The following is a 72,089-nucleotide window of genomic DNA, read 5'->3' on the forward strand; positions in this document are numbered from 1 at the left end:
ACAGTCCATAGAGCATTACTTGTTAGGGAGAAGGTGTTCTTATCAGAGCTCTGATAGCACTAACACTTAATCTCTACTTAAAAAGGGAAAATAAACTAACATCTTACGCGATTGTTTTGACAATTAATTAGTATATTAAAGGCCAAAGGGAGGAATTGGAGATCAATATAATCTTTTTCCTATCTTTGGAATATTACACAGCAATAGCTATGATTTTAGGAGTCTCCTCCCATGTACTGACAGCTGAATTACTAATATACTTAACAACATGAAACATATGATAGAGAAATAGATCAGCCAGCAAGCACAAAGAACTGGTGATAAGATTAAACTTTTGAGCCGGGTTGCCACATCTTTTAGGAATGTAATTCCTTCATATGAACTTCAAATTTTGTGGCTTTCCCTGTGTGATTAAATGGTAAGAATGTATTGTAGAAACAAGAATTCCTGTTCAGCCAAGTAGAAATTGCTCATGATCCCATCCTCACATTGCAAATTTCCATTCCATGTACTTCAGCACCTCATCCTTCCCTGTGGGAGACAGGAAAAAAGATAATTTTGTTTGATTATTAGAGTATGCAAATTAGTGTGTACAGGCATGATTTGTATAATTACAGAAGTTTGTAATAAATGTAAGTAGGGATTATGTCACAAATAAAATTATAATTAAAATCAAATAACAAGACTAGAAGTCACAGCATTTTGTGCAAGAAAACATACATTAGGTTAGTTGCAGAATTTATTTTTGGAGATAACTTTATATTAAAGTAAAATGAACTTTATCTAAGGATTGAAACATCTTATTGAAAAATATATTTCTTAGACATATTTTGCTGCATAATTTTAGGGATACAGGTAGCCCCATTGCAACAATGAGATGTACAAGACATTATGTGGAAAAGTGAACTTTACAACTTTGGCTGGGGGGGTAGAGATAGGAAGGGATGGGAAGGTGAAACAAAGGAAGAGGCAAAAATGCTTGATAAAAAAAATGTACTCATTACCTTGCCCATGTAATTGTAAACCTTCTGTACGGTTTTCCATAATTAAAATAATAATTTAGGTTCAAATTGCAGTTAAATTTTAGACCTACACGCTGCGCAAGAGATAGGATAAATGTGAAATAGAGGCTTGCTATTAACATTATAATTCAGTTATATGTAGGCTTAGGATTAGGCAAGGTGTTGCAGTTAGAGTTGGGGTTAAAATGAGAAAAATATATTGTGTAAAACTGCAGCATATTTTAAGAAGAATGACTAACATCAAAGTTACAATGGATGAAAACCAGTGTCAGTGTTACTTTAAACATTCAGCTATAATTTGGCTTAAAGTGAGTTACTGTTTTAGTTCTGGTTAGTGTTAGGGAAGGACAAGCTTTAGGCTAAAATTTAGTTTTCGACTAAGAAGTAGAAGCAAAAAAATGTGTGATTGATTAAATAGAGACAATTTTCCTTACATTAATCATTTGTTTTAATTCAGATTGTGATTAGCATTAGGTTTCTGGTTAAAGGGGGTTGAGGATAGAGTAAAGAAATGGATTAAACTGGTGGCTCATGCCTGCTATCCTACCTACTCAGGAGGCTGATTTCTGAAGATCAGAGCTGAAAGCCAGCTCGGCAGGAAAGTCTGTGAGAATTTTATCTTCAATTAAGCATGAGAGAACCAGAAAGTGGTGATGTGGCTCAAGTGGCAAAGTGCACACTTTGAGCTGAAGAACTCAGGGATCATGCCCATGCCTAGAACTCAGGGATAGGATCTAGGCCCAAAGATCAGGCCCCACGACCAACAAAACAAAAATAAAGAAATGGGGAAAATGTTAGGTAAATTTGAACTTATTTTAGTTTCTAGGAATTCAGGAAATGCTGGGATAATGGAAGTACAATGTATTTCATTATATTAGGATTTGAGATCAATGGGTACAATGATTCCTTTTATGGAATAAGATAGGTTCAGAGATAAGAGTGAGAAAATCTGTAGGGTTTTGGAAAACCTGCAATTCATTTCAAGAATTACAAGTGGAATTTTAGTTAGGAGAACACAAAGTGAGCATTTTTCATAAATTTTAGAATTGGGATAGCATTATTGTCAAGGTTATGGTTAGGATTCCAGCCATGGTTAGGGTTAGAGTGAAGGCAAAAAATGGGGCTCAATTTGAAGGTAAATTTTAGAATAAGCCTGGTAAGAATTAGAGTGAATATCAACTAGCGTATTGCTACTAATCTTAGAATTTACTTGCAATTAGGCTTATGTTTATTCTCAGTGTTGCAGTTAAGATTAAGTTAGGGTTAGAAAATGACTAAGATATTGGAAAAAATTGAGACCTATGTTTGGAAGGCTTATTTGAATCAACTTAGGATAAGTGAAAACTAGTGTGCTTGTGTGAGTGTTAGTATTGACATATAATTGGGATTAAGATCAGGGCCAGCATTTTGTTCTGATTAAGATTAGTGTTATGAATAGGAATTTTTTTGTATAAAATTGAGTTTTCACTAAAAAATAGAAGCAAAAAAATGTCAGGCCGAATAGTAACTAGAGCATTATCATTATATTTATTTCTCAGTGATCATTCTTGTAATGATTAATGAGAGTTTTCCAGCCAGGTTTAAGTTGAGAGTTAGCTTTAAGTAATGGACTAGATGGTAAGTAAATCTGAAACTGTTTTAGGATACAGTAGTTTAGGAAAGGTAGATCAATGGATAATACAGTATTTTTAATGATTAGAGAATTTGAGGACAAATAACATAATGGTTCAGGTTAGGGAACAAGATAACTTTAGAGGTAGAGTCAGGAAATTTTTGGGAATTAGGGCAAATTGAAATTCATTTCCACAGTGCAAATTGGAGTTTTCGATAGAATGAATAAAAACTAGAGAATTTTTCTTAAACATTAATATTGGACTCTCATTAGGTGGAAAGTTAGGTTTCAGTTCCAGCTAGGCTTAGTTTTAGCATTAAGCAAATGGAAAATTTGGGGTCAAACTGGAAGTAACTCTTCAAATAACAAGTCAAGTTAAAATTAGGATGAATATGAAATAGGAAACTGATGATAATATTAGGATTAGGGTATGATTAATGTGAGGGTTAGCCTAAATGTTCCAGTTAGGATTCAGGTTAGAAAAATGGCAAGATATTGAGTAAAACTACAAACTATTTTAAGAAAGATGAGTTGAAACAAAGATGGGAGGAATAAAATCTAATGTATTTGTGTGGGTTTTTGAATCCAAAGGCAATTGGCTCTAGGGTTAGGGTTATTTTTCTAATTGATGAACTAATGAATTAAAGGCACAATTATTTCATTCTTACAAATCAAGACACTCATGATTTTGAGAACAAACTGAATTTTCTGCATGAAAATATGTCTTGTAACAAGGATTAAATAATAATGAACAGGGTGTCATTTATTAAAATTAGGTAAGTTGATGATACATCCAAACACATAGGATAGTAACTCAGTCATGTTACTGGGAAAACATATATTCTACTTGCTCTAACTGGGAAATATGTGTGTGTATGTGTGTGGGAGGATGGGGGTGTGTGTACCCCCACAGGTTTTCAACTCAGGCATGAGTCCTTTTGTCAGCTTAGTCTGTGCAAAGATGGCACTAAACCACATAGCCACAGGTCTTCTTTTGTCTTTTTAGTAGTTAATTTGAGATACAGATTTCACAGATTTTCCTGTCTGGACTTACTCTTCTTTTCCCCAGAAATCCTTGATTAGTGTTACTGTGGCTGCTACCACAAAGTGACAATTCGTTAAACTGGGAGCAATATGGAAGTGCTTGTACAATATATAAAGTAACCAGTTCATTAATTTTGGAGAATCACATTAGATTGCCTTCAAACAAATTGTTTCTGATGAGTTTATCTGAAGCCCAAAGCATAATCAAAACCTACTAGCTACAATGTATGAAGTAGCATATATTTATTGTGTAGAATATGTACAATGAATTACATCCTGAATCAAAAGTCTTTCTTGGTTTGCTACTTAAAAACAAATCAGAAATAGAGTGTCATTTAAATGAAGTCCAGACTGGAGGCCTGTAGCGAGCAGGAGAGCATCTGCTCAGTGAGCATAAGGCATGGAGCCCAACCCCCAGGACCATAAAGGAAGAAATAGAAGAAAGTGAAAGTGTAGGAGAAAGAGGAAAGGAAAGGAAGAGGAAGGGGCAAGAGAAGAGGAAGGGCATAGCAGGAGGAAAAAGAAAAGGTACAGGGAGAAAGTAGCAGGGAGGAGAGAAGGAAGAGGGAAACAGGACCCTGGGGAAAAGAGCAGGAGAGGGGACAGGAAGAGGAAGATAAATGCAATATAACAACAATAATTCTTGGAAAACATTTTGCATAAGTGATCTGCAGGATTATTTTCTAATCAGAGAGAGAGATACCACAATGACAATATGGGTGATACCTGTTGCCCGGTCATTTTATTCTTTTTCTCCAGTGAGGAGATCAAAAGAAATCCTGAGTTTGGTATTTTACAGATACACTTCAGGATTTCTTTTTCATGAATCAAACATGGGAAAGAACCAGATGCAATCACCCTTAATTTAAAAAGGAATAGAAGCTATATTTATTTATATTACTGTGTATGAAGAAATTCTGGAGATTTCTGGCTAATTCAGAGGGCCTCATGCCAAAATATAGGGCAAGAGGAAAGCAAAACTGTTTTTAAAGTGTAATAGGTTATAATTGATGCAAAGTTTTACTGGATGTCTTTCCTTTTTATTTCTTTTTGCCAGTTGTTCAGTGCTGCTGCAAGGCTGCCTTTTCAAGTCACCACATGAGGATGTGAGGGCGATCTGGCCGCGACATCTGTCACCCCATTGATCGCCAGGTTTGATTGGGCTGATCTGGCTGGGTAGGCAGGTATCCCCTTCCTCCCTCACAACGCCCTGTGCGTCCCTCCCGAAGCTGCGAGCTTGGTTGAAGAGGACGACCATCCCCGATAGAGGAGGACCTTTTCAGACCACAACAGAATAAACTTTGAATTAAACAGCTAAAGCAACAAAAGGTCAAACCCATGATGAGTGAACAACACACTGCTTTATGACAAGTGGGGCACTGAAGAGATTAGAATGGAAATCTGAAAGTTTCTGGAATTTAACAAAAATGAACACACAAAATATCAGCTCCTCTGGGACATATTAAATGCAGTTCTTAGTGGAAAATTTATAGCTTTGAATGCCTACATCAAGCAATTGGGGAAATCTCAAATCAGTATTTTAATTATGTACCTCAAGCTCCTTGAAAAAAGGAACAAGGCCAAAGCCAAGTAGACAGAAACAAATAAAAAAATTAAATCAAAAGACAAAGATCAACAAAACAGAGCTGGTTCTTTCAATAAATTAACAGACTTGACAGACCCTTACCAAAGCTGACTAAAAAGAGACCTTATGTAGATAGAAAGATAAGTAGAAAACACACAGATTGGGAGATCTTCAGTTTATCTGCAACACACAATGGCCTCATATCCCAAATATTCTTAGAAGCACAAAAGTTAACCCTCCCCAAAAAACAAATCCTTAAAGAAACTACAACCCTCATAATATAAGGGGGCTTAAGATTTAAAGAGAGACCTCTCTGAAGAAGAAATATGAATGACCAATGGACACATGAAGAAATATGGAACATTTCTGGCCATAAAAGAAGTGCAAATCAAAGCAACATTGAGATTCCACGTCACCCCAGTTAGAAAGACCATTATGAAGAAAATTAATAATAACAGATGCTGGGCTGGTGGGGAATGGGGCCAAAAAGGAACATTACTGGCCTGGTGGGGAATGTGGCCAAAAAGGAACATTACTGCACTATTGGTGAAAATGTAAACTTCTTCAAATACTCTGTAAAGAAGTACAGAAGTTCCTCAATAGAGTTCTCCTATCACCCAGCAATGATGGATCAAGAAAATGTCGTATATATTCACAACAAAACTCTGTGCTTCCATCAGATGAATGACACTGCCCCATTTGTAAGGAAATGGAATAATTTGGAAACATAACAAGTCAAACAAGCCAGACACAAAAAACTCATAGGCTACATATTTTCACTCATTTGGAAAAACTAGAATATATCTAGGATATTCACAATAGCTCAATAGCAATATGCATATCACCATATAAAATGATGCTTATACAAATGAACTCCAAGAAATGGATATAAGATGATGGTACAGTGAACTGTTTTTAGTTGTTTCTATTTAGATTCACCCTTTGGTTTATTCCCTGTAGTCACTGTTTTTGATTTATGTACCTTTTGTCTTATATATGTTAATCTGATTTGGGGAAGGGAAGGGAAATCACAGAAATGGTGGGACAAAGATTAACCAAAGCAACAATGATATACACTAGACCTTATATTACAAATGAACTTTACAACTTGTGGGAGTGGGATGTCAGGTTTGGGGGAAGCAGGCAAAAATGAGCAAGGGGTAACACTGTTAAAAATGTACTCATTACTTATGTACTTGTAACCCACCACTCTGTATATCACCTTCATAATAAGAAATACCCAAAGCAATAAGAGAACTCCTCCAAATAGAGAAAATTAAAGACAAAAATGAGACCAAACAACAGATATAAGCAAAATTGAGAATGATATAAGAGAGAACTTTGAAAACCTTATGCGAATCTCCTGGAGAATCCTGGAGAAATTGATGCTTTCCTATACTCGATCTGAACCAAGGAGTAACACATAAGAAGAAATGAAAATGAAATGTCAATAAACCACATCCCATTCAAGAAAAATCTAGGACTCAATGAATGTACCATGAAATTAAGGCCTGGAAAGAACTTACAATACACAGATCTAAGCCTTTAATGGAATAGAAAGGGAAATGGAATTATCAAACACATTCTATGAATCTAGATTTATACTCTTCGCCAAATCACATAGGGACTCACCAAAAAAAGAAAACGATGAACCCAACTCTTTGACAAGCAATGATGCAGAACTTCTTAATAAAATTCTCACCAACCAATTTCAGCACTAACAGAAAAGTTATATTGTATAATCAAATAGGATTCATCCTAAGATACAATTGGATTCAATATACTTGTCAATAAACATCATACAAACCATCAGCAGAAGAAGGGACAAGAAACACATGATTGTCTGTAGGGATGTAGAAATAGCTTTTAACAAGCTCCAATACAACTTTATGATTGAAAGGTCTGAGAAGCTAGAAATACATGGAACATTACTCAATATAATACATAGTATGTATATGGCAGAGATAATTAGCATTTACCTAATGGTGGAAGCATGAAGACATTAAAATCAGGAATGAGAAAAGGATGGGCACTTTCTCTACTACTCTTCAATATGGTAGTGGACTTTATAGCAAGAGCAATAGGCAAGAGAAAAACATAAGTATTCTAATGATTTTTTTCCTTTCTTGTAATTGTTTCTAACATATTTACAAGACAATTTATTTGTTGCTTTGTATGTCCCTCCCCCATGGTATAACCCATGCTTTAACAGTATTTGATGTTGGTATAATTTGTGGAGGGGAAGGGAAAAAAGAAATCGTTTAACTAGGGATACAGGTGGACCCATTTCAAAATGAGATGTACAAGTCGTTATGTCAAAAAACGAAATTTACAACTTTAGTGGGGGGGTGGGGTGAGGTTTGGGTGGGGTGGGGGGAGTATGGGAAGGTATGGGAAGGGGAAACAAAGAGGAGGCAACAATGCTTGATAAGAAATGTCCATGTTATCTTGCCCATGAAATTGTAACTCTTCTGTACGGTACTCTCACAATAAAAATATAAATAAGTAAATAAAAAAAAAAACATAAAGGGGATCCAAATAGGGAAGAAGTAAACCTATCCCTTTTTACAGATGAAATGATACTGCATTTAAAGGACCCAATAACTTATTTCAACAATCTCCGATGAGTTAATTGCTTTCAGAAATATTCGTTTGTGCCAAGAAATACAGATATACTTTGATTTTAATTACAGTCGGATATTAGGACTCCCACAGAAACCTAAATCAGAGGATGCTAATTAATCTGATAAAATGCATAATAAAATTTTATAATTAATATAACATGAAGAATTTAATATTAATAACATTAAAAATAATTGTATTCACATTATATAATGTATTGAAATCCTTTAGTTTCATCAATTTTTAGAATATAACTAAATGTAAATTGTTTGCAAAAGTTATTTGATGATGTATAAAAAATGAGAAAAAGATTTGCATACATATTACTACAGATGCAAACAGATTCACCTGGTTATTTATGATCCTTCATTTGTTGGTTTCATTCATGCATGGAGAACATGCAAAGAAGTGAAAATTGCAAACTTGACTTTACTAAAGGATTAATTACATGGAGGTTATGTTGGGCTAAATAGATTTTATGAATTAAATTGTTTTGACCCATCCTTTCTCCCTCCCTTCCTTCCTTCCTTTCTTCTTTGCTTCCTCCTTCCTTCCCTCCATCCCTACCTCTCTCTCTCTTTCTCTCCTTTCTTTCTTTCTTCTTTCGTCCTATATTCCTCTCTTCCTTTTACTCAGAATATCTCTTATGGCTATAGAAAAATCCCAACTGTTGTACTCTAAGGTGTTACGAGTAATTATAAAAAATAACTAGATTAATATTAATTTTAATAACCTATGTTATATCTTAACACAAATTATACTAAAAACAACTTCTCAAATGTTCCAAGATATGTAAAAAATATTACTTTTCATGATATTGTTTATTTCTTCAAACTAAAATAAGCATTTAGACATAATATTGTGTGTGTGTGTGTGTGTGTATGTGTGTGTGTGTGTGTGTGTGTGTTCTTGTGATTTTAACTCAAGAACTATCTCTTAGTTGTTGTTTTTTTTTTCCTCAAGGATATTGCTCTATCATTTGAGTCACCATTCTATTTCTGGCTTTGTGTGTGTGTATGTTTGTGTGTGTGTGTGTTGTGATGTGTGTGTTTGATTAATTGAGATGTGTCTCATAAAATTTCTTGGCAAGGCTGACTTTGAACCCCATCTTCCTGAGTAGCGAGAATTACAAGCTTGAGACATCCATATTTAGCACAGATTTAATATATCTAAGAATAAAATAAATTGTATTATTTGAATTCTAGAGGTTCAATTTAACAAATTAACATTTAGATATTTATTGTTATTAAACCTGAACTTGCATTGTAAAAAATATTTTTCATTTTTATGAAAAAATATGCACTCAAAGGATTAAATGACAGAATCTTTAAGCAAATTGAAATATTCTAATATTCAAAAGCAAAAAAGGAATTGTTAATCAAATTTCTCATGTAAGCTAAAAACAAAAGGCTCTGTAAGGCTGAATGAAGCAATTTTTCATTAAATTAAATATTATATACTGCGGTCACATGAATTTATCTTCTTTTAAACCTAATCTTTTTTAGGTTTTGTAGATTCATACATTTTGTGAGTATATAAATATCTTTCTTACTAGTCATGTATTTCTGAGGTTTGATTACCAAGTCATTTCAGAGAAACACTAAATTTCATGTATTTTATGTCAACAGTGATTTTTAGAAATGGAATCAACCTCAGTATAAGATAACTAAATCAAGATATTTAATCACTTATCCAATTATTCCTACAGACTTGAAGATAACTAATTTTTGAATGGTAGGAAATTCATATTATACCTATTCTTTAAAGAATAATTCTGATAAATGATCGTGATAGTATTTATTTTTCCTTCAACTTGAAGTAAAGAACTTCACTATTGATGACAAATACTTGAATGGAAATGCCATAAAATTATGAAAAATTCAAGTCATTATGAGTTAGATGAAATAGTCATTTTTGAAGGTCACAAAATGAAATCTCTAGGAGCTTCCTTATCTATTAAATAAAATGTATTTGAGCTCAAAATATTTCCTTCATCTCTCCAGCAATGGTATAAGCAAACCACCTCTATGCCAAATAGCATCTCTCATATTTAGGAACAGAAGTTATCACAATTGTATAGAAAGATCTACCCAGAAATTAAATCTGAAATAATAAAGGATTGGGATTAATAATTAGGTTTCACTATATTGCCATAAAGAGGTGAATCCTTTCAAGTGGGCATAGTTACAGAGATTAGGTCACTGAGAACTTGTGATCAAAGAAGGTTTAAGATCAAAGCCCTTTCTTCCTCTTCCTTTGTTTACTTCTCTGTCTCCTTCTACTTTTCCTTCTTTCTCTCCTTCTTCCCCTCCTCCCCTTTCTCCCTATCCTACTCCTATTCTTCCTTTTCTTTACTTCCTCGCTTCCATGAATACACGTACTCCATCACATGTTCCTGATATGGGGTACTGTACCACCACCAACCAAAAGCAATGAGGATAAGAAATGTAAATTGAAATGTATAAAATCAGAAACCAAGATTAATTTTTCCTCCTTTGAAGTTAATTTTATAAAGTATTTTGTAATATTAATAGGAGACTGACACAGCATGTTCACATTTACTATAATGGATAAGATTTACTGGAAATAAATCTGGCCAACATTGTCCTAATGAAATAATTGATTAAATTAATATTATATTTGGAGAAAGCTACTTTAAAATATCAGATATACTTCACTAAGAGGCAAAAAATGTGTTCAGAAGGAGAGAGTAGAGGCGAAGCTAGAGGCTAAACAAGCTCTCGCATAGAAAGCAGTTTTACTGTTCCAGTGAACAGTCCTAGGCTACAGAATCACACCAAGTGTCCCATCACAGTACAGAGAGTTTGGCAAGAGAAGGAAAATCCAGGCAAGGAGACAGATCAGAGCACTTGCTGGTAGCCACGGTTGTGGCGGCTGTGGCAGCAGTGGCAGTTGCCATAGCCGCCATACCTATAACACAGAGTCCATGACAAAGATGCCAGACACAGCGGGACAGCAGATTCTACTCAACACCAGTAAGAACTGACAAGGAGCAGATATCTTCATACTGCAGATCGCAAACCAGAGATGGCCCAGGAACCAAGACTCTGACATGACTAGAACGCTGACATCCTTACTCCTTCTCAGGAAGCTGAGGAGGTAACACCACCACCAGAGATCTCCAACTTTGATACTGACAAAGACCCATTTGAACAGCTATCTCCAACTCAGGCCTTAGAAGAAAACAAGACCCATTTCGGAGGTAACAGGAACCTGACCTGACTTGCCAGGATCAGTTCCACCCAAGAGAAGTCACCCAGCCCAGGCAAAGAAGCCCCGCCCTTGGAGGAGTGACTTTCTTCACTGGGTAAACAGAGCCAGAGGCTGCCCCTCCCTACAGCAGCTGAGACAATCAATTGAAATTCAGTAAACATAAACCTTGAGAATGGCTCCAGGCTGGGCTGTGTGTCTCAGGAGCTAGCACCTCAGGGAAAAGCTACTGATTGCTGAAACGCCTCAACCCTACCCAGAACCTAGCCTCATTACAGCATCTCAAAATTAGAAGAAACAGCCATCTCCCTCTTTCGTGATACTCAAAGCAGATCTCCCTCCCAGTGAACTAGCCTGGGAGGAGGATCACAAAATTCTGGGTAATGGCGAGCAATTTTCTGCCTGCTCAAACAAACTGATTTAAGCAACTAATCAAGCCACAGGAAAAACAAACACCACAAGCAGACCAGAGACTCCACTAAGAGACTGGTTATGGACATAGGGGAAATAGAGTATCTTCACATTCTACCCCCCCCCAAAAAAAAAATCAAAGAACTCTTTTTTGTACCTTTCTTTAATTTTAATTTTTTAAATAATATTTTCTATTAATTTTTTTTCTTCTCATCATTATTATTTTAGGTGTAAGTGTGTGTGTGCTTTTTTAAAAGATCTCTTCTGAACTTTTGGTCCTTATTTTTTAATTTTTTTCATTTTTTCTCTTTTTTTGTGAGACTTAATTGCTATTCTGATCATCCCCAGATATTAACCCATCGTCGAATATTAGACCTTATGCCCCGTTGTGTACATACTAAATCCAGAAATTTATTACTCAGTTCACAACCTCTTAGGCTAAAATTCTTTAAGACCAGTATTATGTCTCTTTATACCTATATAATTTTCAAGTAACTTCTTTTAAGAATTTTTATTTTTTAGTTTTTTATGTCTCCTTTCTATCCCTCCTTTCCTCTCATCCTATCCTTTCCTTCTCTAAATATCGTCTTTAAACACATAATTTTTAAGTGTTTCACTTTATAAATTTAAATTTTTGTATTTCCATTTTTTCTTTTTTTTCTTAATCACGCTTTTATCATTCTGTCTCATCCATTTCCCTCTCTAAGATTAGGACTTGGTTAAATTCACTATCCTTTTACCTCTCCAAATCCCTCTAATCCTATTTTTGCCCACATTTCTCACTAAAATAAATAATTTGTGGTTTGCCAAATTCTTCTTTGCTGTTCTTAGCTCATTAAGCCATAGTTTTTTGATGTTGAATAGATTTTATCTGTTGAACTACATTGTATCTGCTGACTTTTGTCTGTGCAACTATAGAACTTTGATGATGCTTGCCTTAAAATTTTGTTCTAGCAAAAAATTGGTGTTACTTTCATACCAAATAGGCAGAACAAGCAGGAAAAACACAAGAAAAATGGCAAGTCCAGGTATCTGAATTCCCACTCATGAAAATCAGTTGACAGCATAGTTAATGAATAATCCAGAAGAGAGTTCCCAAAAATCTCCACAAACACTACTGGAAAACATGATGAATGAAAAGATTGAAAACCTGCAAAGGATTCAATGTGAGCGTGATAGGGAGAGAGAGGGAAACCAAAGATTAATACTGGAATCTCATGAGAATGAGGAAGCTACTCAAAGATTGATACAGGAATTGCATGAGCAGGTTGAGAACAGTCAAAAAGAAATACAGGAATTGTGTGAGCAGACTGAGAACAGTCAAAGAGAACTACAGGAATTGCATGAACATGAGGAAGCTAATCAAAGAGTAATACAGGACTTGGGAGAGCGGGATGACAATAGAAAAAGATCAACAGAGGCATTCATGGAATCCATAAACAGAATACTGAAAGAATTCAGCGAGACCACAAAGGGAATGCTGAATGGAGCCCAACAGAAAGAATGTGTGTCCAGGGAAACCATAACCAGTCAACTAAATGATTTGAGAATAAACACTGAACCCCAAATTAAGGAGGTAAAGAAGTTCATACAAGATCTAAAACAAAGCTCCAACAAAGAATTTGAAGCCATCAAAGCTGACCAATTAGAAAGAAAAGAAACAAAAAACAAAGTAGAAAGTCTCAACAGTAGGTTAGACCATGCAGAGGAGCAAATCTGAGGGATTGAGGACAGCCAGCTTATTACAGAGAAAGAATATAAACTATCCAAAGGAAAGCCAAGAAATATGATAGATATATTCAACATTTGGAAGACACTCTCAGAAGGCCTAATCTGAGGATAATGTGTGTAGAGGAGACCCTAGAGACAGATTTTTTTTTTTTTTGGTCCAGTCGTGAGGCCTGAACTGTGGGCCTGGGGGATGTCCCTCAGCTCTTCAGCTCAAGGCTAGTGCTCTACCACTTGAGCCACAGTACCACTTCCGGCTTTTTTTTATTTTTTCTTATATGGTGCTGAGGAATCAAACACAGAGCCTCATGCATGCAAGGCCGGAGCTCTACCACTGAGCTACCTTCCCAGCCCCCAGAGACAGAATTTAATGGTCTAGGAAATTTGGTTAACATGATCATAGCAAAGAACTTCCCAAACATGCAAAAAGATAGGCCCATTCAGATACAAGAAAGTTTTAGAACCCCAAATAAACCCAACTAGGACAGGATATCTCACTAGTACATTATAATCCACACAGGATCAATTCCAAGGAAAAAATCCTTAAAGCTGTCAAGTAGAATATATCAACTACTTACAAAGGGAACCAATTAGCATCACCTCATATTTCTCAGCGGAGACAATTCAAGTAAGAAGAGCCTGGAATGACATAGGCCATGTCCTAAAGACGAACAACTATCAATCAAGCATACTGTACCCAGCTAAGCTCTCCTTCATAACCGAAGGTCAAATAAAAACCTTCCATAGCAAAGAAAAACTGAAACAATATATCTCCAACAAACCAGCCCAATGAAAGATACTAAACGATGTCCTACACATAGAAAACCAACAAGACCACAATAAAGACCAAGAACCTGCACCCAAACTGACAATCCAAGAACTATAGGAAGAATCTAGTTGCCCCAGCACCCAAGGTGGATAACATTGCAGGAGCTCCCAAACACCTCTCAGTCCTAACAGTCAACATTAACGGACTTAACTCTCCAATTAAGTGATAGACTGTCTAGTTGGATTAAAAAGCAAGATCCTTCTATCTGCTGCCTTCTGGAGTCACAACTTGCTTATACAAACAAACACATTTTGAAAGTGAAAGGCTGGAATAAATTCTACCAAGAAAATCGCCCCATAAAGAGGCTTGAGTGGCAATCCTAATATCAGATAAACTAGACTTCAAATTACAATTAGTGAGAAGACATAAAGAAGGTTGCTACATACTAATTAAGGGATCTCTCCTTCAGGAGGATATTACAATTCTAAATCTCTATTTGGCAAACAACGGATCACCCAGATTTATCCAAGAAACACTATTTTCCCTCAAAGCTCACATATATCCAAAGACATAAATTGTTGAAGAATTTAAGTCACCAATATACCCACAAGACAGATGAAGTCGGCAAAACTTAACAGAGAAACTGCAGATCTAAACAACTGCATGGATCATTGACAGAAATCTACCGAATATTTCCCCCAGCACCATCAGAATACACATTTTTCTCAGCTTCACATGGATCAGTTTCCAAAATAGACCCCATTTTAGGTCATGAAGCAAACTTGTCCAAATTCAGAAACATTGAAGTTTTAGCATGCATTCACTCAGACCACAAGGGAATAAAATTAGAGCTCAACACCAAAGGCCACCAAAAATGTCCTGTAACATATGGAGGCTGAACAACATACTGTTGAATTACCAGTGTGTCATGGAAGAGATTAGAAAGTGAATTCAAATATTCATGATAATCAACAAAAATGAAAACACAAATTACCAGCACGTCTGGGACAGAGCAAAGACAGTACTCAGAGGCAAGTTTATAGCTCTGAGTTCCTACATAAAAAAATTGAAGAGATCTGAAACCAACAATTTTATGAGATATTTGAATCTTCTTGAAAAAGAGCAACAAGGTAAACCCCAATCAAGTAGATGGAAACAAATACTTAAAGTTAAATAGGAATTAAACGAATTAGCAGTTTTAAAATGTCCGTAGAAAGAATCCACAAAACAAAGAGTTGGTTCTTCGAAAAAATTAAGTAAACTGAAAGACCGTTAGGAAATCTTATCAGAACAGGAAGAGAACACACCCCAAAAAATAAATTCAGAGATGAGAATGGAAACATCACTACAGAAAGAAGAAGATTCAGAAAATTATAAGGGAATGCTTCTCAAACCTTTATATTAATAAGTTTGAGAACTTGGCATAAATGGACCTTTTCCTAGCAAATATGGACATGCCAAAAATAAACTAAAATGAGATAAACCATCTTAACAGGCCCATATCAAGGACTGAAATAGAAACATCAATAAGAGACCTCCCATCGAAGAAAAGCCCAGGACTAGATGGATTTACAGCGGAATTCTACAAGTCCTTCAAAGTAGAGCGCAAACCAATAATCCTCCAACTCTTCAATGAAATTGAAAGGGAAAATTCACTACAGAACTCATTCTATGAAGCCATAATAACCCGTATTCCAAAAACAGGTAGGGACTCATTAAATAAAGAGAACTATAGACCCATTTCTCTGATGAATATTGACGCAAAACTTTTCCAAAAAATTTTGGTCAATGAACTTCAAAATTTCATCCAAAAAATCGTACATCACAATCTAACAGGTTTCATTTCAGGGATGCAAAGCTGGTTCAATATACACAATCAATTAATATAACTCATCACATCAACAAAGAGCAAGGATAAGAACCACATGATTATCTGAACAGATGCAGAAAAAGCATTTAACATGATCCATCAAACCCTTTATGATGATGAGTCTGAAAAAATTAGGAATCCAGGAAACATTACTCAATACAATAAAAGCTGTATATGACAAACCTACAGCCAGCATATACTTATACTTAATGTTGGAAAAATAAAGCCATTTCCTCTTAACTCAGGAATGAGACAAGGATGTCCATTCTCTCCACTTCTCTTCAACTTAGTATAAGAATGCCTAGCTACCGCAATAAGACAAGATGGAAACAAAAAGGGGTTCCAAATGGGGAAAGATGAAGTAAAACTCTTTGCAGATGACATGATTTTCTATTTAAAGAATCCCACGGCCTCCACTTCCAAATTACTGACGCTGATTCAAAACTTTGGCAAAGAAGCAGGGTATAAAATTAACCCTCAATAATCAATGGCTTATCTGTATGACAACACTGAGTAAAGCGTGGGTGAAATCAGGAAGGCAACTCCATTCAAAATAGCCACACAAAATATAAAATAAGTAGAAATTCATTTAATCAAAGAAGTGAAGAATGTTTATGACAAAAACATTAAAAATCTGAAAAAGGAAATCAAAACAGAACTTAGGAAGTGGAAAAACCTCCCATGCTACTGGATTGGAAGGATCAACATCTTGAAAATGGCAATACCTCCCAAGGCTATATACAAATTGAATGCGATACCTATCAAAATTTCAACCTTATTCTTCCACGAAATAGAAAAGGAAATCCAAAAATTCATATGGAACAATTAAAGACCCCGAATAACTATAACGATCCTCAACAGAAAGATCACTGCAGGAGGAATAACAATACCAAATTTCAAACACTACTACAAAGCCATAGTAATCAAAACAGCTTGGTACTGACACAAGAACAGACTTCAGTACCAATGGAATAGATTTGAAAACTCAGAAATGAGCTCACAGACCTATAGCCACTTAATCCTCGGTAAGGGACCTAAAAAACTAGAATGGAAGAAAGAGCATCTTCAGTAAATGGTGCTGGCAAAATTGGTTAACTACTTGTAAAAAGCTAAAGCTAGATCCTTATATATCACCCTGCAGCAGAATCAACTACAAATGGTTCAAAGACCTCGGGGTCAAAGCAGAAACTCTGAAAACATTACAGGACAGAATAGGAGCTACCCTAGGACTCCTTGGCACAGGCCGAAATTTTATTATTAGATACCCAGAAACACAACAATTCAAATAAATGTTGGACAAATGGGATTGCATGAAATTGCAGAGCTTCTGCATGGCAAAGAACCTAGCTAGCAAGATCAAGAGAAAGACCACGGATTGGGAGAAGATCTTCACTAGCCATACAATGGACAAGGGTCTCATATCTAAAATATACTTGGAACTCAAAAATTGAATTCCCCAACAACAAATCTTCAAAGAAACAACTGCCCAATAAATGAGGTAAAGTCTTTTTTTTCTTTTTTTAAAATTTGTTTTTATTATGAAAATACTCTTAAGAGGGGTTACAGTTATATGAACGAGGTAATGAGTACATTTCTTTTTTTTTTTTTTTTGGTGATTATTTTCTTTCTTTCTTTCTTTTTTTTTGTTGTTGTGAGAATACCGTACAGAGGATTTGCAATTACATGGGCAAGATAAGGGAACCTTTGTTATCAACCATTGTTGCCTCCTGTTTGTTTCCCCTTGCCATCCATTCCCATAGTCCCCCTACCTCCCCCAACCCGATTTTTACCCCGCCCCAACTCCCCCCCCGCCAAAGTTGTAAAGTTCGGTTTTTGACATAACCACTAATGTCTCTCCCCCAAGGTATAACCCCTGTTTTCACTGTATTTGATGTTGGTATAATTTGTGGAGGGGAAGGACAAAAACTATCGAGCTAAAGTCTTAAAGAGAAACTTCTCTGAAGAGGAAAGAAGGATGGCCAATAGACATATGAAGAAATACTCAACCTCCCTAGCCATAAAAGAAATGCAAACAAAAACAACATTGAAATACCACCTCACCCAGTTAGAATGGCTATATCAAGAACTCTAATAAGAAAAGTTGCTGCAGGGGATGTGGAGAGAAGGGAACCTTGCTGCATTCTTGGTGGGAGTGTAAACTTGTTCAACCACTTTGGAAATTAGTATGGAGGTTCCTCAAAAGACTCCACATAGAGCTCACCTATGACCCAGCAATCCCACTTTTGGGCATTTACCCAAATGTTCACAAACAAAGCTATAAGCACAACCATGTTTATCGCAGATTTATTTACCAAAGGTAATATATGGAACCAACCCAGATGCCCCTCAGTAGATGAATGGATCAAGAAAACGTGGTATATATAAAAAATGGAATTCTATGCCCCCATCAGAAAGAATGACATTGCCCCATTTGTTAGGAAGAGGAAAGACTTGGAAAAAATTAAATTAAGTGAAGTAAGCTGGGCCTAAAGAAATGTAAGTCCCATGGTTTCCCTTATTTGCAGTAACTAATTTATGTCTGAGACCAGCAGAAATGGTCAGTGAAGCTGATGTTAGGCTAAATGAACCCCAAGATAAGGATTCATTTTTTTTCTCTTTCTTGTGATTGTTCCTAACATACCTATAAGATGATTTCTTTGTTGCTTTGTATATCCATCCCCCTCAGTATATCCCCTGCTTTCACTGTATTTGATGTTGGTATAATTTGTGGAGGTGAGGGAAAACAGAGATTGTTTAAATAGGGATACAGATGGACCCATTGGAACAATGAGATGTACAAGATTTTATTTCAAAAACTGAAATGTACAACTTTGCTTGGGGGGATGAGGAGGAGATGGGAAGGGTTGGGAAGGGGAAACAAAGGAGGAGGCAACAATGCTTGATAAGAAATGTACTCATTACCTTGCCCATGTAATTGTAATCCCTATGTAAGGTACTTTCACAATTATAAAAAAAGAGACAAAAAATCACCTGTATGGTTTCCTATGAAAAGAAAGCAGAATACAATCTGTACCTCAAGGAAACTGACCCATAACTGGCAGTAATATCACTTTCATAAATGATGTAAGAAGACTAAAGAACAAATTTCAACTCAAACTGCCTGATATAAAATTTACTTTGTCCCTTGTAAACAACATTTCAATTCTATGTCTTGTTCCCAAAATGATTCGTATTTTATTCTCATCATATTTTTTAATTAACTTTAAGTAGTTGAATGGGAATTGCTGTTTGACAAAGCAGTTTATGAATAGTGTAAAGTGAGTATTTTTTTCTTTTTTCACTCCTAAGGTTTGAACTTTGAGTCTGGGTGTTGTCCCTGAGCTCCTTTGGATGAACACTAGGACTCTATCACTTGAGGCACAGCAGCAATTTCAGATTTTTCTGATATTTAATTGGAGATAAGAATCTCACAGACTTTCCTGCCAGGGTTGGCTTCAAACCTCCATCCTGAGCCTCCTGAGTATCTAGGAAAACAAGCATGAGCCTCTAGTGCCCGGCTTAATACAATGCATCTTTTTTATTTTTGGCTAATCCTGGGGCTTGAACTCAGGGCCTTGGCAATGTCCTTGCAATTCTTTTCCTCATGCTAGCAATATACGACTTGTGTCATAGTGCCAATTCCACCTTTTTTTGTTTATGTAGTACTCAGGAATCAGACCCAGGGCTTCATACATGCAAAGCAAACAGTCTACCACTAAGACATATTTCATGGATAATACAATGCACCTTGATGTTCATTATCCCTCATTCCTCTCAATCCTATTTCATCCCTCAATTTACATAATTTTGTAGAATATTCACTCGCTAGCAATGTCACACATAGTCACTCAGAGGATATGTTGCAGATAATATTTTATTGATAGTCTTATTCATCAACATACTAAACTCATTTATTACAGAATTCTCTGATTTTAAATTCTAAATTATCACTCAGGTTCACCCACTACTATTCTAAAATTTTTCCTAAGGTTAATGTAAATGCAATCTGCAATTCTTTGATAAAGTACAATGATTCATAGAATGTCTAAAGTTGGACTATGAACATCATCTTCAGTTCTAGAACATTTTATCATCACTGCCTTCTCAAAATACTCCAATATTTAGTAGTAGTCACTTCCTGTCATCATTTGAAAATACCCTCCTCTTGACCAACCATTACTTCATAATCTACCACTAGAGATGTGCAAATTTAAAAAGCTCATCATATAATTAGAAAACATAGTCTAGGGCTGGGAAGAATGCTCAGTGGTAGAGCACTTGCCTTGCATGCATGAGGCCCTGGGTTCGATTCCTCAGCTCCACTAATGCTTTCCATGTCAAATTTTTAGAAACCTGTACTGATGCAATGTCATGAATTTTTACATTTATGTTTTGTAGGTTTTCACATCTCACATTTAGTTTGATAATCATTTTTTATGTTAAATTTTAGTATAAGGATGGAGGTAAGACAGGTGCCTGAGGCTCATAACTGTAATCCTAGATACTGAGGAGTGTGAGATCTGAGGATCACAGTTTAAAGCCATTCCGGGCAGAAACGTCCATGAGTATCTTATATCCAATAAACCACTAGAAAACCAGATCTGGTGCTGTGGCTCAAGCGGTAGGGCACTCGCGTTGAGCTGAAGAGCACACGAACAGTGCCTAAGCCCAGAGTTCAAGCCCCATGAATGACAAAAAAACAAAACAAAACAAAAAAGGATTGAGGTAGTAGTCTGAGATCATTCTTTAAATCTTGAGAGACAATAGTGCAAATACACGCATTTTAGATTCTATTTTTATTTCATAAAGTCATAGGATAGATTTCAAAATCTATTGACCATAAAACTAAGATTTTTTTTGACAAATCTTTTACATTCTTCTATGTTTCTGCTCTTATAGTAGAACTATTTTGTCTTCACTACTAAACATGGTAATAAGATTCAAAGCTAGTATGAAGGTTCAAGCTACACCATTTTACAAGATTGTTCTTAATGACCTGTATTCCTTGAATTTACATACGAGTTTATTGAGCAGGTGGACCAATATTCTACAGAGATATCTAGATGTTTGATAGTCACTCATATTTTGTACCTTGTACAAAACAAGACCCCAGATATTATATATAGAAAAATGTCTTTAGAGAATACTTGAAACAACTAAAATTAATTTAGGAATGAGTTAAGATTTAGATAATGCTGTAGCATAGTAAATCTGAATAACAACTTGAGCTTTACAACAGAAGAGAGTGAGAGGGGAAGGAATGATGGACCATGTAGGAGCTATATGTCATTGCTATTGTGTTTCAAAAAACAGAAAGACTTCAGAGAAGAGAAGGAGAAAAATAAAGTGTCCTGAGTCAAGTTTCTTTTTAATCCATCTAATAGTTTGGACCAAAAGTCAGTGAAAATGGGAAAAAATAAAATAGAATATGAAGCATTGTATATACCTGTTACAATTTTAAGAATTTGTAATAGGAATATGATAATTAATTCCCAAAAAATAAGAGAAAGAAGAGTTAAACTCTAAAGGGTAAAGGAATGAAGAGAGAAAAAATGCAAAGTAAAACCTTTATCAATAACAAACACAAGAGTTTAGAAGTGGAAAGGCAGTGGGAATATTCTAAGTAACAATAAAAATAGCTAGCGTGGATAGAATATGGATCACATTTTATCATTTATAATTTTGAAAAAACATACTAGGAATGAAAGTTTCAAAGTAATGATGTAAAACACTATTTGGATTATAATTAGGAAGCATAGCTCAGTGGTAAAACATTGGCCTAGCATGTGTGAAGCAATGGTGTGATCTCCCAAACATTACAAAGTAAACACAAAGCACACACATACAAATACCCCATAAACACACACATATACACCACATACACACATTTGGAATATTGATACAATTATAATAAACGCAGGAAATTATCACAAATAGTAAAAGTGTGTTAATATATGAAATCATGATATTGCACGTACTATTTACAAGTTTAGTAGAAATAAAATAGTCACAATATACTTGGATTTTAATAGATTAAGTAAACTGAAAATTAATAAATGACATGAGAACCTTTGCAAATAAGTTATAAATAATAAATATTTTGAAACATGTATCCTTTAATTTTGACAAAAATTTGATGTTACTGGTATTTTAACTCAAGATTTAGAATACAATAGCTAGGTGCTCTATATAACACTAGCGATGGCTATATCTCTAATCATTTCACTCTGAATACTTTTATAATAAGGTCACAGCGTTTCATTGTCTCCCGAATTACAAATCCTATTTACACTTCCCACCATAGCTAGAAAATGGATGCCACAAATCACCATGCCGAGCTCAAACTTTTTTTAATTCAAGTAAAATTATTTCCAAAAAGTAAACAAGTAATGAAGCCTTTCTTAATAAAGTATGTGCTTCTTGAAAATACAGTAAGTATTTGTTACCTGGACAAATATGTTTGTAAGTGTAAGAAAATAAATTTATTTAAAATCTTTAATCATATAAAAATTAAGAAAATTTTTAATTGTCACATATTAAATATTATAAAAGCGAAATATATGTGTCTGAATAATTTACATATGTAAATATCATGCAAAAATAAATTAACTAATCCTCTGAAAAAAAGAATTATCCTAAAGAAACAAAAGAAACATTTAAGCCCAAAATTTGAAATTTAGAAAATAAAATGATGTGTACACTTAATGAAGTGTAAACCCTCTGTATATCAATTTTATAATAAAAATGCATTACTAAAGAAAGCAAAAATACCCATGGATCAATAGCAACAGCAAAAGCATCAGTAGTTCTTGTTTTGAGTGTACAAAAAAAATCGATGGAAGAGATAACAATGTTCCTTCCCTAAGAAATGTACTCATTACCTGACCTTATTTATGTAACTGTAACCCCTGTGTACATTACCATTAAAATAAAATTAAATTGAAATTAAAAATAAACCAAATAATATACCAGTTAAGAATTCTTAGAAGCCATTGGTTAAAAACTTTGTAAAAAACTGCCCTAAGTACCCAAGGAATATATTTTGATGAAACTATTTATATACTTCAACCTCAGCAGAGAAGCAAAAATTTCAAAAACTGTTACAAAGTAGAGTAATAAATCAGAATATATTACTATTAATAATACTCATAAGATTAATTTATATTGGTAGTCAAATATGTAAGAAATGAGGCAATATGCCATACATTTGAACGTAATAAGTGAGAAAGAATTTTCTAGGTCTTTTTAAATTAGCATAAGTTTAATTGAAATACTATTCTGTCGCATCATATGATAATCAGATGAAGCTGATATTAGAGCAAAGAACAGATTGTACTAAGTTCTTGAATGTTCATGTATATACTTATTTTGGTTGTGGGAAATTGTGGGTATTTCAACTTGGGGTATATTTTTCTAGCTAGGCTGGTGTCATATCAGTGGTTAATTTTAGGATAGGTGTTACCTTTCCACAAGAACATGCACCTGATCTGTCCTTTTAGCCTTCCCATCATCAATGGCATCAGAGATGAACACCAACTTGTCTAGCCTGCTACCTTGACTGGCCTGGGTACTCAGTCCTTCCAATCTTAGTAACTAGATAGTGAAGGATGGTGGAAATGATCCAATGCACTCAGCTACAGAGTGAGAAGGAATTCCACTAACCTTTTGGCCTGGGTTCTGTTCTCAAGCCTCCTAAGTAGTTAAGAGTATCAATGGGAGCCTCTGGTGACAAGCAGTAACAGTATTTTTAAAGCAATTAGTCATATATATGACTTAGGCTTGTGATTACTTCAGGAAAAGAATAAAAGAGCAGTGAAGAATAGAGGACATTCAGAATTTTAACTAGGTAATCAGAGGCTGAATAAGCTTAGCTAGCTACTCAGGAGTATGAGATCTGATGACCACTGTACAAAGCCAGTCCAATTATGAAAGTACAAGCACTTATCTAAAAAAAACAGAAGTGGCTGGAGTGGAAGACCACTATCCTTGGGTATAGAAGCTTAGTAATAGTTCTTAGCCACTATCAAGCTTCAAGAATGATGAATGCATGCATGAGCACATGCACATGTGCATACTTGCATAGGCATGAACACACACACACACACACACACACATACACACACACACACACACAAATGAGTATTTCAATGTGAAGTTCTTTATTCTTTTACCTTGCTGTATTTTATTTTCCTGTATTAGTTTACAAATTAACAAAATCAGCTAAGGACCTATTTACATAAAAATCATCATGTTTCTCTAAAATCTACTCTCTTTTTGGAAGTCTGCTTTGATTTGACCCAAAAGTAAATTATTCAGGAATTCAATTCATCACTCTGAATCTATAGTATTAGATGATTGTTTAGGTTCCTCCTAGTAATATGATTTTGTGAAATCCTGCATCAAGCAATATATTTCTTTCACTAAAAGGGAAGCCTCTGTCAAACAATTAATAATAGGTTTTTCTCCTCCTGGCATGCATCTGCAGTTATATTATCTTCATATATTTCATGATCTGTCTGTGATGCCTAAGACTGCCGTAAATGTAAAAACATCCTTCTCAGTGCTTAGCACTTGTATACCATTCATAGATATGATGGTGTTTAAATGTTACTGAAATTGCTTTGGAATAAATAATGTTCACACTGACTATCTTGAGAAAGAAGAATTGTTTTCTCAGCACTTTAGGTAAGAACTTGAAGGAAAGAAACAAAGGGAAAAGTGAGGAACAACTCAACACATAGATTCAAATGAAACAAAACAACCCAAGAAAACACAAATTAATTCAGTACTCAAGAACCTGCAGGAAATGAAAGATTTAAAAAAAATCAGCTATGGCAAGCTTATGAAAATCCTGACTACATGCAAGTGCACTGTTGTGAGAACAGTGGCTAAAGCCCATACTAGACAGAAAGATCAGTACATAATACCATGAACTTGTTATTCTAAATTCCAGGAAGATTAACATAAAGTGGAATCAGGCCAAGATCATATACAAGTAGGAAGCCAGTTTCTATCTGAAAAAATAATCTGGATAATTTAGGGCTGGGCACAGGACAAAGTGGTAAGAACACCCAGTTAGTAGGCACAAGACACTGAATTCAAACTGTAATATTAGGTGTATTGAAGATAAAAGCTATGATTATAAATAATTGGAATAATTGTAACACTTGAGTATTTGAGTGGAGAAAAATCCATGAGAGAGATAGAATTAACCCACGTTCCAATGCTTTCTACTTTAGTGATAATGTTTATTGGTACATCAGACAAAACAGAGTTACCTTGCAAATGAGCATGGATGTGCATTTGGGTCATGGAAATATGCTCCTTTCACAGGTGTAAATTAAATTGATTGTTTTGGGTAGATTGTAGTTCTTGAACTAAGAGCCTTGGTGATGTCCGTGAGCTTTTTTCTCAAGGCTACCACTCTATTACTTTGAGCCACAGTTCCAATTCTGATTTTCTGTTGGTTGTTTGGAGATAAGAGGCTCATGGACTTTCCTGCCCAGGATGGCTTTAAACCATGTTCATCAGATCTCAGCCTCCTGAGTAACCAGGATTCCAGGCATGAGCTGTCAATGTATTTAATAATTTAGTAAATTGTATAGTTACAGAAGTTATAAATTATCATTGTAACCTGTGTTTTATATGTGTATGTATATATCAATACATACAGATAGAAATATATTAACATATTATTGTATCTACAGTAGATATATGAAATCATCCTTCATTATAAAATAAAATGGCAACAAAAGTTAATAGGAGGAAAACAAAGGGAATTGTTGCATGTTTCTTTTTGTTGAATGAAATATGGATCAGTTTGCGCAAACCATCTCTACTTTAACAAAAAGGATAACTGCTATTAATTCCAATCCACCTATTTGCCCGTATTGTGGATCCTCACACATGAGTATCAAAATCAAACCACACTTTTTGCCTTTGTATTTAACTCACCTGTTATAATTTAGGTGATAGATGAAGTAATCAAGTAAAGATTAAAATAATAATAAGCAAGTTTGTGAGTTAGAGTTGAAAAAGATTTTAAATACGATAATAGCTAATTAAAATGCATATTTCTTATTTTACTCTGTTGTTATGTCTCTCATTCCCACATTAGGAAAATACATAGAAGGTTCTCACTAAATTATATGTACAATTATTAAAAATGTATTGAAAGAATATGGGCACAGTGTGGTTTTAGCTTATTGAGACCTGTATGGGGTAGTGTGTTTTTGAGGACTTGCAATACATTGTAATGAATATGAAGGGAGGGATGTGCTTATTCTTTAAAACTGGCTAGAGGATTGCTCCCAGAAAGATAGTGATGAATTCTTCTAAAAGGTTACAGCAAAATCACTTTCACAACCATGTTCATTACTGCACTATTCACCATAACCAAGTTATGGAAACAGTCAAGATGTCCTTTGGCAGAGGGATGGTTGGAGAAAGTGTGTCATATATACAGAATTGGATTGCCCCTATCCATTATGAGGACTAATACATTATTTGCAAAGAAATGGATAGATCTAAAAATATGTTAAGTAAAAAAAGTCAGAGCCAGACACAAAAAGGACCCATGTTCTATCTCATATTTGGAAGCTAGAACTTTATACAAGTTTACACAACAATAGTAACCAAATAATGCTATTTGCACAGGCGCATTTAAATGGTGTATTTTCTTATAAAATTGAACTTTTAATCCAACAAAATGAATACCAGGAAACTATCACTTGGAAGATGTGAGGGGAAGTCAAAGGGAAGGAATAAAGAGAGTTATGGAGTAAGAGTGATGACATTATATTTAAGGCAAATAATATGAAACTAGAAAAAATTAAAGTGTGGTGAGGTTTGGAAGGGCAGGGAAAAGTTATATAAAGATCCGTTATACTTAAAAAAGTCATTTATTGAATGGAAATTCCCATTTACAACTAATTAAGATAAGAAAAATATGATTAAAAACAATGGAGACATTTGATCTTAAACTGTGTTCTCTTAAACCATGAGTCAATAACATAGTTACCTCCTCAGAAATTTTCTTTGCACTTATTTTCCTCATAGTGGCAGAAAAGTGATCAATGCAATGAATATTAATACATCACATTGCACATATAAAATCAACGTAAAAATGTTAGAATTCATCACATCGTAAAATAAGAGGTAGAATGTACCAAATGCTAATTGATTGATTTTCCAAGTACATTACCTATTGTATCTAATTTAATCCTCACAATAATTGCATAAAGTGGAACTACTTACATTTTTAATTCTCAGATGATGATATTGAAGTCTTCAGAGTTGTAATTACTACTACAACGTTGCACACATTGTAAATGTTAGACTGAGGTTCATCTCCCACTGTATCAATAAACCACATTCTATTTTATGACTAAAATACCAGCACTTAGTCTACAAATAATAGGAAAATTTCCCAGAATTATTGTGTACACTCATTATATTTCTCTTTAACATTGTTAGAAAATAGGGAATTGTAATATGAAAACTCAAAGTTGATAATCAATGCATACCTCCCTGGTGAAAAGAACTGCTAAAGTATAAGATTCTTGATTTCTAGCTCAAAATAATAGAAATCATATTTTATCCCTTCACTCAACACTGCCTGGATCCTATCTTTGTTTAACACAGTCTTACTGAAAGAATGACCTCCCCATTTCCTGATGGAAACAGACTGCATGTCTTATGGACCAATCATTTCCACATTGTAACTCAACTAAATTGTTTATCATTCGAAGTATTTTGATTGCTTTTTATACCCAATATTTTGACAGAAAGGTACTATTTAAAATGCTGTTAAAGCAAGACTGATATAAAAATCAACTTTGACCCTAGATAAATATTTCACCTTTCCTATATCCAACAATGCACTCTGACCTCTCATTAATGTTAGGAATGAGAGGTTAAAAATCATAGACACCAAGACCAAAGCATGAATTAAAGACTTTCCAATTTCTGAATACAATTGGTTTAAAAAGACGTGAAGGGCTGGGAAGGTGGCTTAGTGGTAAGGCGCTTACCTTGCATGCATGAGGCCCTGGGTTCGTTTCCTCAGCACCACACAAGCAAAAAGAAACAATCCGGAGGTGACGCTGTGGCTCAAGTGGTCGAGCGCTAGCCTTGAGCTGAAGAGCTGAGGGACAGCGCCCAGAGTTCAGGCCCCACTATCAGACTCCCTTCCCCCAAACAAAAGACATCAATACTACCACATTTTTTTCAAAATTTCTTATGATACTGAAGATTCAATTATAAACTATTAATACTTGAAAATAACTCATTTTCTTGGGAGTAGAACACAAAACACAAGATTAATCCTAATCGTTATAAAAGACCTTTATTTATAATAAAAATTCACTCTTATAACTACAAAGATTCTAAAAATAACTGAAGCAAAGTGACACAAAAAATAATTTAACTGCCTCATATACATTCAAAGGACTGTGCTAATAGAAAACAAAATTATACTTATAAGTATGTTACCCAATTCACTTACATTCTTTTCTTCTATTTATTTTAGTTTCGAAAAAACTGACTTTTCATAAAATGATGCAAAAAAAAGCCCATAGGCCCACTTACATTTTCAGATCTTAACAATATTTGTTTCAGAAATGTCTTTAGCTGTATAGTCAATGAACTAAAATAATACTAATATTTACGGGGTTTTCAGAAATTGCAAAACTTGCTCTGGGATGTTAAATTGGAAAAGATATTCAAAAAGCCTTATTTGTTAAAGTTGTGATAGTTACTCCCACAAAAAATCTACTAATGAAGAAAATTTGTATGTACAAAACAACTACAAATGCATCCGCAATCTGGAGGTGACACTTGCTTTTTGTTTGTTTGTTTGTTTTTTGAAATATATATCTAACAAGCATAGCCACAATATTGATTTTCAGTCAATCTGATGGGATATTCAAACCTAAAAAATATGGAGTTTATTATCTTAGTGTGAATAGATACGATCTTACAAAGAAAGTTATTTTCAACAGAAATCCGGAAAGAGTGTATCCACCTTAAGTTTCACAGAAATAACCAGTGAGTAATAACTATTTGGTCAAGTCGGTCAAAATCACTCCATGAGTATATCTTAAAAGTTTAACCAATTTAAGAGGTCAAACACATATTTTGTACTGATCATATTATAGCAATAACTTACTACCTAATTATATGTGTATCTTCTTACCTAACATATACTAAGAGCTGAAAGTGATCTCTTTTATCGAACTTAATGGTGTAAATGCTTTGATAATGATATTGTTATCATTTGACAAATAAAATGTACAGAAGGGTGGTTCCACTGAAATGACAGAATGGAACACTGATAAATATAAACATAACAACACAGCTCTTTTCAGCCTCACCCTGTCCACATTGGCAAGCAACATTGCAGCAGCACAAAGCACAAAAGCTCTGCCATTTCCCAAGCCAGAACCACATAGACAGAACCACCCAGAAGTGGTGCTGTGCGTCAAGTGGTAGAGCACTTGCCTTGATTTGAAGAGCTCATGGATGGTGCCCGAGCCCAGAGTTCAGGCCCCACAACTAATTAAAAAAAAAAAAAAAAGAATCTAAATCCTTGATAAATCTAGGAACAGATCTGACTGAAATCAGTTGAATCACACGTTTCCTGCACAATGAAGGAATAGGTCCAGGCTAAGGAAAGCAGCTAGAGAATGCAGGCTGATTGTATCTGTGACAAAACTTTGTGGAAAATAGTAACAAGGATTACTTACTCGTGATCCACTTGCACTGGAAGCATGATGCTGAACTGTTGATTGGTGATTCTGAACTATTGCTATGATCATTACATTCTCCAAGAGGAAAAAATGAAACAATTGATATCAAAGGACTACTAACACATTTTGACTTGTCATTAAGCATCTTCAATCATCAAAATCAACAGAAGACAATAGACAGGCTTATTTTTTAATGAAAAACAAGTGTCTTAAAAAAAAAACAAGAAATTGCAAGATGGCGGAGGAGAAGATAGAGGCTGAACAAGCTCTCGAATAGGAAGCAGTTTTAGAGTTCCAGTGAACAGTCCTAAGCCAGAGAATCACACCAAGAATGCCTTCATAGGACAGAGAGTTAGGCCAGAGAGGGAAAATCCAGGCAAGGAGAAAGCTCTGAGCACTTGCCAGCAGCCGCTGCCGCGGAAGCAGCAGTGGCGGCGGCCGCATCAGTCACCATACCTGAATCACAGAGAGTCCAGGACGAAGGAGCCAGACGGGGTGGGATAGCAGATTCTACTCAACACCAGCAAGAGCCGACAAGGAGCAGACATCTTCATCCTGCAGTTTGCAGACCAGAGACCACCCAGGAACCAAGACTAGGCATGAGTAGAAGCCTGACATCCTCACTCTCCAACTCAGGCCTTGGAAGAAATCTAGAGTCATTTAGCAGGTCACAAGAGCCTAACTGATCTACCAGACTCAGCTCCACCCAGGGAAAAGCACCCAGCTCGGGCACCAGCCCCAGGAGTGGCTTTCTTCACTGGGTAATCAGAGCCAGAGGCTGACCCTCCCTTTAGCAGCCTTGAAAATCAATTGAAAATCAGTAAACAGAAACTCTGAGAAAGGCTCCAGGCTGAGCTCTGTAAGTTTCTCACAAACCAGCCCCCGGGAAAAACTACTGTTTGCTGAAAAGCCTCAACTCTACCCAGAACCTAGCCTAATCACAGCATCTCCAAAATTGAGGGAAAAGCCATATCCCTCTTTTGTGATACTCAAAGAAGATCTGCCTCCCATTGAACTAACCTGGGAAGAGGATCGCAAAAACCTGGGTAAAGCAGAGCATTTTTCTCCCTGTTCAAACAAACTGACTTAAGAAACCAACCAAGCCACAGGAACACAAGCAAGCAGACCAGAGACTCCAACAAGAGGCTCGTTCAGGTCATAAGGGAGATATAGGATTTTTCCCACCCATCCCAAAAAAATAAAAAAAGTTTTTTTTTTTTTTTGTATCTTTTATAAAAATTTTTTTTTCTAAAATTTTTTTTAATCTTTAATTGTTAACTTTTTTGAAAAAACAGTAGTTTTCTAGTAACTTTTTTCCTCTTAGAATTTTATTTTAGGAGAAAATGTGTGTGTGCGTTTTTCTTTCTTTTTTTTTCCGTTTTTTGTTTACCTCTACTGAACTTCTGATGTTTTTTTTTCTTTCTTTCTTATACTTTTCACCTTTTCTTCTCTTTCGTTCTTCTTTATGTGACTTAGTTTTTGTTCTGTTCATCCTCAGATAAACGTAATCGATTATTAGACCTTATCCCCTATGGTGTACACACTTAATCCACAAACTTTTTACTCAATTCAAAACCTCTTAGACTTACATTCCTTAATAGCAGTACTACCACTTTATACCTATACAATATTTTAAGTATTTTTATTTTTAAATTTTTCACATCTCCTTTATATCTCTCCCCTTCTCTCACTATATTCACATTCTTCTCTGAATAATTTGTCTTCGAAACTGCATAATATTTTTAATTTTTACTATTCTATTTTTTCTGGTCTCTTTTTGTTCCCTTTCTCTGTTTTCTTTTTTCTCTCTCTCTGTTTTCATCCTATCCAAACTATTTCCTGCTTTGAGATTAGGACTTAGTTAACTCTACCTGTGCCTTCCCACATCACTCTATTCCTATTTTTTACCCACATCTCTTCCAAAACTTGATAATTTTTGCTTCACCAAATTCTTTGTGGTTCTTAGCGCATTAATATATAGTTGTTTGATGTTGAATAGATGTATCTGTTGAACTAGATTGTATCTGCAGATTATTGACTGTGCAAATACAGACGTTGGTTGATGCTTGCCTTAAGACAGTGTTCTAGCAGGAAATTGGTGTTATTTTCATCCCAAATAGGCATAGTAAGTCGGAAAAACACAAGAAAAATGGCAAGTTCGGGTATCTCAACTCCCACTCATGATAATCAGGGGACAGAACAGGTAATGAATAATCCAGAGGAGAGTTCTCAAATAGCTCTACAAACATTGCTGGCAAACATGATAAATGAAAAGATTGAAAACATACAAAGGACTCTGTATGAGTGTGATAGGGAGAGATAGGAGGCAATCCAAAGGTTTATACAGGAATATCATGAGCATGAGGAAGCTACTCATAAACCTGATATAGGATTTGCATGAGCAGCTTGAGAATACTCAAAGAGAAAGGCAGGAATGGCGTGAACAGGCTGAGAACACTCAAAGAAAACTACAGGAATGGCATGAATGGGAGGAAGCTAAGCAAAGAGTAATACAGGAATTGATAGAGCAGCATGAGAATACACAAAGATCACTAAAGGAATTCATGGGATCCATTAACAAAGAGCTGAAGAAAGTCAGATAGACCACAAAAGGAATGCTGACTGGAACCCAACAGAGGAATGGGAGTCCAAGGAAACCATAAACAATCAATTAAGGGATTTGAGAATAAACACTGAAAACCATATTAAGGAAGTAAAGAAGTACATACAAGATATAAAACAAAGCTTCAACAAAGCATTTGAAGCCAAAAAGCTGACCAATTAGAAGGAAAAGAAATAAAAAAACACAGTAGAAACTCTTGACAGCAGGTTAAACCTTGCAGAAGGTTGAATCTCGGGGATTGAAGACAGCCTAGATATTATAGAAAAAGAATATACAACCATCCAAGACAAGTCCAAGAAATATGATAGATCTATCCAACAGTTGGAAGACACCATCAGAAGGCCTAATCAAAGGATAATGGGTGTAGAGGAGCACTAGAAACAGAAGTTAATGGTCTAGGAAATTTGTGTAACAGGATCCTAGCAGAGAACTTCCCAAACATGCAAAAAGATAGGCCTATTCAGATACAAGAAGCATTCAGAACTCCAAATAGACCAGATCAGAATAGGACATCCCACCGTCTCATTATAATCCACACAGTATCAATTCAGACCAAGGAAAAGCTCCTTAAAGCTTTCAAGGAGAAAAGATTAATCACCTATAAAGGGAAACCAAGTAGAATCAACTCAAATTTCTCAGCAGAGACAATCAAAGCAAGAAGAGCCTGGAATGATATATGCAATGCCCTAAAAACAAACAACTATCAACCAAGAATACTGTACCCAGCTAAGGCCAAATAAAAAACTCCCATAGCAAAGAAAAATTGAAACAATACATCTTCACCAAGCCAGCCCTACTAAAGGTTCTTAAAGATGTCCTACACATAGAAAACCAACAAGACCACAATAAAGGCCAATAAACAGAACCCAAACTGAGAATCCAAGAACCATAGGAAGCACCCAGTTTTCTCATCCTGCAAGAAGGTGGGTAACATGGCAGGAACTCCCAAATACCTCTCAGTCCTATATCTCAACATTAACGGACTTAACTCTCCAATTAAGCGACATTTAATGTCACCTTGGATTAAAAAAAAAGATCCTTCTATCTCCTGCCTTCAGGAGTCACCTCCTGCCCGTAAAAACAAACACATTTTCAATATTAAAGGCTGGAACAAAATCTACCAAGCAAACGGGCCCCATAAACAGGCAGGAGTTGAAATCCTAATATCAGATAAAATAGACTTCAAATTAAAATTTGTGAGAAGAGATAAAGAAGGTCGCTACATGCTAATTAAAGGATTTCTCCTTCAGGAGGATATTACAATTCTAAATATCTATTCGCCAAACAATGAAGTACCCAAATTTATCCAAGAAACACTACTTTCCCTCAAATCCCACATTCATCCAAAGACATTAATTGTTGGGGATTTTAACACACAACTCTCCCCAATAGATAGATCAACTCGGCAAAAACTCAACAAAGAAACCGCAGATCTAAATAACTGCATAGATCAACTAGATTTAACAGATCTCTACCGAATATTTCACTCAGCATCATAAAAATACACATTTTTCTCAGCAGCACATGGAACATTTTCTAAAATAGACCACATATTAGGTCCCAAAGCAAACTTGTCCAAATTCAGAAACATTGAAGTGATACCTTGCATTCTCTCTGACCACAAGGGAATAAAATTAGAACTCAACACCAAAAGCCACCAAAGAAAATCCGGTAACAAATGAAGGCTGAACAACACATTGCTGAATCACGACTGGGTCAAGGAAGAGATTAGAAAAGAAATTCAAATGTTCATGCTATTCAACAAAAATGAGCACACATATTACCAGGTCCTCTGGGACACAGCTAAGGCAGTACTCAGAGGCAAGTTTATAGCTCTGAGTTCCTACATCAACAATTTGGAGAGATCTGAAACCAACAATTTATTGAGACATCTGAACCTCCTTGAAAAAGAGCATCAAGATAAACCCCAATCCAGTAGACAGAAAGAAATAATTAAAATTAATTAGAATTAAATGAATTAGAATTCAAAAATACTTTAGAAAGAATCAATAAATCTAAGAGTTGTTTCTTCGAACAAATTAACAAAATTGACAGACTTTTAGCAAATCTTATCAGAAAAAGAAGAGAACCCACCCAAATAAATTAACTCAGATATGAGAATGGAAACATCCCCACAAAAACAACCAAGATTCAGAAAATTATAAGGGAATACTTCTCAAATCTGTATGATAATAAGTTTGGGAACTTGGCAGAAATGGACCTTTTCCTAGCAAATATTGACATGCGAAAACTAAACCAAGATGAATTATACCATGTTAACAGGCTCATATCAAGCATTGAAATAGAAACAGCAATAAGAAACCTCCCAGCTAAGAAAAGTGCAGGGCCAGATGGTTTTACAGCAGAATTCTACAAGGCCTTCAAAGCAGAGCTCACACCAATACTCCTCCAACACTTCAATGAAATTGAAAGAGAAAGTTCACTACTGAACACATTCTATGAAGCCATCATAACCCTTATCCCCAAACCAGGCAGGCTCTCAGCAAAGAAAGAGAAATATAGACCCATTTCTTTGATGAACATTGATGCAAAATTTCTCAACAAAATTTTGGCCAATCGACTTCAACAATTCATCCAAAAAATCATACACCATGTTCAAACAGGATTCAATTCAGGGATGCAAAGCTTGTTCAATATACGCAAATCAATTAATATTATTCACCACATCAACAGGAGCAAGAATATGAACCACATGGTTATCTCAATAGATGCAGAAAAAGCATTTGACAAGATCCAACACCCCTTTAAGATGAAGGTTTAGGAAAAATTAGGAATCCATGGAACATTCCTCAATACAATAAAGGCTGTATATGACAAACCTACAGCCAGAGTTATACTTAATGGTGAAAAACTGAAGCCATTTCCTCTTAACTCAGGAACAAGACAAGGATGTCCACTCTCTCCACTTCTCTTCAACCTAGTATTAGAATATCTAGCTACAGAAATAAGAAAAGTTGCAGACATAAAGGGGATCCAAATTGGGAAAGAAGAAATAAACCTCTCCCTCTTTGCAGATGATATGATCTTGTATTTAAAAAATCCCACAGACTCCATTCCCAAATTACTCAAGCTGATTCAAAACTTTGGCAAAGTAGCAGGGTATAAAATTAACCCCTGAAAATCAATGGCTTTTCTGTATGCCAACAATGAGAAAAGTGGGGCTGAAATTAGGAAAGCAACTCCATTTGTCATAGCCCCAGAAAAAATAAAACACCTAGGAATTAACTTAACCAAAGAAGTGAAGTACCTCTATGAAGAAAACTTTAAAAACTTGAAAAAGGAAATCAAAACAGAAAATAGAAGATGGCAAAACCTCCCATGCTCCTGGATTGGAAAGATTAACATCGTGAAAATGGCAATAATTCCCAAGGTTATCTACAAATTCAACGCGATACCTATCAAAATTCCAACCTCATTCTTCAATGAAATAGAAGAGGCAATCCAAAAATTCATATGGAACAATAAAAGACCCCGAATAGCAAAAACAATCCGCAACAGAAGGAACAGTGCTGGAGGAATATCAATACCAAATTTCAAACTCTACTCTAAAGCCATAGTAATCAAAACAGCTTGGTACTGGCACAAGAACAGACCTCAGGGCCAATGGAATAGAATTGAGAACTCAGAAATGAACGTACAGACCTATAGCCATCTAATCTTTCAAAAGGGAGGTAAAAAATTAGAATGGAAGAAAGACAGCCTCTTCAGTAAATGGTGCTGGCAAAACTGGTTAACTACTTGTAGAAAACTAAATTTAGATCCTAATCTATCACCCTGCACCAGAATGAACAGCACATACACTCAATAATGTGCAGCACATACACTCAAAAAAAAATGATCTGAGAAACTTCTTCCCATTTAAAATTCGCCTTAATTTATAGAGAATTTCAAAAGTTTGAACTCAATATACTCATGGATAATGTATTTATAAGCAATATAATTTCATATTTTCTCTTAACTAAGTTGTCTCTGAAACACCTGTTACCTCAGGTCAGGGTGTCCTTGTGTTATTTTGGTGAAGCAAGAAAACATTCATTATACCTCAGGTAGCACCATAGATTGTTCCTGAAAGTAACTGTTACTGGATGTGGAAACTGATCCCAGTAGAGGAATGGAACATAGAGGACTGACAAAGTTCAAGTTAACTTGTGCTTTCCTTTTGACTGTACAAGAAAAAAACCCAAGGCTTGAAGGGAACTCTGTCCCTGACTTTTTCGTGTGTTTTTTTACTCATATATAACTTTTCTGTAAACTTCTAGTTGAGAGTATTACAAAGAGAAATAATGTGTCATTTGAAGGCTAGCATAGAACAAAAGGAAATAACGTTGATTTAAATATGTTCTACTGCAGGGACTGGGAAGGTGGCTCAGTGGTAGAGCGCTTGCCTTGCATGCATGAGGCCCAGGTTCGATTCCTCAGCAACACATAAGCAAAAAGTAAGCCAGAAGTGGTGCTGTAGCTCAAGTTGTAGAGTTGAAGAGCTGAGGGACAGCGCCCAGGCCTAGAGTTCAGGACCACAATTGTTCCCCCCCCCAATAAAAAAACATCCTACTGCAAAAAAATAAAGACATGGAGGTTTTAAAGTGTCTTATGGATGGATATTTCACCCCTGAGATGATTCTCTTGTTGCAGGAGTCAGTTATCAATTCTTTTTGTTTGGTCCTAAATTCTCCAGAGCAATAAGGATTCCAAAAAAGCATCCAGTGAGTATCATCAGCAAATAGCCACTTCTCAGACCAGTACTCCTTTAAAGAGGGTCCCAATGAAATATCTGGGGGTTTTTTGCTTGTTTTTTTAGTTTGTGTTGGTTATGGGTCTTGAACTCATAGGCTGGATCCTGTCCCTGGACATTTTTCTTTCCTGCACACCTGCCCAAAGCTAGTACTCTACTGATTGAACCAAAACTCCACTTGTGGCTTTTTTGCTGTGTAATTACAGATAAGATTTTGACAGACTCTCCTGCCAGGGTTGGCTTCGAACTAAGATAGTAAGAAAGCCAAGTGACATCAAGTGTATAGATGTCTCTTTTCCAACAAGAAATATTAGATGAAGTTTATTGTAAAGCTAATATTTGACATTTTTTTCTTTTTCTTTTATTGTGAGAATACCGTACATAGGAGTTACAATTACTCAGGCAAAATAACGAGTACATTTCTTATTAAGCATTGTTGCCTCTTCTTTGTTTCCCCTCCCTTCCCTTCCCATCCCTTCCCATACTCCCCCTCTCCCCCACCCCATTCTCCTCCCACACCAAAGTTGTAAAGTTCGTTTTTCGACATAACGACTTGTACATCTCATTGTTGCAATGGGTCCACCTGTAACCCTAGTTAAACGATTTGGTTTTAGAGAATATGTCCAGCAAAGAATCCATAACATAACTCTGCAAAAGTAGGTGCACTGAATCATTTTGGAATTAATTTTGTTTTCTTGGGAAGATTATTTATCTTGTCATTCCTTTTGGGGAAACTTAAAGTCATATTTCAGTTTTTTGTTGGTTGTGGGGTTTGAGCTCTGATCCTGGGCACTGTCCCTCAAGTCTTCAGTTCAAGTTGAGCGCACTACCACTTTAGCTACAGCACCACTTCCGATTTTTTGGTGGTTAATTGAAGATTAGGGTCTCATGGACTTTCCTGGCAAGGCTGGGTTTGAACCACAATCCTCTGTTCTCAACCTCCTGAGTAACTATGATTACAGGTGTAATCCACCAGCACCCATTTCATATTTGCATTTATGTGAACTGAATGACACTCTGTACACAAAGAATGGAAATTTTAACCAAATGATGACATTGCAGCTTTTCAGAAAAATTGAGGTAGCAGTAAATATGTCCTCCTTTTCCATTTTGTTACATTAATGGGTCATGAGCTATGGGACCCTTACATTAGCATCTTGTGACATCTGTATAGGTGTATTTATGATCAGGAAATGTTCATAGAGAAATATAGAAAGACTGAGATTTTTAGAAAACAAAGGAGATAAGGTGTGAAAGAACAGCATAGAAGGAGATACATTTACCACACAGAGATTAAGAACTAGCCTAAGAGATTTAGAATGCTAAAGGCAATGAGGAAAAGCCTAGTTGACAACTAGTTCTTCAATTACCAAAAATGGTTCTCTAGACCAGTTTCTGGTATACATTTTTTACTATCGTTTATTCCTTCCATCTGGAGTTATTCCTTATTTTCTTTCACAACTATTAGCTAGCCTCTGCCTTTTTGGTGCCAAAACTGACCAAAAAGATTTCAAAATCACACTTAGACTACTTTTCCCTTTGTGATTAGCAGTGATGACACAAAATCCTGGAATCCTGAATTTCCAGAATTAATCTTCAGCCGACATCTAAGCACATTCCTGTCATTAATTGCTGTGACTTAATGAACAAAACTTTTTTCAACACAGTATCCTAACATAAATATAGTACATGAATTAGGGACTATTTTCAGGTGTCAGTATGGAAGGAGCTATTATATATTTCAAGTATGCATTCTTTATTTTCCATTTAATAATTTTTTTGCCAGTCCAGGGGCTTAAACTCAAGGGTAAGTAATTATTCCTGAGCTATTTTTTTTCTTAAGGCTAGCACTCTACCACTTGAGGCACAGCATTCCTTCCAGTGTTTTTCTTTTTTATGTGTTACTGAGGAATTGAACCCAGGGTTTCATGCGTGCTAGGCAATCACTGTACCATGAAGCCACATTCCCAGAACCCTAAATGACTTTCTTAAGAAAACATTACATTTTCATTCCATAACTATGTATCATAAGTTTAGCCAGGTGCTAGAAAATGATGTACAAAGGAATACAATACAATAAGTCCAGTAGGCTGGATGGACAATGTATTTCACGGTCTAGCCAGGGCACAGTGGGGCTTACCTCAGGGAGCTGTTTCAAGTCTGAGCGAAATAGCTCCTGACCCACAACCCACCTCCAGGATGAGATGGTCACCTTGGATTCCAGCCACATGGTGATGCTATGCCCCCTTCTCCAGCACCCAATCAACCAGGTCTTGTGAAAGAGAGAGAGAAAAGTCAGAATTACAATTAAGTTGGGTGCCGGTGACTCAGAACTCTAATCCTAACTACACAGGAGGTTGATATATGAGGATCATGGTTCATATCCAGCCCCGGCAGGAACGTCTATGAGACTCTTATTTCCAAAGAACCACCAGAAAACCAGAAGTGGTGCTGTTGGCTCAAGTGGTAGAGCACTAGCCTTTTTCTGAGGAGCTCAGAAACAGCGCCCATGCCTAGGCTTCAAGCCACACAACTGACAAGAAGTGGACTACCTACCACAAGAAGTGGATTGAATAGCACCCATTGTCCTTGGGAGCATGATAGTGAAGTCATGCCGAACTTCCTGTGAAGTTGCAGTCATAAGACGTTCCCCTGGCTTCTCTGTGCCTTGGCTTCCCCAGCTGCAAAACTCAATACAGTGAAGCATCCCCTTCCTCATGGGGATAGGGTAATGATGAAAGAGAGAAATGTTTTGTTTCATAATCCTCACCTGTTGCACAATTAATAACTGGCCCCACCTGAACCCTTTCCGGGTATCTTCCTATCATTTGCTCACAGAATTTCTGAGAACCTTCTCTGAAGGCCACTCCCTCTGTGCCAAGCCATGCTGCAGGGATCCCTCTGTATAAATCCCTTGTTTCCTCAAAACTATTCTGTGAGGAGAATGAGGTCTGATTTTTGCGGCCCTACCCAGAGCTTCACCTCTGGTCAAGAATTGGATGCTGTGGACTAAAAGTTTGGGATAATCCATCTAAATCGATAACTGAACATGGCGCTACATGTCTACCATCCCAACTACAGAGGACCAGATAGGAGGACCTCGATCCAGTCCAGCCAGAGCATATATTGAGTCTCTGTTTCAGAAATGCCCAACACAGAAAGGTGGCTCTTCAGAGCCAGGGAGAGGAAACCAGAAGGTTTGCATGGTGCCCCCAGAGGGGTGTCTGACCCCAGGTAGTGGTGATTTGGGGGCAGCCACTCACCTGTGCTGCTGGGAGAAGCTGCTGGTGGCTGCTCCAGGTGGGTCAAGCAGCAATGGCATTGGCATTGCAAACACATGGGTCAAGAGCAGAGAACCAGGGCCAGGGACCAGGTCAGGGCTTTAAGCAGGCTGGCAGTGCACCATTGGCTGAGGTTTGAAATCCTACACCTTGAGAAGGGGAGGAGGAAGCCAGGGTGTGGGCAGGCATCTCAATTTCCTACTCTACTCCAAAGTTGCTTGAGTCTTCTGGAACACTCAGCCACCTCTCCCTTCCTCAACTGCTGGTAGTTTTGTAAACTAACAGAGGGAATCCCGGGTGCTACTGGGCAGCATGGAATGTGGGCCTGGCCACCATTCTTGTATCCCATTGGTCAGAAAGAACCATGAAAGAATGGGGGTGTGGCCAGAATCCTGTGATGAAAGCAGCATGGGCGGAGACGAGAAGACAGCAGCTCCCGCAGCCCTTTACCCAGGGACCAATGTCCAATTGAGTTGGAGACAAGAGGGTGATGTGCTTTAGCTGGATGGCTGCACAGATTGTTGTGTCTGTCTGTGTGTTGCCAGACCTGGACCTTGAACACAGGATCTGGGCACAGTCTGTGAGCTGCTTTTGCTCAAGGCTTGCCCTCCACACTGGAACCCAGGGCTTCTGGCTTTGTTGACACTGAAGTTTGACAGGTGACTCAAGGACATTCCTGCCTAGGATCAGTTTGACCATGATCCTCCCATCACAGCCTTGTAAGTATCAAGGAGGACTGTTGAGAGCCACTGCTGCCTGCCTAATCATTGGTCTTGCTGATATTCTTGGACAGACTGGTGAGTACCCAATCCCCAGGTTGAAGTGGTGGGAGCTGGAGCTCACAGTTGGACTCTTGGTCCTGCCATCTCCAAATGGCAGGAGATCCTAAGGAACTCATTCCTATCCATATGAATACCAATGGAATGTGATGTATGTCATGATTGAATGGGCAGTTCTTGAATGATTCTAGGATAAAATTATACACAATTATATTATAGGACACTGATTTTAGTTTTAGTTAATTCTTTAGTAAGCATTTAAAAATCACATTCATAAAATGGAGGCATAATGAAATATCTAAGAATTGGGCCTCACATACTGCAAAGGTGCCATTTCTCTGCCAGGACTGGGATTGGAACTCATGGTCTTGGTAAGTCTGTTGCAATGTGTGGGAATGGGAAGCTGGCCTCCTTGAAGTCCTGAAATTCAGGTCTGCTCCTTGGGCCTGAAATAGATCCCCACCACTAGAAAACTTCCTATTCATGTACAATTCACATATATGATTTATATATATATATATATATATATATATATATATATATATGTTGACTCCATATTGCATTCAGTGTAGTTATTTTATTTTTTTTTTGTTTTATTCATGTATTGACCTGTTATTTTATTGACTATTATGGAACATAAAACTTTGATTACATTGATTACACAGGATATATGTCTGCATATGTATTCCACTTCATACCTGACACCCAGGACTTTCACAGAAAAGGAAAACTTGTGCCACCATCATCTTCTTACTCCACGATTCATTTTTGGGAGTGCTGGCATCTGAACTCAAGGCATACAAGCCTACAAGGCCCAATTCATGAATGGGTGTTAGCATGCCATCCTGGGGCAAATTGAGCTGACAGGCTGTTCCCAGGACCTCAGATCAAGCACCAAGGGTTACCAAAATAAGAAAATATTGACATGCAGATGGAAGTACACTAATAAATATATATATCTTTATAGAGTGTCAGAGATGCCTTTACATTATTCATCTATATAGACTACATTCTTACCAATTCCTGGGTATTAATACTCCATCCATGTAATTAATGTAATGTAATTAATTAATTGTATTCATCCTTAAATTATTAATGAAATCAGTGTTCTGATATTATTGTGTTCCTTTAAGGAATAATATTCTTTCAAAGCTTAATAAATATTAAATGAAATCAATCAGCCTCCTGAAATGAAGCTGTCTAATTTTATAGGAGCATCATTTATGATCAATTCATTCAACCGTGACTTTGACAACATTCCATTGTTAATCTTATGGATGGCAACCATTTTCTTAGTATCTCCTGAAATTGGTTGGTGTCAGGATGGGGATTCGAAATCAGGGCCTATGTTGCCACGTAACAATGAAAGGTGAATTACCCTTTGCATCAGTGTCATTCAGACCCATGAGGGTCACCATGCAAAGGAAGAAAACAGAAAAAGGCCATATTTTTTCTGTGCATTGCTTTCCCTGCAAGACCTAGGGGTCTAGGATCCCAGGAGGAGCCGTAGATCTAGTGGTTGCACCCCAGGGTAGGGTGATCAAAGCTGAGGCAGAGTTGCCACGACCTGAGTTCAAGCGCCATATTGAGAAAAATAAAATATAAACATTTAGCTCCCTGGCTTGCAATTCACGCTGCTTATTCTTCCAGGCTTTGGATTTGAACTCAGGATCTGGGTAAATCTGGAGCAATGTGGATGAAGGGGAAGATCACCATACAAAAACTTATGCCTGTTCACAAGTCCTGAATTCAAGCCCCAGTCCTGGAAACATACTATTTAGATACATTGTAAAGATAGGATTTATACTTACCTATAGATATTCAGAACATACATGTTTGGTGTGGTTGTTCTTGTATTTTTTGTTTTATTCATTTATTTATCATTGATTGTACTGTGATAAAACCCCTTTCATTTATTACATTGATGACATCTTATCACAGAGCATCTAGATTTATAGAAATGTTCTCCATCATACCAGGATTCTCAGGGTCACCCAGGATATTCAGAGAAAAGGAAAACAAGTTTCACACTTGGCTTCTTACTCCACGATCCACTTGTTGGTAGTGCTGGGATCTTAACTCAGGGTTTAGTAGGACCAATTGGCCAATAAGTCAAGGTGATCACACTATCCTGTGAGCAACTAATGACCTACGCCATTCCCAGGATCTGACATTGATCTCTAGGGTGGTCCACTATATTCAAAAGTTCATAATTTAAACATATGATCTATATTGACATACATGTGTGTACAGCATCTTGTGTTCAGTGAACTTCTTCTCTTTATTTTGTATCTACTTCATGGACGTATTGTGTATTTTACTAAGTATTGTGACAGGATGACATTGATGACAACCTGTTCCCATGGTTATAGGGTTGCCTATGAATTCCCCTTCCTAGTTGATACTCAGAACTTTCACAGGAGAGGAAAACGTGTGCAACAACTGGCTTCTGACATCAGGATGAATCTTTTGTTAGTGCTAGGATTTGAACTCAGGTTTGTATAGCTCTGTTGCACTGAGGGAGAAGGGGAAGCTCACCATCCTTGAAGACTAGAATGTCAGCCTGGTCCAGGGCCTGATTTGAAACCCCAGCACTCGACAAAATAGCAAGCCCACCTTTTTTAAACATAGGATCTCTCTTTACCTACAAGTGTGGTATGCATCTTACATTCAGTGTAATTATTCTTTTTATTATTTGACTTATTCATGGATGAATTGTGTATTTTATTGAGTATGGTGACAGATATAACTGTGCTGACATGGATGACAATGTATTCCCATGGCTATAGAGTTGCTTATATAGCATTTTCCATCCTCAATGAGACCCAGGACATTCACGGAACAGGAAAACATGTGCAACCCTAGGCTTTTCACATCAGAATGAATCTTTTGGCATGCTGGAATTTGAACTCAAGGCCTAGCAGGCCCAATTGGTGAATGGGTCATGGTGAGCACATGACCCTGTAAGCCACTAAGGAGGTAGGCCGTTCCCGGAACCTAAGATGGAGTCCTGGTGGGGGCCAATATTGTCATAAATTCATAATTAAACAAAGGATCTATATTTCCAAACATGGGTGGGCAACATCTTGCGTTTGGTGTAGTCATTCTCTCTTTATTTTGTGTCTTATTCATTCATGTATTGTGTATTTTCCTGAGTATAGGTTGACAGATATAACTGTGGTGAACTGGATGACAACCTAGTCCCATAAGTATAGAGTTGCTTATACCTTCTCTATCCTAGCTGAGACCCAGAATTTGCACAGTACATGAAAACAGGTGCAACAACTGGCTTCTCACATCAGGGTAAATTTTTGGCAGTGCTGGGATTCGAACTCAAGGCCTAGGAGGCCCAACTGCCCAATGGGTCCACTTGATGACAGCAGACTGTGAGACAGGAAGAAGCTGGGCTGTTCCCAGGAACTGAGATCGAGCCCCAGGGAGACCAAAATAGTCCTCAATGTATCATTGAAATATGGGATGTAAATTCACATCCGTGTGTGTACTGCATCATATATTAATTGTAGTTATTGTCTTTATTTTGTATGCTATTCATGGATATATTGTGTATTTTCTTGAGTATATGATGACAGGTATAACTCGGCTGACATGTATAACAACTTATTCCCCTGACCACAGGGTGGCCCATGCATTCTCCATCCTAGCTGAGACCCAGGATTTGCACAGGAAAGGAAAACAGGGGCAACTATTTGCTTGTGACATCAAGATGAATATTTTGGCGGGTCTGGGATCTGAACTCGGGGCCTAGCAGGCCTAATAGGTGAATGGGTCCACATGAGCACACCAGCCTGTGAGCCATGAAGAAGCTAGGCATTCCCAGTACAAAGTAATAATCTTATAAATATGTGAGAAACAATTGCAAGAAAGAAAAAAACCATTTAAATACTTATCTTGGGGTTAATTTCACCTATTATATTGATCTGGTTTAATCAATTCTCTGCCTTCACTACCAGATTATTTGAAGAATACATAAGATAATTGCACTGATAAGTGATTTAGAGAATTAATTCATATGGTTTACTTTTAATTTTTGAGGTAAGTACTTGGATTTAAATTCAGAGCCTTGCATTAGCCAGGCAGGCATCTGACCACTTGAACCATGCCACATCCAGCAATTTTTGCTTTGATTGTTTTTGAGAAAGAATCTTGTATTTGTTTATTCCTAGGCTACATGGATAGTGAACTTCCTAGTTTTATGATTTTGAACATAGGTAGGATGACAGCCACACATTGGCACACCAGCTTTTATTGATTGAGATGGAGGTCTCTTGTATGTTTTCCAGGTTGACCTTGAACTGCAACTATCGACATTTCCATTTTCAGAGTAGCTAGGATTATAGGTATAACCACCTCATTTGGCTTATTATATATGTTTACGAAAATTCTGAGAGTATGAGAAAATCCTCTAGAGTTACTAACCATATCCTGATTCTAGGTGATACACTAATGATTATTCTGTCAAAAACTTTTTGACATTATTCTGACAAACTTTTTTGTTTTTTTTTTGGGTCCGGTGTGGGGCCTGAACTCTGGGCCTGGGCGCTGTCCTTCAGCTCTTCAGTTCAAGGCTAGCGCTCTACCACTTGAGCCACAGCGCCATTTCTGGCTTTTTTCTTTTTGCTTATGTGGTGCTGAGGAATCGAACCCAGGGCCTTGAGCATGCAAGGCAAGCGCTCTACAACTGAGCCACCTTCCCAGCCCCTCTGACAAACTTTTTAAAATTTTTTTTGCAAAATACCATACAGAGGGGTTACAATTACATGGGCAAGGTAATGAGTACATTTCTTATCAAGCATTGCTGCCTCCTCCTGTTTCCCCTTCTCATCCCTTCCCATCTCCCCTCTCCACCCCTGCAACACCCTGTCCCTGGCAAAAGTTAAGTTCCTTATTGGACATAATGATTTGTATAGCTCATTGTTGCAATGGGTCCAATGTATCCCTATTTAAAGGTTGGTTTTTGCCCATTGCCTCAACAAATTATACCAACATCAAATAAAATGGAAGGATGGGGTTATACCATGGGGGAGGGACATATAAAGCAACAAAGAAATAATACTATAAATATGTTAGAAACAATTGCAAGAAAGAAAAAAAACATTTCAATACTTATCTTGGGGTTCATTAGACCTAACATGAACTTAACTTACCTTTTCTGCTTGTCTCAAAAATATACTAGTTATTGCAAATAAAGGAAACCATGGGAACTATATTTTTGGACTTGGCTTAATTCACTTAATTTTTTCCAAGTCTTTCTACTTCCTAACAAATGGGGCAATGTCATTCTTTCTGATAGAGGCATAGAATTCCATTGTGTGTATCTACCACATTTTTTAGATCCATTCATCTAATGAGGGGCATCTGGGTTGGTTCCATATCTTACCTATGGTAAATAATGTTGCAATAAACATAGTTGAGCTGGTAGCTTTAGTATGGCCTTGTTTGTGATCATTTGGGTAAATGCCCAAAAGTGGGATTGCTGGGATATAGGGGAGCTCTATGTGGAGTCTTTTGAGGAAACTCCATACTACTTTCCAAAGTGGTTGAACAAGTTTACACGCCCACCAACAATGCAGTAAGATTCCTTTTGGTCCCCATCTCTTCCAGTATCTGTTGTTATGAGTTCTTGATTATAGCCATTCTAACTGGGCTGAGGTTGTACCTCAATGTTGGGTTGATTTGAATTTCTTTTATAGCTAGAGAGGTTGAACTTTTCTTCATATGTCGCCATCCTTCTTTCCTCTTCAGAGAAGTTTCCCTTTAAGTTTTAGCCCACTTATTTATTGGTCATTTGTTTCTCTGAGGATTTGTTGTTGGGGTATTTAATTTTTTGAGTTCCAGGTATATTTTAGATATGAGACCCTTGTCTGTTCTATGGCTAGTGAAGGTCTTCTCCAAATCAGTGGGCTTTCTATCGATCTTGCTAGCTATGTTCTTTGCCTTGCAGAAGCTCTGCAATTTCATGCAATCCCATTTGTCCAACCTTTCTTTGATTTGTTGTGTTTCTGGGTCTCTATTAAGAAAATTTCGGCCTGTGCCAAGGAGTTCTAAGTTTTCTCCTATTCCATCCTATAATGTGTTCAGAGTGTCTGCTTTGACTCCGAGGTCTTTGAAACATTTGGAGTGGTTTCTGGCGCAGGGTGATATATGAGGATCTAGCTTTAGTTTTCTACAATTGATTAACCAATTTTGCCAGCACCATTTACTGAAGAGGCTGTTTTTCTTCCATTCTAATTATTTAGATTCCTCATCGAAGATTAGATGGCTATATATCTGTAGGTTCAATTCTATTCCATTGGACCTGAGGTCTGTTCTTGTGCCATTACCAAGTTGTTTTGATTACTAGCACAGTTTGAAATTTTGTATTGATATTCCTCCACTTTTCTTTCTGTTAATGATCTTTTATGCTATTCAGGGTCTTTTATTGTTCCCTATGAATTTTTGGATTGTCTCTTCTATTCCTTGAAGAATGAATTAGGGATATTGTTAGGTATTGCATTGAATTTGTAGATATGGTCCTGTTAAAATGTTTTAAGTCGTCTTGTTTTAGTTTCGGCATGTCGATATTTGCTATGAAAAGGTCCATTTCTGCCAAGTTCTCAAACTCATTAGCATAATTTTGATAAGTATTCCCTTTTACTTTTCTTAATCTTGGTTATTGCTCTGGTGATGTTTCCATTTTAATCTCTGAGTTTATTTATTTGGGTGAGTTTTCTTCTTTTTCTGATAAGATTTGCTAAGGGTCTGCCAATTTTGTTAATTTTTTCTAAGAACTAACTCTTTGTTTTCTTGATGCTCTCTATGGTTTTCTTGGATCCTAATTCATTTAATTCTGAATTAATTTTAATTATTTCTTTCCATCTCATGGATTAGGGTTTGTCTTGCTGCTCTTTTTCAAGAAGGTTCAGATGTCTCATTGAATTGTTGGTTTTAGATCTCTCCAATTAGTTGATGTAGGTACTCAAAGCTATAAACTCGCCTCTGCCTACTGCCTTTGCTCTGTCCCAGAAGAGCTGGTAATTTGTGTGCTCATTTTTGTTGAATACCGTGAACATTTGAATTTCCTTTCTAATATCTTCCCTGAATCACTGGTGATTCAACAGTGTGTTGTTCAGCATCCATATGTTACATGACTTTCTTTGGTGGTTTTTGGTGTTGAGGTCTAATTTTATTCCCGTGTGATGTGAGCAAATGTAAGGTATAACTTCAATGTTTCTGAATTTGGACAAGAATGTTTTGTGACCTGAAATGTGGTCTATTTTGGAAAATGTTCTATGTTCTGCAGAGAAAAACGTGTATTCTGATGCTGCTGGGTGAAATATTCAATAGATGTCTGTTAAATCTAGTTGATATATGCTGTTGTTTAGATCAGCGGTTTTAGACTTGAGCTGAAAAGCTGAGGAACAGTGCCCATGCCCAGAGTTCAGGCGCCACAACCGACCAAAAAAATCCCTCTGCCACATCTGCCTTGCTTGCTTTGACTTCCCTCATGTTGGCATACTAGGAGGCCAGCATAAGATGAAGCTCCAGAAACCTTTTGGATAGAAAAAGAAACCACTGCATGGGAAGTGAGAGGTGTTTTAGAACAGATTGGGAGCTCAACACACACAGGAGGGCTCATGGCTTCAGCCTCAGCTGTCTTTTGAGTCATTGCCCAGTTTCCAGCTATAAGTTTTTGCTCCAAAATCAATGTGGCAAAGTCTGCAATTCTTATTGACTCATCCCCATACACAGACCTAGTTAGGCATCCAGAATGACTTAAAATATAGATTTCCTAAATACAGAGAAATCTGTACCAGAGTAAATGGGCAGAAAGAACTTCACTTAATCAGGTTCAATTCATTTTTATTTGCTTATAGTTTAACTGAGAGAACAATATCAAACTAACCAAGCTTTCACAAAATCAAAATATCCAAGCAACTACATTTTACAGGAAGTAAATATTCACAGCACCAATCAGAATTTCTGAAGAGGTGGTGCTCTCAGAAAATAAGGAATTAGGGTTCAGGACACATGTCAGACACATTTCACAACAGCATCAAAATTAAATTCATTACCACAGGTGGCAAAAGTTACTTACTCTCAGCATGTAATTACATGCCATTTTTTCTGGTCCTTACTAAAAATGATTGAAGAGTTTGATTTCCCTTCTCAATTTCAATCTTCAAATTCACATTTTCTTCTAAGGAAGTCATTTATCTCACACACCTGACAATACAGAATATGTCTTCAAACCAGTGTCTTCTGGTCATCTGGGAGCAAAATAGGAAGAATGAAACAGACTACAGGAAGCTTGATTGTTCAGGAACAAATCATGTTTGTACATCAGCTTTTTCTTTTTAATTGTGAAAATACCGTACAGAGAGGTTACAATTACATTAGCAAGGTAATTAGTACATTTCTTATCAAGCATTGTTGCCATGGAAAGGCTTGATGGCACAGCTAAGCTAATTTGGGTTTGTTTGTCCTTTCCATCACCCAGGTGGGAAGATGGTTAGTTGGAAGGGGAGAAATGTCTTAGAGTTTCAGAAAAAGGCAAAAGAATTGTGCATGGTTTTTCTTCTCAGAAAAGAACCTTTAAATAAGGTACATTATTCTCTTCACAAAAAAACTATACAATAGTCCCCTTCACTGTAATTTCCCCTTCTGTAGTTAGTTACATGTGCTGAACCGTGCTCTGAAAAGATTACAGGGAAAAACAGCTCATATTTTGAAAGAAACCACATTCACATAATACCTTTTTTTTGGGGGGGGGTTCTTTTGGGGGTAAAGTTTTACTGAATATCTCTTTGATTACTTTCCTGCCTAGGCTTCTGTTTCCTGGAATTACAGGTATGCACTTCCACATCCATTTCACATTAATTGATTTTTTACAGTATATTGTTACAATTTTTCTATTTTTATTAGTTACTGTTATTATTGTCTTACTGTACCCAATTTATAACTGAAGCTTTATTGTAGCTATATTTGTCTGGGTAAAAGCATAAAATGGTCATCTTGGTATTTACAGTGTTGCTTCCAGAACTGATTGAGTATACTAAAATCAGCATAGGCTCTAGTCCCATATAGAAAATAGCATAGTATCTCATACAAAGTAAGTTACACTTTAAATCACATCAAGGTTATATATATTACCAACATACATGTAACAGTATGTAAACAGTTGCTCTATTGAATGTTTGGGGAACAAATTTTTTCATGAATATTTTAAATTTCTGGTTGATTGAACACCTAGATGTGGAAATTCTGGATACGGAGGGTTAACTTCATAAAGCACATCATTGATTTTAGGTATCAACTTGAAATGTATATCCAGAGGCTAAACAGGAACTACTGCAAAGATCAAAATGAAACTTGAAACTCTTATTTTGCCACAATTATTCATTAAATAAAATGTGGATAAACATGATTCTGTACCTTTTCCTCCTCCTCCTCCTCCTCCTCCTCCTCCTCCTCCTCCTCCTCCTCCTCCTCCTCCTCCTCCTCCTCCTCCTCCTCCTCCTCCTCCTCCTCCTCCTCCTCCTCCTCCTCCTCCTCCTCCTCCTCCTCCTCCTCCTCCTCCTCTTCTTCTTCTTCTTCTTCTTCTTCTTCTTCTTCTTCTTCTTCTTCTTCTTCTTCTTCTTCTTCTTCTTCTTCTTCTTCTTCTTCTTCTTCTTCTTGTTCGTGCTGAAGTTCCAGCACAGGGCATTGCATATGCTAGGCTTGGTCACTGACACAGTTGTACATCCCAACCCTCTAGAGCTTCTAAAAAGCTCGTTTGAGAATTTCACAATGTTTAATAATCAACACAAATTTTCATTTTACTTTCTAGGCTCCCGATCAGGGAAAAGTGGCATGGGGTAATAAATGGGATAGTCACTAGGGAAAATTTTGCTGATTATCATATTTTTGTTCATATGGCATTTAAAAATATATCACCATATAATTTAAATCCTGTTTTTATAATTTCTTCATAGGAACGAATACCAACTAAAATTTTTTTTTCGTTTTTATGTATAAAGTTCACAATGCTGTCTCTATAAGAATCTTTTAAAAAATTCTTTTGACATGACTTCTACAATCTCCAAAGAGGTAAAACTTAAGTCTATATATTAAATATTCTAATCGTCATATGAAATAATTAGGAAGGAAAAATCAATAGAAACCATGAAAACTATGTCAAACATAATGAACAGGACAATTACGGATCAAACAGATGCTTATCATCTTTGAGAATAACAGTCTGAGAATGTGCAGAATTACTGACAGGACAATGTTTGAATTCAAAGGAAAGAGGAAAACCCTTAAACTATTGAAAGAAAAACATGCGCCAACATGCCTGTAATCCTAGATGCTCAGGACGCTCATTAATGGCTCATTAAAAGCAAGAATAAACTAGATAACATCAGATGATAAACTTTAATAATTCAAAGGCCACTATAACAGAAGTGAAAATATATCCAACAGATACAGGGCACATATTTGTTAATGCTACAATGATCCTGAGTCTTAAGTATTTTTATATCTTATAATTCTCTCTCCATATATATTTTTTGTGGTCCGGTCATGGGGCTTGAACTCTGTGTCTGGATGCTGTCCATCAGCTCTTCAGCTCAACGCTAGTGCTGTAACACTTGAGCCATAGCGCCACTTGTGGATTTTTTCTTTTCGCTTATGTGGTGCTGAGGAATTGAGCTCAGGGCCTCAAGCATGCAAGGTAAGCACTCTACCACTGAGCCACCTTCCCAGCCCTAATTCTATATATTTCTGAATAGTATATTTAATTTTTTTTAATTGTGAAAATATTGTACAGAGAGCTTACAATTACATGAGCAAAGTAATGAGTACATTTTTTATCAAGCAATTTTGCCTCCTCCTCTGTCTCCCTTTCACATCCATTCTCATCCCCCGACCACGTGTCCCCCTATCTTCCCCCCAGGCCAAAGTTGTAAAGTTCATTTTTCAACATAACGACTTGTATAGCTCATTGTTGCTATGGGTCCATCTGTATCCCTATTTAAACTATTAGTTTCTTCCCATCCCCTCCACAAATTATACCAACATCAAATACAGTGAAAACAGGGGTTATATTGTGGGGATCAGACATACAAACCAACCAAGAAATCATCATATGAATGTTTGAAACAATCACAAGAAAGAAAGAAAAAACATTTGAATACTTATATTGGGGTTCATTTCACCTAATATCAACTTATCTGACCGTTTCTGCTTGTCTCACAAATATACCTTATTGCAAATAAGGGAAACCATGAGACCTATGTTTCATTGGGCCTGGCTTACTTCACTTAAATAAATTTTTCCAAGTCTTTCCATTTCCTAATAAATGGGACAATGTCATTCTTTCTGATAGAGGCATAGAATTCCATTGTGTATATATACCACAGTTTCTTAATCCACTCATCTACTGAGGGGCATCTGGGTTGCTACCATAGCTTATCTATGGTAAATAATGCTGCAATAAACATAGTCGTGCTGGTAGCTTTAAAATAATCATGTTTGTATCATTCGGGTAAATGCTCAAAAGTGAGATTGCTGGGAAATAGCGGAGCTCTATGTGGAGTCTTTTGAGGAATCTCCATACTACATTCCAAAGTGGTTGAACAAGTTTACACACCCACCAACAATGCACTAGGGTTCCGTTCTGTCCACATACCATACAGAATCTGTTGTTAGAGTTCTTGATTGTAGCCATTCTAACTGGGGTGAGGTGGAATCTGAATGTTGTTTTGATTTGCATTTCTTTTATAGCTAGGGAGGTTGAGCATTCCTTTATGTGTCTATTGGTCATCCTTCTTTCCTCTTCAGAGAAGTTTCTCTTTAAGTCTTTAGCCCACTTATTTATTGGGCAGTTGTTTCTGTGAAGATTTGTTGTTAAGGGATTTAATTTTTTGAGTTCCAGTTATATTTTAGATATGAGACCCTTGTCCGTTGTATGGCTAGTGAAGATCTTCTCCTAATCCTTGGGCTTTCTATTGAGCTTGCTAGCTTCATCCTTTGCCATGCAGAAACTCTGCAATTTCATGCAATCCCATTTGTCCAAACTTTCTTTGATTTGTTGTGTTTCTGGGTCTCTTTTAAGAAAAATTTGACCTGTGCCAAGGAGACTTAGAGTTTCTCCAATTCCATTCTGTAATGTTTTCAGAATGTCTGCTTGGACTCCAGGTCTTTGATCCATTTGGAGTTGATACTGGTGCAGGGTGATATATAAGGATCTAGCTTTAGTTTTCTACAAGTAGTTAACCAATTTTGCCATCACCATTTACTGAAGAGTCTGTCTTTCTTCCATTTTAATTTTTTAGCTCCCTTATCGCAGATTAGATGGCTATAGGTCTGTAGGTTCATTTCTGTATTTTCAATTATATTCCTTTGTTCCTGAAGTCTGTTGTTGTGTCAGTATCAAACTGTTTTGATTACTATGGTGTTGTAGTAGAGTTTGAAATTTGGTATTGATTTTCCTCCAGCACTTTTTTTTTCAGCTTTTGATGATTTTTGCTATTCGGGGTCTTTTATTGTTCCGTATGAATTTTTGGAATGCCTCTTCTACTTCCTTCAAGAATGAGGTTGGAATATTGATAGGGGTTACATTGAAGTTTTAGATAGCCTTTGCAAGTATTGCCATTTTCACGATGTGGATCCTTCCAATCCAGGAGCATGGGAGGTTTTTCCACTTTCTAATTTCTGTTTTGATTTCCTTTTTTAGGTTTTTAAAGTTTTCATTAGCCAGGCACTGATGGCGCGTGCCTGTAATCCTAGCTACTCAGGAGGCTGTGATCTGAGGATCATGGTTAAAAGCTAGCCAGGGCAGGAATGTCCATGAGACTGTTATCTCCAATAAACCACTAGAAAACCGGAAGTGGTGCTGTGCCTCAAGTGATAGAGCGCTCGCCTTGAGCTGAAGAGCTGTGGGACAGCACCCAGGCCCACAGTTCAAGACCCATGACTGACAAAAAATAAAAAAGTTTCATCATAAAGATCCTTCACTTTTTGCTTAATTCCTAGGCGTTTTATTGGGGGGGAGGGGTTATTATAGATGGAGTTGTTTTCCTTCTTTGAGCCACACTTTTCTCATTGTTGGATTAGAGAAAAGCCATTGTCTTTTAGGGTTAGTTTTATAACCGGCTACTTTGCCATAGTTTTGAATCATTATGAGTAATTTGGGAGTGGAGTCCGTGGGATACTTTAAATACAAGATCATGTCATCTGCAAAGAGGGAGAGTTTTACTTCATCTTTCCCTATTTGCCTCCATTTTATGTTTGCATCTTGTCTTATTGTTGTAGCTTGGCATTCTAATACTAAATTGAAAAAAAAGTGGAGAGAATGGACATCTTTGTCCTCTTCTTTTTTTATTGTGAAAATACCGTACAGAGGGGTTACAATTACATGGGCAAAACAATGAATACATTTCTTATCAAGCATTGTAGCATCCTCCTTTGTTTTCTTTTCCCATCCCTTAACATCTTTCCCCTGCGTCCACCCAATCCTGCCCCCCCCCGCACCAAAGTTGTAAAGTTTGTTTTTGACATAACGACTTGTACATCTCATTGCTGCAATGCAATGGGTCCATCTGAATCCCTATTTAAATTATTTGATTTTCCCCTTCTCCTCCACAAATTATAACAATATCAAATACAGTGAAAGCAGGAGTTATACTGTCGGGGAGAGACATACAAAGTAACCAAGAAATAAACTTGCAAATGTGTTAGAAATAATCGAATGAAAGAAAAAAAAACACTTGAATACATATCTTAGGATTCATTTCCCTAACATCAAATTATCTGATCTTTTATGCTTGATTCAGACATACACTAGATATTGCTAATAAGGGAAAAGATGGGACCTATGTTTTTTGGGGGCCTGGCTTACTTACTTAATATAATTTTTTTCCAAGCCCTTCCATTTCCTAACAAATGGGGCAATGTCATTCTTTGTGATGGAGGCATAGAATTCCATTGTGTATATATACCACATTTTCTTGATCCATTCATCTACTGAGAGGCAACTGGGTTGGTTCCATATCTTACCTGTAGTAAATAATGCTTCAATAAACATAGTCGTGATGGGAACTTTAGTGTGGTCTTGTTTGTGAACATTTGGTTAATGATGCACAGGCCGTAATTTTCTTAATAGAGACCCAGAAACACAACAGATCAAAAAAATGTTGGATAAATGGAATTGCATGAAATTGCAGAGCTTCTGCATGGCAAAGATCATAGCAAGCAAGATCAATAGAAAGCCCACGGATTGGGAGATGATCTTCACTAGCCATACAACGGACAAGGGTCTCATATCTAAAATACACCTGGAACTCAAAAAAAATAAATCCCCCAACAACAAATCTTCAAAGAAACAACTGCCTAATAAGTAAGTGGGCTAAAGACTTAAAGAGAAACTTCTCTGAAGAGGAAAGAAGGATGGCCAATAGACACATGAAGAAATGCTCAACCTCCCTAGCCATGAAAAAATGCAAATCAAAACAACATTGAGATACCACCTCACTCCAGTTAGAATGGCTAAAATCAAGACCTCTAATAACAACAAATGCTGGAGGGGATGTGGATAGAAGGGAACCTTACTGCATTGTTGGTGGGAGTGTAAACTTTTTCAACCACTTTGGAAAGTAGTATGGAATTTCCTCAACAGACTCCACATAGAGCTCCCCTATGACCCAGCAATCCGTTGTCCCCTTGTTGATTTAAGAGGAAATGGCTTTAGTGTTTCACAATTAAGTATAATGCTAGCTGTAGGTTTGTCATAAACAGCCTTTATTCTATTGAGGAATGTTCCCTGGATTCCTAATTTTTCCAGAGCCTTCATCATAAAGGGTTTGTTGGATGTTGTCAAGTACTTTTTCTCCAACAATTGAGATAACCATGTGGTTCTTATTCGTGTTCTTGTTATTACGATGTTAATTGATATTAATTGATTTGCGTATATTGAACCAACTTTGCATCCCTGAAATGAATCCTGTTTGATTGTGGTGTATTATTTTTTGGATGAATTGTTGAAGTCGATTGACCAAAATTTTGTTGAGAAGTTTTGCATCAATGTTCATCAAAGAAATGTGTTTAAAGTTCTCTTTTTTGATGAGTCCCTGCCTGGTTTGGGGGATGAGGGTTTTTATGGCCTCATTGAATAAGTTCTGTAGTGAACTTTCTCTTTCAATTACATTGAAGAGTTGGAATAGTATTGGTGTGAGCTCTGCTTTGAAGGCCTTGTAGAATTCTGATGTAAATCTGTCTGGTCTTGGGCTTTTTTTAGATGGGACTTCTCTTATTGCTGTTTCTATCTCAATGTTTGATATGGGCCTGTTAAAATGGTTTAACTCATCTTGCTTTAGTTTCGGCATGTCAATATTTGCTATGAAAAGGTCCATTTCTGCCAAGTTCTCAAACTTACTAGCATAGTTTTGAGAAGTATTCCCTTTTAATGTTCTGAATCCTGGTTGTTTCTCTGGTGATGTTTCCAGTCTCATCTCTGAGTTTATTTATTTGGGTGAGTTTTCTTCTTTTTCTGATAAGATTTGTTAAGGATCTGTCAATTTTGTTAATTTTTTCAAAGAACCAACTCTTGGTTTTGTTGATTCTATTTTTTTTGGTTCTAATTCATTTAATTCTGATTTAATTTTAATTATTTATTTCCATCTACTGGGTTGGGGTTTGTCTTGCTGTTCTTTTTCAAGGAGGTTCAGATGTGTCATTAAATTGTTGGCTTCATATCTCTCCAACTTGCCTCTAAGTATTGCCTTTTCTCTGTCCCAGAGGAGCTGGTAATTTGTGCGTTCGTTTTGTTGAATATCATGAACACTTGAATTTCCTTTCTAATCTCTTATGCGACTTACTCGTGATTCAACAGTATGTTGCTCAGCATCCATGTGTTACAGGATTTTCTTTGGTGGTTTTGGCACTGGATTCTAATTTTATTTCCTGTGGTCTGAGAGAATTCAAGGTATAATTTCAATGTTTCTGAATTTGGACTTTTGTTTTGTGACCTAAAATGTGGTCAGTTTTTGAAAATGTTCTATGTGCTGCTGAGAAAAACGTGTATTCTGATACTGCTGGGTGAAATATTCGTTAGATGTCTTTTAAATCTTGTTGATCCTTGCAGTTGTTTAGATCTGCAGTTTATTGAGTTTTTGCTGAGTTGATTTATGTTCTGTGGATTGTGGTGTGTTAAAGTTCCCAACAATTAATGTCTTTGGATCTATGTGAGTTTTAAGGGAAGTATTGTTTCTTGGATAAATTTGTGTGCTCCGTTGTTTGGCAAATAGATATTTAGAATTGTAATATCCTCCTGAAGGAGCATACCCTTAATTAATATGTAGCGACCTTCTTTTTCTCTTCTCACTAATTTTAATTTGAAGCCTATTTTATCTGATATTAGGATTGCAACTCCCACCTGTATATGGGGGACATTTGCTTGGTAGATTTTGTTCCAGTCTTTCACTTTCAAAATATGTTTGTTTTTATGGGCAAAGTGTGACTCCTGAAGGCAGCAGATAGAAGGATTTTGCTTTTTAATCCAACTAGACAGTCTATGTCGCTTAATTAGAGAGTTAAGTCCTGTAATGTTGAGAGATAGGACTGAGAAGTATTTCTTTTAATTTGGAAAATGCCATACAGATGGTTTACAATTACATGGAAAAGATAATGAGTACATTTCTTATCAAGCATTGTCACCTCCTCCTTTGTTTCCCCTTCCCATCCCTTCCCATACCCCCCCTTACCTAATCCCCTCCGCCCACCAAAGTTGTAAAGTTCATTTTTCAGCATAACGACCTGTACATTTCATTGTTGTAATGGTTCCACCTGTATTCCTATTTAAACGATTAGTTTTTTCCCTTCCCCTGTACAAATTATACTAACATCAAATACAGTGAAATCTGGAGTTATTTTTGTTATGTCGAAAAACGAACTTTGCAACTTTGGCCAGGGAATGGGGGAGGGAGGGAGTGGGGATCAGTGTAGGGGGAGATGAAAGGGATTGGAAAGGGTAACAAAGGAGGAGGCAACAATGCTTGAAAAGAAATATACTCAATACCTTGCCCATGTAATTGCAACTCCTTGGTACGGTATTTTCACAATAAAAAAAACTTCAAAAAAGTTTATCCCTTAATATAATTCATATACCAATCAAGAGTAATTTTATATAATCATTACAAGTGTCATTTTATTACTATCATAAAACAGAATAAAATACCAGTCCCAATTATTACCTACATATCATTAGTCAATTCCTAATCATTATCTAAATATCTTAAACAATCTTATTTAGATTGTCTATGTCTTTAACATAGACATAAATATTCTATCCTTTTTACTTAACATTTTCCAGGGGCATATATTCATGTTTCTTTTTTTTAAATTTTTTATTTTATTTTTATTTTTTGTGAACATACTGTACAGAGAGGTTACAATTACATGGGCAAGATAATGAGTACATTTCTTATCAAGCATTGCAGCCTCCTCCTTTGTTTACCCTTCACATCCCTTCCTAGCCTCCCCCCGCCCACCCACTCAATTCTGCCCCCCCACCAAAGTTGTAAAGTTCGTTTTCCACATGACAACTTGTACTTCTCATTGTTGCAACGGGCACACCTGGATACTTAAACGACTTGTTTTTCCCCATCTCCTCCACAAATTATACCGACATCAAATATAGTGAAAGCAGGGGTTATACTGTGGGGGAGGGACATATAAAGCAACAAGGAAATGATCTTATAAATGCGTTAGAAACAAATGCATGAAAGAAAAAAAACATTTAAATACATATCTAAGGGTTCATTTTCCTTGCATCACACTAAAGCTACCAGCACAACTATGTTGATTGCAGCATTATTTACCATAGCTAAGATATGGAACCAACCCAGATGCCCCTCAGTAGATGAATGGATCAAGAAAATGTGGTATATATACATAATGGATTTCTATGCCTCCATCAGAAAGAATGACATTCCCCCATTTGTTAGGAAATGGAAAGACTTGGAAAAAATTATAATAAGTGAAGTAAGCCAAGCCCAAAGAAACATAGGTCCCATTGTTTCCCTTATTTGCAATATCTAGTATATGTATGAGTCAAGCAGAAAAGGTCAGATAATATATTCATGTTTCTAAGAAATGTTCACAGCAGTTAAAAAATGCTTTTGTGAAATTAATGTGATGCATGTTGTTGTTGTTGTTGTTTGTAAGGCCTGGACATTGTCCCTAAGCCTTTTTGTGCTCATGGCCAGCACTGTACTGGTTGAAGCAAAGGGCTAATTGCTGTTTTTGAGTGGTTAACTGGAGATAAGAATCTAACATGAACTTTTCTGTCAGGGCTAGATGTGAAAACAGCTTTTAGATCTCAGCAGCCAGAGGAGCTAGAATTATAGGTGTGAGTTACTGGCACTTGGTTTGATGATTTTTTTAATTTTAATTATGTTTTAAGATGTTTGTTTCACTGTAATGCACACAATTCTATACATAAATTTATATATATATATATATATATATATATATTTGATGACAAATTCCCTCTAAAAATGTATGAATTTCCACCCATAACATTTATACACACACACACACACACACACACACACACACACACACACACACACACACACACACACACATATATTTCTGAATATATAGACTCCCTCAAAACTTTTATGCTACTATTTTTTTACCCTTTTCATGTCAAAGGTATATATTCTATTTTTCCAAAATTTTCCTAGAGTAAAATGACTAATATTTCAATAGAAAGTAGAATATATTATTTTCAAGGTAATTTTAGATATACACATGATCTTGTAGTAATATTTATAGTATATTACTTGAAAAAATTGTGTTCAAACCCTTAAATATTTGTGTGTAATGACAGGGAGAGAGGAAGTTAATTCATACTGCTTAGGAATGTGCAATACTTCAAAAATCTATTCAATAATTTGTATTAGCACATAGTCAAGCTACCTGATATGGCTTAGTTTTTTTTATTTCTTAATTTATTCAAAATTTTAACATGGATGCATGCACAGTGGTAATACTAAAATTATTAATCAAAATACAAATAATATAAAATCATAGACATATACCAGGCTTTCAATAATTAGCACTTACTATGCTAATAATAATTTTGTTGAAGATGATGGTGACCAGAGTGACCCTGATAATGACAATGTTATGATTGAAAAGGAAAAATTTTTAGACATCTTTGAAGCTAGATTTCCCACATTGAATACATAATAATAAACAGAGTTGGATTACATACAATAAGAATAACAAGAGGAGAGTTTCAATATCAAGAAATACAATCACATAATCAGGTGAGACAGTAAATCCCTAATGTTATTCTTGCAGTCTCTCTAATGTTTATTCACTTTTCTTGGTGGTATTGTTTGCTTATAAATAAAATCGTTTATTTCCGTATGTTTATTATCCCACATAGATAAAATATAATAAGCTGAGTGCTTTGTTATCAAATGATCTTGTTTTTTCTAGTCTTGGAAACTTAGGAGAAACCCTTTCACCACCCACATAGCCAGTGGCTTAGTTATATATCCTTAGAAGGTAACAACACATACCTCAATCATGCTTCACTCATTAGGCAGAAATCATTCAGTTTTAGTTTCTATCCAGTTCACTGAAGAAAATCTATGTATAAATTTATGAAGAACACTTGGCAACACATACAGCAATAAGAAAATTTTGATGGACTAAGATTAGTTTTCAACCTAGTGTGATTAGTTCAAGTAACATTCTCATCTAGATACTATTCAATAACGAATGTTTTCCAGTGATATGTTGAGTATATTCTTCAATGTAACTGTAGACACATGACCCAATTTACATAATACCACTTACATATCTGTAGTTGCCTTAAAAGGACACAGCCCTTAGAGCCAGGAGGTAAAATATATTTTTTCTGCATGAAACAATTTGTGACTTTAAACCAACAAACTGAATTTGACTCTTTCCTTATTTGTAAACTAAGGTGGAAAATCTAAGGACTCTTCACTTTTCTTTTTTCTTGCTCTAGGAGTAAGCAAATGTATTCTTCAATATTTCTGGTAGATTACATCCATTTATAGATGAGAAATGTAAGGCCAACAGTCAATGTAGTGAGTAAATAATGATACTAGAATTTGTGTCTGAGCTCTTCTCTCTGCATACTTACAAGGAGCAGTAATTTGTTGATGGAGAGGACCAATATGAAAAGACTATGGGGAAAAAACATACTTTGTAAATAGCTGTTTAAGACTAGGTGACCAGTGATGAGTACATGAAACAGACTTGTGTCAGGGGCATAAAAAGAAGTACATAGAAATCATATTAGTGCTGGGCGCCAGTGGCTCACGTCTGTAGTCCTATCTACTCGGAGGCTGAGATCTGAGGATCACGGTTCAAAGCCAGCCCGGGCAGAAAAGTCCATGAGACTCTGATCTCCAAAGAAAACCACTAGAAAACTCGAAAATAATGCTGTAGCTCAAGAGGTAGAGTGGCTCGCCTTGAGCTGAAGAGCACAGTGACCGCACACAGGTCCAGAGTTCCAGCCCCATGACCAAAAAAAAAAAAAAAAAAAAGAAATCAAATTAGTAACAGAAACTAAGAAAATCTTGATCGTTCATCTTATATAATGGGTGGAGTAGAATGGTAAGAAGAAATCTAAAGGGTTCTACATCTATGGCCAGGCAAATGTGTTAGTGATATTCTTGGTGATAAGGATTACAGGTGAAAATGATGGATTTAGGGGAAAAAACTCTCTGACAGTTCTAAAGTTTACATTAAACAGATGCAAAGATAGGTCTGTTTAGATATCATCAAAATATCCATGACCATGAATATGAAAAAGAATGATAAAATTGGGGACATTATTAAAGGGAAGAGGAAAAGAAAAGTTATGACATAAGTGTAGCATTGTGAGCACCAGTGTGTACAAGATTGGAAGAAAGAGATAAGGAAACAAGAAAGTAATAAAAACAGATTTACAGAAGTGAAGAAAGGAAAGAATTTGCAGGAAGAAAAGGTCAAAACTGTTACAGAGACATTGAAGGAAATATGCTATTTGGATTTGAAAACTAAAAGGACATAGACAAGTTTTTTTTTTTTTTAGGGGCAGGGGGTCCGGTCATGGGACCTGAACTCTGGGCCTGGGCACTGTTCCTCAGCTCTTCAGCTCAAGGCTAGTGCTCTACCACTTGAGTCACAGCGCCACTTCTGGTTTTTTCTTTTTTGCTTATGTGGTGCTGAGGAATCGAACCCAGGGCCTTAGGCATGGAAGGCAAGCACTCTACCACTGAGCCAACTTCCTAGCCCGATAGACAAGGTCAATAAGAACAGTGTTTTGGTGATCTGGTAGAGATGTATGTCATATTGATGAAATTTTGAGATATGAATGTAAAGCCATAAAATTCTAGATCCATGAATTCAACAGATCCTGTTGATTTTAAATGTTGGGAACAAATGCTTTTATCCTGACATTAGAAGTATTATACAGATGTAACTGTCATGACCTTTACTTAGATATATTCTGTGAATATTTTTGAAGACTGTTTAACCAGGAGATTATGGTTGAACTATAGCACAGACAAGCCTAATTAGCCCTACAGTTCCAATGAATGATCCATGTATCTACATCAGTTTGGAATTTTATTGAAATATTGTTAGATATGTTTTGTTATCTTATCAGGCTATTCATTATAAACATAGGACAAGTACCACCAAGTAAAGGTTGAACATACGGCTTTACTGATGTTACTGAAGACTCCGCAAATTGATTCTTCTTTAGAATAGAAAATGCCTCAATAGCCATTGATACGACATAACTGTCATATACTCTATTTAAATATAATTCTTGTTAGGGATATCTCCATGCTGAAATAACCCTCTCAATGAACCTGCCACAAATTCTTATATGTAAGAAGTGCTCTTATAAACTTTAAGCTTTTATTGAATGGAAGAGTTCAGACATTACCCTCACCACAAGGACTAAATGCCTAAAAAGATAAGACATTTTGTTTTAATACCTTTCTTTCATTTTCTGATACACATATGCATTTAGGGAAGGATTCTGATGTAACAATAATACAATGGTGACTTGTAATAACACAATATCTAGGATCTAGTGTTAATTCAGTTACTTACTAATTAGCTCCAAAGCATGTGGATATTTTTATTTCTCCTGGGTAAACTAATGAGCTCCAAGAAAATATCCCTAAGGAGCCTTTCAATTCAGATATCACTGTTTGTCTCAAAATGCCTTAAATTCTAAACCCTCTAATGTGGGCATAGAGTTATACTGTGGAACTTTTCTCCTCAGAGAGTGAGTACTACCATATTGATTAACATGGACAAAGTACTTTCATACATAGACTAGGTGTTTGCAAACAAGAAGTGGTATTTGAACAATCTTTTTAGCAGTTTGTACAGAAGAAATGGAAATAGAGCAACTGTGAAATCAAAAGGAACATGCAAAAAGACAAAGGTACAAAGTAGATTGTGCCAAGGAAATGCTGATGTGCAATTTCAAATAATGTGCTCAGGTGTGAGGGTGTGTTCAAAGTACAGCGTCAGACAATTTACTTGGATATCTTGAGAAAAAACTGCATTAAACTATTCTGGGATTATCATACAAGTAGAAACTCATTACACTGACTCTCTAATCAGTCACAACATCATCAATTTAGGGAGTATTTTCCAAGAGCATACTGAGAAAAAGAGGACTCATCATAATTATTGTTCAGGTTGAAGTAACGACAATCACATAAAGTTTCTTATAAGTCTTCATTTATTTTGGAGCATTAAAGTGGGAAAAAGCCAAGTAAATATTTTGCATGTATCTAAATTAAGTGGGACATATTATATTGGTCTCTCTTTAATTTGGAAGTTATATTGTACTCCAAGTTGGGACAATGATCTGCTTTCAGTTATTTTCTTCTCTTCCCCTTATTTTGCCCTTCCACTTAAAGAGATATACTTGAGCTTGCATTTCTAAAACCTTCAAAATTATCTGAATTTCTCCATACTTCTCGCAGCCTCCTATATCTTTCTCAAGGGAATATCTTTTCACTACCATTTTTTATCCCATATGATATTGGATATCTTCCTGACTAATTCAGTGCAAGATAAACATTAGACTCATACATATATCTCAACACTTGTACCACCATAAAATCCTATCTTACTTTGAAATCATGATTTCAGTATGTTTGGGGAGGGGACATCTGTCATTTTTGAATGACCATAATTGTTACTTACATGCAAGCATGTTTTAAACCAATATGCCTCTCAGTAGATGAATGAATTGGCATGTCCGTTGCGGCGCTGTGGGCTGTGGCATGGACGAGGAAGAAAAATGGTTGGCTACCCTTGGTTATTAATCTTGGGCCCCGGGGCTGGCCCGACGGAGAGTTTCCCTGCATAGGGTAAGTATTTTTATAGTTATCCTTTATTGTCTATTTTTGATCTACACACTCTTGCCTAGTGCTTTCCTTTTTTACATTTAGGGCAAATTCCTGTTCCTCTCTTGTTAACATCAGTAGCCTTTTTACAATTCTTCTTTATATGTTCCATTTGACTACATCCAAAACATTTTAGAATAACGGGTTGGGTTTGTAAAGCATGCAAGGTAGTGGGCATAGTTTCAGCACAAACAACTGCATAAGCCGGGATTCAGATGTAATGTCTTTACACACCGTTAATTATGTATTTACATCCCCAGATTCTTTAATAGGCAATAGGGCTCATCTACAGTCCTCATTAACATTCTCACAAGCCAACATGCCCAGCAGTAGTTGCTGTGCAGCCTCTCCCACAACAGTAAGTTCCAAGGTCAGTTTCAATCATGATAAAAATTCAACATAGGGTTTATTAAGTTTTTGAATTACTTTTGTCCAGGAGCCATAATGCTCTCCTACCAGCCGAATCCTCTCCCGTGCCTCAATACCTATGTCTCGTAACTACTCATGGATCTCTTCAGGAGAGTTCACTTGCATATGAGCATCTGCATATTGTTCTGTTATACTCAACATGGGAAAGGTTATGACCTACAGGCGCGGATTATTGCTCTGTGCATTTTGTCTAGTCCTTTCTGTACATAACTCAGTAAACCACATTTGCCATTGTAGGTATTCAGGATCCTTAATTAGGCTCTACAAAGCAACTTCCAGTCCTCGAGAGCAAAATTATTGTAATGTCGGGCAAGCCCATTAAGCAATTCCTTAACATAATGAGACTGAGGACCATACAACGTCAATGCTTCTTAAGTTTACTAATATCATTGACAACAACACCTTCATATTTGGCTGGTTGAGCTAAATCATTCATATGGGGTGGTCAAATTACAGGATAAGAAAAAATATGCATTTCATCATCAAACTCACTGTCTAAGCCTTCTGTTTTGTGAGGGAGTGACACGGTAAAAATTGCTTCAGCAAGCAGAGGAGGAGAAGGCTGTTTTACTTTCACTTTCTTAGATTCTCTTTCACTCTGCTAATTTCTAACTCCATATGTTGTAATCTTGATAAAATCAATTCCATTTGCTCAGACATTCTATTTACACTTTCAGATTGTTCCTTTTCAGTTTTCTTTACCTCTTGTTTTTTCTGTTAATTGTGATGCATCCTTATCTATTACGTCCTTAACCTCAGAGTCCAATTGTAAATCTACAATAGAAGGGGTGGCCTCTTTTCTCACTTAAAGCTTTAAAAAGGGTATGTAAAATAGCCCAAATGGACAAAAACTAACAGGAATACTTTCCCCTTCTCGAACAGCTCTTTCTACATTATATTTTACTCATTTCCAATTATCAACATCTAATGTCCCTTCAACGGGGAACCAAGGATTCCATTCCCTAACTACATTAATACACATTTCTATGTCAAAAGAAGAAATAGTTATACCATAAGCAGCAAGTAAATGTTTTAGCATATGTAAGTACGGAGTAGACTTAACTTGTCCCATCACCCTGTAATTAAAAAAGTACTTACCTGTATATACCTTCCTGAATTCAACACTGCAGGGTCCTTGTTTGGGTGCCAGTTGTCAACGTCTAAGGCATTGGGGTCCCTGGGTAAGGGTCACAAAATCACCAGGACACAGGGGATACAGAGTGCAAACAGCAATTGCCACTGCATTCTGTGCTTTATTGCTAGTGGTATTTAAAGACAAGCAAGTATTATCTTTGCCATTCACACAAAGAATTTCAACAGATACAATTTTGCTTAGACTATGAGACAATGTCTTTGTATATTTTTATCTAAACTATTTTAGAGCAAGTTCAAACCACTTCCCTGTACTCAGGAAAATGCTTGACTAGCTGTTCGTCTATGCTTACGTAAGCAGAAGAGCTACTTCCTCAGTTCCCAGGAATCTGACATGAGCTTTGAGAAAGCGAGAGAGAACATATTCCCTCTCTAGCTTGGCATGCCAAGAGCTTTTCACATACACAAACACAGTCCTCAGATAATTCTGAGGCCGGAGCCTACATCATTCTGCCCCTCCAACACAGACCCTGAGGCTTCACACAGATTGTCTCACCAACTCTTCTATTGCTTTAAGCAAAAACAAAGCAAAGCAAAGCATACAAAATAGACTTTATAGTTAATTAAGCTACTATTAGATTCTAGGCAGAACTATACTGTTAAATGATGAGTTAGTAAATATGTTTTGTAGATACTGATCTCACATGTGTCACAAAAATAACCATGGATTCATAACTAGAAACTCTGAAGTGTAAAGTATATTAATTAGGTGAGTTTCATTAGGTACCCAATGAAGAGAACACCACACAGTATTCATTCAGGTAAAGTAATTTATTTACTGAACTGCTGCCCATGCCATATATGGTGGAAAGCCATGTAAAAAAATGGGGGACCCAACCTGGGGGAAGGATGTATCTATGTGAAGGACCAGATGAGGTGTGGCCGTTTGAGGGAAACTCTGGATACACTGGATCTGGATGTGGCTTCAAGTTCTGGAACTCACCTCTGGTCAGATGGAAAGTGTGACCAGAGGCTGACCAGGTTGTGACTTAACAGGATGGGGAGGTGGCTGCCTCCATGTGTGCCAGATACTAGGTAACACATGAAGGGGTGAAACTTAGCCAAGAATTGTGAAGGTGTCTGAATAGTGTCTGCATGGCCTGGGGCAGACCTAACACCAAATACAGGTAGTACCTCTGACATATGACTCCTGACTCCAAACAATTCATTCTCAATCATTTTCTTTCTTTCTTTCTTTCTTTCTTTCTTTCTCTCTTTCTTTCTTTCTTTCTTTCTTTCTTTCTTTCTTTCTTTCTTTCTTTCTTTCTTTCTTTCTTTCTTTCTTTCTTTCTTTCTTCCTTCCTTCCTTCCTTCCTTCCTTCCTTTCTTTCTTTTTCTCTTTCTTTCTTTCTTTCTCTTTCCTTCTTTCTTTCTTTCGTTCTTTCTTTCTTTCTTTCTTCCTTCCTTCCTTCCTTCCTTTCTTTCTTTTCTCCCTTCCCCTCTCTCACTTTTATTTTTTTGGTCGGTCATGGGGTTTGAACTCTGGGCTTGGGCACTGTCCCTCAGCTCTTGAGCTCAAGGTGAGCGCTCTACTGCTTGAGCCACAGCGCCACTTCTGGTTTTTGCGTGGTTTATTGGAGATAAGGGTTTCACGGACTTTCCTGCCCAGGCTGGCTTTGAACCGCAATCCTCAGATCTCAGCCTTCTGAGTAGCTAGGACTACAGGTGTGAGCCACCAGCGCCCAGCTCTCTCTCTATATCTCTCGTCTCTTTCACTCACCCTCCCTCTCTCCCCTACCTCAGTATTCTCAATTCTCAAATAATAAACACTTGCTGAGTTGAACTCACAGGCTGGGAGAGCAGCTTAATTGGCATATGGGAAATTTATTTAATGTTTCCTTACACTGGAATCAAATAATGAACACTCAGCAGCATGGCATCTTAAGCCATTTGGAGGAGGAAAGCAAGCATGCTCACTGCATTCTGTGAGGTCGACCCTAGGAAGGTGGGGCAGACTCCTCCCTCATCTTGCTAAAACTCAGCCCAGTTTCTGCATCAGTAGAGGTTACTGCCTCCAAGTGTCCCAGTTACCCAAGTGACACAAGTACTAGGCAGAGGCTTAGCCTCTTGTGGTTCTGAGATTAATGGCATGATTCAACATGATCCACTAGTTTGTTGAGATTGGGACTTCTTAAATTTTTGGTTAGGCTATGTTCAAATTGTGATCTATTTATTTCTGATTGCTAACCATGATTATAGATGTGAACCAGCACATCAGACCATTCAAAGTTCTTTATCCCACATGGAAGACGTGAAGTTTATTTTACCAAATGACATACAAGTTGACAGACATAAAAGTAAGTCCTTAATTCTGGTCAAGATGTGTTATTAAGGTGAAACAAAATTACTTAGCAAAATATCTGACTACTGTGATTATACTTTCAAACTTACCCTACACTTTAATATCAAATCACCTATATTAGCCAATGATTCACTCAAATTACCTGTAATCATTTATGTCTGTCCTATCTTCTAGAAGTATGGAGACCTGGAGCTCACGCAATTAATTGAAGTGATAGAATTTGAGAGGATCACAGTTCTAAATCAGTCTAGGAAGGAAAGTATCACCCATATCAACCTACTAGGTAGGGATATTGGAATGCAATAATGATCCCTGTTTTTTGGGCTTGGTGTAAAAATTGCTACTCTATGAGTAAAGTAACTTAAACAAGAAAGGATTGGTGGAGTGACTCCAGTGGTGGAATACTTGTCTGGCAAACACAACATCAAAACTCAAATCAACTTCCTAAAGATAAAATAAGAAAAGGAAAAAAGGAACAACTCATACTGAGCATGCATTCAATGTAAAGATTTACACTAAATTATTGTAGTTATTAATACCAACATTTCTAGGAGCACACACATTTTGTGTCAAGACTAAATGAAAAAAATGACACCCTATATATAAAGCTTTGGTAAAACACGGGTCTAGCTCACAATGGTGAACACTTAAGTTTGCATGTGCAGTGGTGTTGCAGGGTTGTTAAGGTTTATGGAAGTCCATGAACTTGACATGATGAAATTACCTAACCATACATAACCATACAATTAACTGGACAGATACAGCTGATATATATATTACACACACATGTATGTATTTATATATTAAGTGACATATAAATAAAATGAAAAATTTATAATGAATAAATTAAGTGAGCAGATAACTTTTCCAAAGTTTTACTTTACCTGAACCAGTTCATGTCTTAAAGTCTCCAATGCTATATCACACTTACATGGTTGCTGATCCCCTTCAGCTTTTTTATGATATTGTTTTTTCTTTGTTTTTCAGGTGAAAAGCCTGCCAATAAATATACTTTCATGACATTCCTTTCTTTAGAAAATGAAAAGCACGTTGTGTTATCTGGCTTTTTATGTATCATCAAAATATTGTTTTTATAATTTCAAGTACATATTGTCTTAGATCGCACTCATTCTCTTCCAATAGTACCTATGGGAAGGAGAAAATGAAGGATTATTCTGTTACTTTGGGAGTTTCTGTTATTAATAACTGCAATAAATATGAAAATGAAACTCTGAATTTATTTAGAGATGTAACTTGAAAGTTACCTTTATACACACTCATGTTACTCCATCAATTAAATCACAGAACTTAAAATAAGTAATATTTTTAGCTGTGTGCCAGTGGCTCATGCCTATAATCTTAGCTACTCAGGAGCTGGGATTTGAGGATAGTAGTTCAAAGCTAGCCCTGGCAGGAAATCTATGACACACTTACTTCCAATTAACCCCCAGAAAACCAGAAATGGCACTGTGGCTCAACTAGTAACCTGCTAGCCTTGATATGAAGAACCCCAAGGACAGTGCCCAGACCCAGAATTCAAGCCCCTTGACCAAGAAAATTAAAAAGGAAAAAAAGGGGGAAAAAGTAATATTTTAAAGCTAATGTGCATATATACACAAAATTTGTCTAGAAATAAAACTATAACAGCTCTTGGACTGGCAAAAAAGGGATTAAAGTGAAATTGCCTTCAATAATTCATTTAGATGATCTATACTGAGGGCAGGCTACTGGAACTCACATCACTAATTGAAGAGGTAGAATTTGAGGGGATCACAGATCAGAACCAGTGTGCAAGGGAAGTAATACGAGTCTCATATCGTCCTAAAGGTTCACATGTTGGAATGCATTTGTAATCCCCGCTACTTGGGAGACAGAGGTGAGGAACGTAGCCTGTGTTAGGGCCTCAGCAAACTGGATAACTTATGAGCAAAGTAAGTAAATTGAAAAAGGATTATTCTAATGGTAGAATACTTGTTCAGCAAACAAGTATACTCATTTCCTAAAAGAGGAAAGAAAAGGAAAGAAAGAAAGAAAGAAAGAAAGAAAGAAAGAAAGAAAGAAAGAAAGAAAGAAAGAAAGAAAGAAAGAACGAAAAAAGAAAGAAAAGAAAAGAAAGAAAGGGAAAAGGAGAGGTATAAATAAAAACCTCAGCATGCGTTACATGTTAACAATGACCCTAAATCATTTTAGCTATAGATGCCTTCATTTAATTCTGGGCAGAGTCATTTTGTATTAAGCCTGAAAAAACCATAGCATACCACATACAAAGCTTGGGTAAAATACAGTCTCTACCTTACACTGTTGGACCAATAGGAGTGTATGTCTAGTGCTGTTGCAGGTATGTTAAGGTGTGTGGGAGTTTATCATCCTGATGATCTTGCAATGATGAAATTGACTAACTACACAACTACCTTGGCAGATCCCTGCTGAGTCCTATATTAAGTCACAGGTTAACAAAGAACAATATATACAATGAAATATATTGAACAACCAGGCATTGTGACCAAAATTATTTTGACCTGATTCAGTGTATTTTTACATTCTATATCACATGTACAAGTTCCTCATTCCCTTCTGTCTCATTATTTTGTCTTTCCTTGGTTTTGTTTTGTTTTCAGAACCATGGTATAAGAGGGCATTTCTTATATTTTTGTCTTCTAGTCTTCAGAAAGTCTGCAGTTAAATATGCTTAAGTTCCTTTTATTAGAAAATTTAAAGCACATTTGGTAGAGTCTTCACCATGATTTTATTAAGATCTCAAATATGTTTTTATTTCTGGCATTCTACCTGTATAATCTCACTTCAATCTTTTCCAAAGTGCACTTTAGTGGAAGGAGGAAATTCAAAATGGATTCTGGTAGAGAATTTCTGTTACTAAAAACTCTGGTACATAGTAATGTAAGCAAGTCCAAAATTATTCATTGGAGAGATGAGTTGATTTGTTTTGTTTTGTTTTGTTTTTGGGGTCCAGTCGTGGGGCCTGAACTCTGGGCCTGGGCGCTGTCCCACAGCTCTTCAGCTCAAGGCTAGCGCTCTACCACTTGAGCCACAGCACCACTTCCAGCTCTTTTCTTTTTGCTTATGTGGTGCTGAGGAATCGAACCCAGGGCCTCAGGCATGCAAGGCAAGCACTCTACCACTGAGCCACCTTCCCAGCCCCTGGAGAGATGAGTTTAAAGTCATCTTTTTACATCTTACTACTCTTTCCTCAACCCAACTAGCGGATTTAAAATAACTAATATTTTTAAGTTAATGGACACAAATGTGCACGAAAATTCTAGAAATAAAATGATCACTCATGAAACTTTACTGATACTTCAAAGAATGCTTTCCAGTTAGAGGAATCATGTTCACACATTTTCACACAATGTGTATCTGCCTGGTAACAGAACCCCAAACTAGACTAAGGCATCTAATAACTATCTAATTTTTGTTTTCTTTTGGCAATACCGCTTTCTTATCATATGGATTAGTATGAATTCTGTGACTATTATAAAATCACATTTGTAGTAAAAGTTATTAGGTGGGAACTTCAAGGATGAGGTGGTGTGGGGTTTCTGGTGGAGCCCTTTCTGTTTCAAGGGAGGAGTTGATATTGGCACAGCCTCTGTGGTGGTGCAGGGCAGGGCTTTGAGGGTGAAGGCCAGTTTGTGTAGGGCTTTTAGACAGCAGGGTGGGGAC

This window comes from Dipodomys spectabilis, unplaced genomic scaffold, assembly GCF_019054845.1.
Source record: "Dipodomys spectabilis isolate Male_0828 unplaced genomic scaffold, ASM1905484v1 ptg000070l, whole genome shotgun sequence".
Lineage (NCBI taxonomy): Eukaryota > Metazoa > Chordata > Mammalia > Rodentia > Heteromyidae > Dipodomys > Dipodomys spectabilis.